Source organism: Suncus etruscus, chromosome 11 (assembly GCF_024139225.1).
Source record: "Suncus etruscus isolate mSunEtr1 chromosome 11, mSunEtr1.pri.cur, whole genome shotgun sequence".
NCBI lineage: Eukaryota > Metazoa > Chordata > Mammalia > Eulipotyphla > Soricidae > Suncus > Suncus etruscus.
The window spans coordinates 80,586,727-80,655,060 of NC_064858.1; the positions used below are offsets into that span (position 1 = coordinate 80,586,727).

The 68,334-nt window shown below is 50.4% G+C and overlaps 5 protein-coding genes and 1 long non-coding RNA gene across 6 annotated transcripts; all 6 read left to right on the forward strand.

Moving 5' to 3' along the window:
- Nucleotides 1–2,780: 2,780 nt before the first annotated feature.
- Nucleotides 2,781–5,869, forward strand: HOXC9 (homeobox C9). Its single transcript, XM_049783637.1, has 3 exons — nucleotides 2,781–2,803; nucleotides 3,225–3,766; nucleotides 5,625–5,869. The coding sequence occupies exons 2-3, from the start codon at nucleotides 3,226–3,228 to the stop codon at nucleotides 5,867–5,869; spliced, it is 786 nt and encodes a 261-aa protein (XP_049639594.1). The 5' UTR covers nucleotides 2,781–2,803; nucleotide 3,225.
- Nucleotides 5,870–12,722: 6,853 nt separating this feature from the next.
- Nucleotides 12,723–14,903, forward strand: HOXC8 (homeobox C8). The gene is made up of 2 exons (XM_049783594.1): nucleotides 12,723–13,158; nucleotides 14,611–14,903. The coding sequence occupies exons 1-2, from the start codon at nucleotides 12,723–12,725 to the stop codon at nucleotides 14,901–14,903; spliced, it is 729 nt and encodes a 242-aa protein (XP_049639551.1).
- A 16,920-nt stretch (nucleotides 14,904–31,823) lies between these two features.
- On the forward strand, nucleotides 31,824–33,279 carry HOXC6 (homeobox C6). Its single transcript, XM_049783595.1, has 2 exons — nucleotides 31,824–32,223; nucleotides 32,972–33,279. Exons 1-2 carry the CDS (start codon nucleotides 31,824–31,826, stop codon nucleotides 33,277–33,279), a joined length of 708 nt encoding a protein of 235 aa, XP_049639552.1.
- Nucleotides 33,280–36,424: 3,145 nt separating this feature from the next.
- Nucleotides 36,425–38,674, forward strand: HOXC5 (homeobox C5). The gene is made up of 2 exons (XM_049783603.1): nucleotides 36,425–36,936; nucleotides 37,647–38,674. Exons 1-2 carry the CDS (start codon nucleotides 36,483–36,485, stop codon nucleotides 37,859–37,861), a joined length of 669 nt encoding a protein of 222 aa, XP_049639560.1. The 5' UTR covers nucleotides 36,425–36,482; the 3' UTR covers nucleotides 37,862–38,674.
- Nucleotides 38,675–49,491: 10,817 nt separating this feature from the next.
- LOC126022685 (uncharacterized) lies at nucleotides 49,492–55,548 on the forward strand. Its single transcript, XR_007500272.1, has 3 exons — nucleotides 49,492–49,557; nucleotides 55,156–55,273; nucleotides 55,417–55,548. It is a non-coding gene; the product is annotated as an uncharacterized LOC126022685 (long non-coding RNA).
- Nucleotides 55,549–55,796: 248 nt separating this feature from the next.
- HOXC4 (homeobox C4) lies at nucleotides 55,797–58,088 on the forward strand. Its single transcript, XM_049783586.1, has 2 exons — nucleotides 55,797–56,331; nucleotides 56,869–58,088. Exons 1-2 carry the CDS (start codon nucleotides 55,893–55,895, stop codon nucleotides 57,222–57,224), a joined length of 795 nt encoding a protein of 264 aa, XP_049639543.1. The 5' UTR covers nucleotides 55,797–55,892; the 3' UTR covers nucleotides 57,225–58,088.
- Nucleotides 58,089–68,334: the final 10,246 nt, after the last annotated feature.

The window sequence follows — 68,334 nt, forward strand, 5'->3', positions numbered from 1 at the left end:
AGCTCACCCTCCGGGTCGCAACCTGAGCAGAGGGTCCTCAGGGACATCCTTCCTCCAGAAGAGTGGTGCTGGGCAGATGCAGAAGACAAGCAGCCTGGAAGGCTTCTCCTTCCTAGGGTCCTCTTTGCTCCTTGACTGGAGCTTGACTCAGGCCCTGAGCCAAGATGGGGTTCTATGTCCTGGAGGCCCGTTGTACCCACCAAGCTTCAGGGGCAAGAGAGGAGGCCTTGTTCTCTTTTGTGTCCCGCGGCGTCCGGAGCCAGTCCCGCGGCGGAGGCTGGGCCAGGCTGCGGGGCGCACAATGCCACGGCTGCTGCTCCGCCAGCCCTCACCCTAGCCAGTGTTGCCTGCCTATTGCCGCCCTTCCTACAGCTTTAGCACGACTGCCCTGCTCTCTGATCTCTTTTCATCTTCCTCCCTCTATTCTTTAATTCTCACCTCTTTTTCTTTTTATGCTAATCTGCTTCTTTCCTTTCTCCCTCCCTCCTTCCTCCCTCTCTCCGTCCCTCTTCCTATCCTCCTTTCCTTCTTTCCCTTCCTCCTTCCTTCCTACCCTCCTTCCTTTTCTCCTTCCTTCCTTCCTTCCTCCCTCCCTCTCTTCCTCCCTCCCTCCTTCCCTCCCTCCCTCCCTCCCTCCCTATGGGCCTGGCGCCAGTTCAGTCGTTGCGTCTCGGGCTGTCTCACTCAGGCGCAGTCTCTCTCTCAGGCTCTGTCCCCTGATGTCCTCTTGGTCATAGTCTGGCCCCGGGCCGCTGAAGGCTACATGTCTGCTCATTACTGCTAGCAGCCGCTTGAGAGCTGAGCAGGGTCCCCAGCCAGCCAGCCGCCTGGGCTGGGGGAGGTGCTGAGGGCGATAGAGGTTTGGAGAAAGCCTCTGCAGGGGGACAGCAAAGTCCTGGCTGTCTTTTCCTTGAACTCGCAAGAGAGAATTTTTGATTGACAGCTAACCTGACTCCATCAAGGCCAAAGAGACATTCTACTTCTTGGTGTAATTTGGATTTCCCAGACCAGTCCAACCAAGAAGAGGAATAGAGTTGGAGCCAGCCGAGGGCTAGGAGGTTGAGGCCCCGTTGCCTCTCTCTGGCCAGGGATTTCTTTCTACCCCTTGCATTGAAATCCCAGCCCCGTTTGAGCGAAAAGGAAAGAACCCTGAGTGGGAGGAGCAGGTACCAGGGAGGGAGCATGGGAAGCTGGGGTGACTTCTATGGGGGCTACAAACCTACTCTCCCCCTTCAACTTTCCTCCCTCACCAACTCTCTCTCTCTCTCTGTGACACTCCTTATCCCTTCTCCACCCCAGAGCAGACCAGTCACAGAGCTGCAGAAGAAAATCAGTCTCACCACCATCCCACTCCACCCTACATTTGGTCCCCTCCTGGGGACAGGAATGGGAAAAGACGAGCATCTTGATGCTCGGAAGCTTCTTCCTTTCTGCTGCCAGCATCTCAGCCCCCTGCATCTTAGCCTTTTTTTTTCCTATCCCTTAGCTGGGACACTTGCGTTCTGCCCCTGAAATCCACCCCTCCCCACTTTGTCCTGCCTTGGGTACAGAGGTATATCTGCAAGGGACCTCACCTGCCTGGCAGCTTACCCCACCCCCAACCAGCCTTCCTGCCCCCCTCTGCTGCACCCACAAGGAGAATTCTCAGCTCTCTAAGCCCACCTTCACCAAATTACCCAAATTACCCCCAGGCAATCTGATGGCAAGTAGAGGGGTGGCCAACAAACCCTAAATTCAAGGAGGGCAGCCACCAACTTCTGGGGGTGGGAGCAGGAGACCACCTTGCCTGACTCTTCCTTAAAATCATACAGTTCCCTCTAGAATTCCTGCATCCGACCCCTAAGAGATCGCTTTCTCCCATCCCTCCCTTGCTTTTTATTCCTGTTCCAAAAACAGCCTGCAATTTTATTTAATGAAAGACACATTTATGAACAATCAAATGATCCTCATAAAATTTTTATTGAAGGACGTAAAAACAAGCTACTTGCCCACGACCGAGGTCGCTCTCTCGCCTTGCCCGCTCTCACTCTGGCTCTCTCTGCAGACACAGCCCAGAGAGTGACTTCTTTTTTTGAGGGGGGGGGTCAGGGTATCATAGAGATGAAGCTGGGGTAGCAGGAGAGGGTGTGCAGGAAGATGAGATGGGGTTGCCCTTCTTAAGTTGGGTAGATCTCTCCTCCACTTCTTCAAGCTGGCAAAGAAAGATAAATAAATATAGACAATAAATTTTAAAGAGGCGCTTGCCTATCTATGCCAAAGCACCAAAAAAAAAAAAAAAAAAGAGTTCTGGGGGGATAAAGGTTTTTTTTTTTTTTTTGAGGTTCAGGTCCTACCCCTCCCACTCGAGAGAACCACCTTTCTCAAAGCCTCCCCTAATCCCAGATTTGGGGGGGACTGAGTTGTCCAGTGGCAGAAGGACTCTCCCCTTTCCCTCCTTCCCTCCCTCCATCCCAGCTTCCCCAATCCCCTCCCACCTTCCCTCCCTCGCTGGCGGCTCGCTGTGCCAGAAAGAAATACATACATCCACACTATTTAAAAACGCATTTTTAAAAAAGCCACGTTCCGAACTGACAATCGCTGAGCTCTCTGGGCTCGGCTAGCACAGAGAGGAGAGAGAGCGAGAGAGACTGCGGGAGCGTCGGGGCGACAGAGACGGATTACGTCAAGAAATAGTTCCTCCACCTACCTCGGCCGGCTTCTCCGCCCCCCCTGAGGGACTCCCGCACCCGGCTTGGGCCCTGGGGGGTGGGCTCGTCCTGGAACGGTGGCTGTGTGTCTGGGGAGGAGGAAGCGGACGTTTGCGCCCCAATTCCGAAAGCCTTCCTAAGGGGATTGGAGGGGGGCCGATCAGGAGGATTTGCAAGTGGGGTGACCTGAGCCAGAGGGTGCTCTGGATGAGACAGGAGTCAGGCAGTCCTCCCGGTGGGGAGGAGCTGCCCGCGGGGGTCCAGAGCTCCAGCCTCCCCCACCCCTAGGTCGCGGGGATCAGCTAGGACTAGGGGGTGGGAGCAGAGTCAGAGGGGGGGGGGTTGGAAAAAAAAAAGCCGCTGCGCATTGATCCGCGCCGTATTTTTTGGGTAAATACGGTCACGTGGGGGCCGGGGAGCCAATGAGCGGCGGGGAAAAGGCTGGAAAAATAATTACCTGCCTTGATTGTTCTGTGAGCAGATAAAAAGTACATATACAGTTCATACAATAATCTTATGTATGTAAAACCCCGTTACGATGTCGGCGACGGGGCCCATCAGTAACTATTACGTGGACTCGCTCATCTCCCACGACAATGAAGACCTCCTAGCGTCCAGGTTCCCGGCCACCGGGGCTCACCCGGCCGCCGCCAGACCCAGCGGCTTGGTGGCCGACTGTAGCGACTTTCCGTCCTGTAGCTTCGCGCCCAAGCCGGCCGTGTTCAGCACGTCGTGGGCGCCCGTGCCCTCGCAGTCGTCCGTGGTGTACCACCCGTACGGCCCCCAGCCCCACCTCGGCGCCGCCGACACGCGCTACATGCGGACTTGGCTCGAGCCGCTGTCCGGCGCCGTCTCCTTCCCCAGCTTCCCGGCCGGGGGCCGGCACTACGCCCTCAAGCCCGACGCCTACCCCGGCCGCCGCGCCGACTGCGGCCCGGGAGACGCTCGCAGCTACCCGGACTACATGTACGGCTCGCCCGGGGAGCTGCGCGACCGCGCCCCGCAGACCCTGCCCTCGCCCGAGGCGGACGCCCTCGCCGGCAGCAAGCACAAAGAGGAGAAGGCCGACCTGGACCCCAGTAAGTTGGCTGGGGAGCAATTTTCTTTACGACCCGCTCGGCCCAGGCGCAGGAGGGGAGGAGAGGAGAGGAGAGCAGAGGAGAGCAGAGAGAGGAGAGGACAGGACAGGAGAGGGGAGGCCAAGCTGGGGGGGTGGGAACCCGGTTACAGCCCCGCCGAGCGGCTCCCGGAGCGCGGGAGAGCCAGCGAGGTCGAGGAAGCCGGGACTCAATAAAAGGGAATTACCTTGAGGGGGGAAAGCTTTCTCTCGGGGGCAGGAAGGTCTGAGAAAGGGGGGGCCCAGGAAGCCAAGTTGGGAGAGGGGCAGGGCAAAGGGGGCCAGGGGGGCTCCTCGCCCAGGAACTAAGTGGCTTTGATGAGAGACACACACACACACACACACACACCCAAGACCCCCAGTCCCCCAGCCCAAGCTTGCTGGCTCAGCTACACTTTCCAAGAAATGGAGACAGGGCCAGGATAGGCTCTGGAAGGGGGCGAGGTGCATTTTCTGCTGTGAGGTGGCATAGGGGAGAGAGAGATGAGGACACCACAACGCAGAGAGGAACTGTCCCTAGGGAGAAATAGTCCCCCCTGCACCCCAGCCAGCAATGGGGGTAACCTCACTGGAGAGTCATCAAACAGATGTCCAGAGATTTCTGCCCCTCCTGGAACACTGGATGAAGGGTGCTGGGGGGTCTCACAGCTTGGGAACTTGGAGAGATTAGGACTTGCAGAGTTTTGGGGGAGAGAAGGGGGTCCCAGTCTTCTTAAACTTGAGAGTCCAGTTCTGAAGATCTGCAGGAAAGAGGGTTTAGAATGGGGGATCAGGGACAGACATGGTGGGGAGGCATCTGCCCTGAGAATTCCACATACATACTTACATGCAGACACAAACATATACAGGAATCTTGGAGACTGGGATCTTTTGAGCATTATCACAGAGAAGGGCAGGGGTAGGTGGGAAGAGGGGCAGGTGGGAACTGCAGGGGGGAAGGGGGAAGAAGGGGAGCTGGCAGGGGAGGGGTGCAGCCCTCCTGAATTGTGAGGAAGTGTCTAGGGGAGTCCCAGGAGGGGGCTGCAGGAAGTCCTTCCTTGCAGCCCCAGGAGGGACCAGGGCCTAATTATAGCCCTCTGAAGGCTCCCCTCCTTGCCCACAGCTACTCCCATAAACCTGAAATTGGAGGCTTGGTTCCTACAGAGCCTGTCCTGGGGCTGGCAGGAGGGGGCCACTGCAAACCCAGCAGAGAGGCTAAGAGAGAGGGGGGCTAGCTGTCCCCAAGGCCAGCAATTCTCTGGGGACAAGAGAAAGGCTCTTCCCCTTCCAGCATCTTCCTGTGAATTCGCCTCAGCAGGGTTGAACTCGCAGAGCGCAGCAGCAGATGGGTGGTGGAGAGGGTGTCAGAAAGGCTGAGGGACTCAGGGTCAGTCAGCAGAACTGCTGAAATTTCAGGACTTGGTCATGGGCTGGGAGGGTGGGAGGGGGTAGAGGAGGAGGAAAGTGGGGAGGAGAGAGGCCTCGCTATAAAAATAAAAAACAAGAGAGAGAAGCGTTTATGGGCCTATGAAACGGTTGGGAATTTGGACTTTTTATGAGGATATTCTCGAATTACTAGTCCTGAAAACTGAGGACCAGACTGAAGGGGCTTTGATACCTTTAATTTCCTATAGTTTTAGATGCTGGAAAAAACGGAAGAGGGGAAGATAGGGAGGGGCAGAATACACCAAGAGTAAGAGGGAAAATTCCTAAAGTAAAACGTGTCCAAATTCAGGTTCAATCAGTGGGTTTGGGGAGCCTGGCTAAGCCTGGGGTGGACTGGTAGGGGTTCTGGGCTGGAAAGGGGCTCCACTGACCACTGCCTGTGTTTGACCCTGCAGGCAACCCCGTGGCCAACTGGATCCATGCCCGCTCCACAAGGAAGAAGCGCTGCCCCTATACCAAGTACCAGACGCTGGAACTGGAGAAGGAGTTTCTCTTCAATATGTATTTAACCAGGGACCGTCGGTATGAGGTGGCCCGGGTTCTCAACCTCACCGAACGGCAGGTCAAAATCTGGTTTCAGAACCGAAGGATGAAGATGAAAAAAATGAATAAAGAGAAAACCGACAAGGAGCAATCCTAAACAACCCTGGCCCGGCAAAGCTAAGGGGAAAAACAAAACAAAACAAAACAAAACAGAAAACCCCACAAAAATACCCACAACCCAGACGGGAGAGAGCACGAAAAAAGAAAAGAAAGGAGCAAGATAGAGAAAAAAAAACAAAAACAATCAGCTTAAGAAAGAAACAGAAAAAGGAGAGGGAAAAGGACAACTCTTGCGATTTGGGAGGGTTCAGTGTTGAGGAATTGGGTTTTAGAGTTAGTTCTACCCGGCGAGAAGGACGAGGCGGGGAGAGAAGCTGCATTCTCTTCCCTCATCGCAACTGAAATAAATGACACACACAAATGTGATTTTTTTTTCTCCTTCCTTCAGAGAAGCCAGTACTTGAATTGCTCTATTTCTACCCCCCACCCCCATTGCAGTGGGTCTGGACCGTCTTTCAGGCCTGGGGGGTAGGGGGGGACTCTGTGTGTAGATTTTGTATAAAAAAAAAGAAGTCACACACACACACCTACACAAGGAACCCCAGGCTGGGGCGAGGGCCGAGGGCAGCGAGCTGCGGGCTGGGTCCGGCGCTGCTCAGGCCGGCGCCTCTGGCGTGTACATAGCGGAGCTTCCCTTCATCTGAGCATTGGTCCGTCCTGTAATGTGCTTCTGTTTGTTATGGTAGAACAGCTCTGTGTTAATATATCGAAGTCATGTAAAAAAAACAGAAACCCAACCGCATCCAGTTCTCGTTATTTCTCTCCCCGATGGCTACCAGGCTGCTGTTGTGCAGGAGGCAAGGGCCCAGATCCTGGGGAGCGGCTGCAGTCTCAGGGGAGGCCGCCTCAAAAGGGCAAGTGGCTGCGCGACTCTCCAGACAGGGTGGGCTGTGGCGAGGGCACAGGGGTGGAGTGCAGGCAGCTGGGGTGGGCCCAGCTTGTGCCTGCCCGGCTGGCTGCCCACAAGAGTTTCCTGGTAGCTCCATGAGCCCAGGGGGGTGGGGACATGGTAGGAATGATTTTCCTTAGCTGTAATTAATTGTAATAATTTATGAGTACAAGAGATCGGAGGGAAGAGATAGGTGAAGATGAAAGTTGGGTGCTGGGTGATGGCCCAGGCTGGATTCCTGCCTGGCGGCACTGGTGCTTCGAGGGATGGCTTGTTCTTGCTAGGAGGGAGGGGTGAGGAAGAAGGAAGAGCAGGCCTCAAGGGGCAGGGGAAGCACTAGGGACTTCTGGGAGAGTAAAGAAGGCAGATGCAGATAGATAGCAGGGAAGGAACTAGGGAAGAAAGAAAAGGAAGAGAGAGGAAGGAAGAAAGGAGAGAAAGAAGGAAGGAAGGAAGGAAGGAAGGGGAGAAGGGAGAAAGGAAGGAAACTTGGAAGGAAGGAAGGAAAGAAGGGAGAAAGGAGAGAGAAATGGCTAAACCAATACAATCAGATAACCTTTCTACTTGTCAGTGTGTCTCACTCTGTCTTAGTTGTTGTTTTTTGTTTTCAGTATCTCTCTGAACTTTGAATGTTAATCTAGGGGTGATGGGTTTGTGCTGAATGGTTTTAGATTTGGGTAGGATGCTGCTGTCAGAGCTCAAGCAAGCTGGTGGAGGATTAAGCAGGAGTGGGAGGCTTCCCTTGTCGATGGGACCCCAGGCTCAAGGAGATGCGGGGAATGTGGGTGTAACCCTCCAATGAATGGGGTTGGTCCATTGCACTGCACCCCAGAGTGCTTTGCCCAAAACTAGCAGTTTTCATCTGCTAATCAGAAGCAGACACAAAGCTGCTGGGTGTACTTCAGTTCAGCGCCCCCTTTCTCGGAAATCCCCCAATCTGGAAACTATTAAGCTCAGGCTGCTTGAAATATAGCCCTTTAATATCTCAGGCTGCCCATTCTGGCAAGGGTGCATGGTGTTGCTTTGAATACTTGGGGAATACCAACATAGAAAGTCACTGGGAACCTGTGTCGTGTGCAGTTCCTCCCTGGGCGCCCCTTTACTAGATGGAGAGGCTCAGGGAGGGATGCTTCCCTTTTTGCATCATTTGTATCCCCAATCCAGCTGCATCAAAGCAGGCACAGGGAGGGGCTGGAGGAAAGTGAGTTGGGCCAAGCATTTTGTCCAGAAAATATTCTGAAAGGGGGTAATCTAAAGTTGAAACCACTGTTGGCCTTTTTGGTTGGTTGGTTGGTTGGTTGGTTGGTCACTGAAGCACTCTTTCCTTTCCGGCCTGGGAGACCTCCCCAATTCCAGAAGCAATTGTTTCTTTGGTTCTTCTGAAAGATACTTAGCCTGTAGTTTTCTCTATTCTTTGCCCCTCCCCTTTGTCATTTTGCAGCTGGGGGACCCTGGCCTCAGTTTTGCACCCTAGAGAGGCACTAAACCCCCCACCCTTTGGGTTAGGCCACCAGGATGCAGGACACAGACTGGTCTCCCAAAGGATCTGGGCCTCCACCCACCCTGCTCCTCACCCTCCTCTCCACTGTGCCCGCACGGCAAGGCTGGCCTGCTCCTGCAGCCCTACGAGCCAGCCGGCCTGACTCCTAGCAGGAAGGAGGGTTGCAGGAACTGGAGGAAACTGGTCAGCCTGGGATCCAGTAGAGGCCCATTGAAGCTAGCCTAGTCCCACCAACCACCTCCTTCAGTATCAGCTCAGCCTCAGGCCTGAGGTCAAGTTTTAATTTTTATTTCTTATCATTTGTAAATCAAAGCCACAATAATACAATATGTATGTATGTGGGGAAACGCTGTTGGGGGGGGAGGGCTTAGCAAAAGCCCTCCTGCCCTATCTCCCCCTCCCACCTCTCCTCTCCTCCTTTGTCAGAATCACAAAACCCTAAAGGTTGTTCCACTTGGGAAGGCAGAGGATAGGTACATTTCCGCAGCCCTGAAATGCCACTTTTATGGCGCTGTTTGTCTCCCTGAGCTAGATTTTGAATGGGGCCCGAACAAAACAGCAGCGCAGAGCTGGCTAGACGTCTGGGCTTAATTGTTTTATGGTTTAAATAAGGTGGACACTCTCTCCTTTGAAATCGGATTATAGGAATGTTTTGTCTATGGCCCACGGAGAACAGGACCTCACTGGCTGGGAGGGAGAGGTGGAGAGTGCGCGCGTGAGAGAGAGAGGGATGGGCTACAAACAAGGGGTGGGGGGGCAAACAGCAGGGACAAGTCAGAGTTCCATCCCAAAAGTCTTGCAGGCGGCAATGGAATAGGCGTGGAGCCAGGAGCAGGGTAAGAAAATCGAGGTTCTGAGGCTGAGCACGGGGCAGGAGGTGGGTTGGAATTTTCAAGCTCGTGTCTGCAATGCGCGGTAGTGTTCCAAGCCCAGAAAACGCGTGTGAGTGAGTGGATGAGTGGGGCGGAGGCTGGGTGGATCTGGACAGTTCCTTTTTTTTGCAAGAAGTGAAGGGAAGGTGACAAAAGAGGAATATGGAACCTTTGACCAGGTTTATTTTTAAGAACTGAGAAAACAAAAGGAACAGCAATCGCGAAGGATTGGGGGATCCCCCTCCCACCCCTCTGATGCACCCACTCTGTAAACTCCCTCTCGCTTCCCACCTTTGGTTAGGTCTGAGACTTGCTTGCTTGTTCGCTGGTGGAGTTGGTGGCTTTTTTTTTCCGCGGCCGGTCTGCATTGGAGCGAGTGGACGCGAGGTGGCGCTGTTGCTCAATGTTAGAGGTGGCCGCGGCCAGGCCGGCCTGACCGCACTGACATTTGAGGCTCCGGCCTCCGCCTTGGGGAGCGGCGAGAAGGCCCCGCGCCCCTGCCCGGCCCGGCCCCACTGGCTCTGAGCAAATCAATCCTCTCACCTGCGAGGTGTAAATAAATCGCGAGTGGCGACGGAGATGGCCCTCGCTCTGGCAGCAGGCTCGGGAGGCTCAGGAGGGCGAGCGTTGAAAACAATCTCTTTTCCGAGGAGATAAGCGAGGAGCAGGCAGCGCATAATTAACACAAAAAAAAGGCAGAATGACCCGGACAAACGAACATAAATCCGTTGTACCTAGGAGGGCCTTTTTAGGCCTTGGGGGCTGGGGCAGAGATACCCCCATTGTGGATAGCTCCTGGAGATTCTTTTTTTTTTTATTTCCAGGCTTCTGGAAAGAAATTAACCAGAGATTTAAAGAGGGGAGGCTGGGGGGAATAAACAAATAAACAAACAAACAAAGCAAAGGCAAGGGACCCTTTCCAGAAGGGTAAATCGAGTCCAGCCAGCCTAGGATTTGGGGACTGGTGGACTCTACACAGACACAGTGGCCGCACTCTCTATACTCAGAACAGTCCAGTGGCATTCCAAGACACAAAGGCTGGGAAGAATAGCTCTGTGGCAGGGTTTTTTGCCGGACCATAAAATGTTGAGATATTCCCCCACCTCCTAAAAGATAAGGCTCAGGCTCCAGAATGGATCTGGCCAGTGGAGCCTCCTCTTTCCAGGCAGGGAAGAGCAAGTATTTATGACAGTCTTCAGTGAACCAGATACTGGGGAGCGAGAGTCCATCCTGCCTGGTCCCCGCAGAGCAAGCTTGAAAATGCAGGGCTGGACCACTTCTTCTCAAGATGCACTCCTTCTCAAGATGCCCTGTGGGGTACCTCTCTCTGGCTCTCCACACTTAGTCTAGGATCCTAGGTCAGGTTGGCTGGCTTCTTCCTGATTTCTGGTCTTGCAGGATTTGCACCGAACCTAAATCATATGGGAATGTGTTTCTCCAAATTCAGGAAATCTTTCGAAGTTTCTCTTGCTGGAGCACCGGTAAATCTCCTTTGGAAATGTGGTTGATTTGGCTATTTCTTCAGCAATTACTTAGAGTACAGAGGGACTGGCAATGTCTCTCTCTCTCTCTCTCTCTCTCTCTCTCTCTCTCTCTCCCCACACCCATCTCTTCTGCACTGCCATTTCTTCTTCAATCCCCAGAGCTGAGCTTGGATGGGAAAGAAAAAGATTTAGCTCTCTAACTGCCTCTTTCTTCATTCAACCCTGAAACCCCAGCCAGGATGTGGAAGAACATAAGTGGCAGTGGCAAGGGGTGTTTTTCTTTTTTTCTCATGATGCATGTGAGCAGGCCAGGCATGAAGTCCGTATGTGCTTGGGTATACACATGTGTGTAATGTCTGGAAGGTGATGTGATGGGTTGCTTTTGGGCACAAATCCTAGCTTTGGGGAATGCAAGTGGTATGTTTCAGGACAAGTCTGGGCTGTCCCGTCTGTGCGGGTGTCCAGTCTGAGCTGCCCCTTGTGCTGTCCCTTGTGGCACCCCATCACAGACTGTGCTTGAGGGGAGAATGGGAAAAGCGCTTGTTCCTCTCCTGCATTCTTCTGCTCCCAGCTCACACATCCATAAGCACTCCCACTTTTTTCTCTTTTCTCTCAGACTGTGATGCCCACATGACTGTACACACTTAGGGCCAAGAAAAAGATGCAGATGGACTAAGGCTCTTTTATCCGTTCAGACTCACTTGAATTGACCCAGTCTTGGCGTTGGGGGAACCCCCAGAGAAAGTGTGGGTAAATATTTAGAGAGTGTCTGTTGAAGGTTCCCATCCACATCCTGGCCTGGGCAGCCTGCCTGGGGAAGTGGGGGACTCCGAGAAGCAGGAGCCCCCTCCAAGCTAGCTGGTGTTTCCTATGGGGTTAGGGCTTGTGGGGACAAACCTCTGGGTTTGTTCCAGTCTCCCCAAACCCTGATAAGTAATCTCTTAAAAAATAGCCCTTCTGTCTCCACCCCCTTCCTCTAATTTCTCAATTCCATATCCCCCAATTCCCCTGGTCAACTGGTGGCAAGAGCTGGACTTAGAGGTTGGTGTCTGATGGGGCAGTAATTAGGGGTATGACATACCCCCATTTTCTCGACCCTGCCAGCCAGCTAAGACGGTCTCAAAAATTGAGGGACTCCAGGGACAGAGGCAGACACGGAGGGTTCAGATTCCAGAACTACTGGGGGGGGGGGGAGAAGCCTAGCTTGTTCTTCAAAGTCCCCAGACTTAAGGACACCACCCCCCTTCCAGTCCACGTTTGCCCCCCCCCACCCCCCGCAGCACAGCTATCCTGGCTGAGGTGCACCTCAGGGTCTCATACCTGTTGAGGTAACCTGAGTTGACCTGCAAGCTCAGGTATCTGGAGAAAAGACTGGATGGAGAAGGGAGGAGGAGGACACCTCCAATTCTGAATGCGCACCTTGGAGAAGGAAAAAAAAAAGAAAAAAAAAAAAGCTGGCCCCGGCCATTAGCTGGGGCTGCCTCACCACCACCCCCACACAGACACCACACCCCCATCCCTCCCCCTTCCTCTCCTCCCCCTCCTTCTGCGGGTCCCCCCCAGCCTGAACCCCTCAACCCCCCACCAGCCATCTCTCTCTCCCTCTCTTTCTCTCTCTCCTCTCCTCTCTCTCCCTCTTTCTCTCTCTCTCTCTCCCTCTCCTCTCTCTCTCTCTCTCTCTCTCTCGCCTGTCTTCATGTCGTGGATTGATGAACGCGAATCGCGTGTAAGCGCCGCCGCCGCCGGAGTCGGAGGAATTCGCCCGGGCTGTTAAAGGAAAGAGCGAAGTGAGAGAGAGAGAGAGAGAGCGAGAGAGAGAGAGCGAGAGAGAGAGAGAGAGAGAGAGAGCGAGAGCGAGAGCGCGCGAGCTCTACCTACCGACAGTGAAGGGAGCCGCCGCCTCCGCGCCCGCCTGCCCGCCCGCCCGCCTGCCCGCCTGCCGTCGCCGTCCGCACCCGGCCCGGGAGCCCGGCCGGCCTGCAGCCCGGCGCCCCCACCTACCTGCCCAGCCCAGCCTCGTCCCTTGCCGGGGAGCCCCGGCCGGCCAAGGGGGTCGCTCCTGGGGGGAGGGGAGTTTCGGGGGTCCCGGGCGGGGGAGTCTCGAGTCCGAGGGGAGGGGGCCCGCGGGTTTTCATGTGCCCAGCATGAGCTCCTACTTTGTCAACCCCCTGTTCTCCAAATACAAAGGCGGCGAGTCCCTGGAGCCGGCCTACTACGACTGCCGCTTCCCGCAGAGCGTGGGCCGGAGCCATGCGCTGGTGTACGGGCCGGGCGGCTCGGCTCCGGGCTTCCAGCACGCCTCGCACCACGTCCAGGATTTCTTCCATCACGGCACCTCGGGCATCTCCAACTCCGGCTACCAGCAGAACCCGTGCTCGCTCAGCTGCCACGGAGACGCCTCCAAATTCTATGGCTACGAGGCGCTGCCCAGACAGTCCCTTTATGGGGCGCAGCAAGAGGCGAGCGTGGTGCAATATTCCGACTGTAAATCCTCCGCCAACACTAACAGTAGCGAAGGACAAGGCCACTTAAATCAAAACTCGTCTCCCAGCCTCATGTTTCCATGGATGAGACCCCACGGTGAGAAGCCTTTTCTCTCTTTTCCCCCCCTTTCCTCGGTCTCCCCGCGCTCCTCCGCTCCGGGGTCTTTACCCGCCCCCCTTCCTCCCTCGCCTCCCTGTGTTGTCTTGCCCTGGCTTTCCCTCCCGGTTTTTTTGGGGGGTCTTCTCCCCTGCCCCACCCCTGTGCCTGAGTGGGCTTCTTGGGCTTGGGAGGTGAAGCTGGGGGGTGGGGTGGGGCTCGGGGCTCGTCTGGGATATTCCGGGTAGGACGGAGAAAGAAGGCAGAAAGGTGGTGTTTGGGGTAAAGGGTTAAAAAAAAAATCGATGTCTCCCCCGGTCGGTCTGTCTCTTCCCTGTCGACATCACTGGAGTCAAAGTTGGGGAGGTGGTGGAAACGACCCCTCAGACTCTGAGGGTCTCAGCCTTTGGAGCAAACCAGGCTCTTCCCCCGAGGCAGAGGCAGAGAACCTTAGTCTAGGCCAGTGGGCAGGCTGTCTTGGGCCAAAAGGACTCCAGGTCCCTTCCCTGAGCTGGATCAGAGGGTATGAGCCCCCCCCCCCAAGACAGGTGTTCTGCCTCTCAGAAGTGCCCACGGCCTCTTATCAGAGCACTGGCCTTGGGGCCATGCCCTAACTTTGCTTCACTTCCCTCAGTTGCAGGGAGCCAGAGGGAAGAGGAAGAGTTGCTGGAAAGGAGAAAGGCCCCTTACTGGAGGGCTCTCAGGGCCAGAGGACCCTGGGCATGACTCCCTAATCAGAAAGCTTACAGAGACTCTCTAACTTCCTCAGTGGTTCAGGTCCTGAACCCCAATTGAGGCTGGCCCCTCCTGGCCCAATTTCGAAGTAAAAGGGGAAGTGAAAACTCGACAAGTTCCAGCGGGGATGGCTCTTGATTTATTTGCTGGTCTCCAGTTAGCAATCAGGCCAAGCTGTGGTACATTCCAGGAGATCGATGATGATTTTCCTTCCTGGAACAGCATTAGGCAGAGGGGATTTGAGGAGGGGGCTCTGAGCCTATTCTTCGCACAGGATAATAGCCCCCCTCCCCGCCAATGCCTTTCTTTTCGTTTTTTTACAAAAATTGCAGACCTTTCCCTGCTTTTGCGAGCAGACCCCTGTCCCCAGTCTTGCTCGGCAGAATTGCCACTCTGCACTAGTAAACAAAGCTGCAGGGGCCCATTTTCTGGGACTTCAGGCCTGGGGGACTCTGTGGATCTCCTCTGGCCTCTGCAGTCCCCCACTTTCCAGATAGACTTCAGTTGCTGTCTCCCCCCCCCCACTCCCAAGGTGAGGCCAAGCCAAAACAACCTCCCCAAACTTTGCTGTCCTTGCCAGCTTTCTGCCCTAGCCTTCTCCGCAGGAGGGAGGGGAACTAGGGGGATTGGAGGGGGGGACTTTCAGGGGAGAAGAATGTCAAGGGAGAGCCAGGCCCCCACCCAGACATAACCAGACTGGGGTTCTATTCTGTCCAGCTCCTGGGCGGCGCAGTGGAAGGCAGACTTACAGCCGGTATCAGACCTTGGAACTAGAAAAGGAGTTTCTCTTTAATCCATATTTGACACGAAAGCGCCGGATTGAAGTCTCTCATGCTCTGGGACTGACCGAGAGACAAGTGAAGATCTGGTTCCAGAACCGAAGGATGAAGTGGAAAAAGGAGAACAACAAGGATAAACTTCCCGGAGCCCGAGACGAAGAGAAGGTTGAAGAAGAAGGCAATGAGGAAGAGGAGAAAGAAGAGGAGGAAAAGGAAGAAAATAAGGACTAAGGGAAAAAAAACAAAGCAAAAAAAAAGAAACCCACGAAATTCCCCCTCCCCACCCTTAGCAACTCCCTTGAAGTTTCGTTTTATGGTAGCGGATAAATTGAGAAGTTTACGACTGTCATTTGCTTTTATAGAGAATAGAATGACATTCACAACCCTAACTACCTGTCAGATACTTGCAGCTCTGCTTTTATTACCTTTGGACTTCTCCACATCTTTATTTGTTTGGGGACTGGAGTGGGGGGAGATCGAGACACATTGAAGAAAAGTTGGGATTCTGTCTCAGTCCTTGCCCTAATGCACACTTGTCCCTCCCACCCCCCCAACTCCCAGAATTCTTTCTAGATTTCCAGGTCTGCGACCTGGCCTTTTTGCCCCTTCTTGGCCCTTTCTTGCCACATGTCCACCTCCCTGCTCCTCTGGTATTTATTTTAGAGTGGAACCCCCTCAGATTGCAGAAGACTCAATGCCATGGCGTTGTTTCTATGCTAGGTTGAGTTTCTTAGATCTACTTTTCTTTTTCTTCCCAAAGGAAAAGAAAGAAAAAGTGGAGATAGGAAGGAGAGGACAGGGAAAAGGTTTAAGGAAATGGGAAAATGATAGGAAGGAATATCCCTTGACTCTCCTGGGGGTTCCCCACTTAGAAAAGACCCCTTGGCTTTCCTCAGAACTTGATGAAGTCTCTCTGAGATGTGGGCCTCTCTCATCCCCTGTCCCTTCCACTTGGGAGATGGGAGCCTTCAGTGGCTGCTCAGAGCTAAAAAATCCTACCTAGCTTCCCATGGTCGCTGGGCCCATGGCGCCTGCCTTCCTTTTGCTGATCTCTGTCGTGAGGCCCAGCTTCCTCTGAGCTACTTTAGTGCCAGTGCTCAGAAATGACCATAATCATGAAATAATAATAAAAATGATAATACTTATAATAAATCTTTAACATACTACCTAAAGGGAACCTGCAATAATCTTGAAGAAAAGAGAGCAAATACAAATATCCTAATAGGGAGAAAAAAAGCGAAAAAAACTTAAAATAAAAAAAAAAGAAAAGAAAAGAAACCTCCAACATATTTTATCACTACCTATAGAGAAAAACCCTGCTTTGAGAGTATCCGTAATGCGGTTTTGTTGTCGTTTGTTGCTGCTTATTTCACTAAGAAACCCAACAACTGAGACTGCCTAGCCCGCCGGTCCTGTGAGCTTTTATTGTGCTTCTAACCCCAGTAGAGTAGAACTAAATTGCACTGAATGTATAGTTAACTCTGTCTTGAATTCTCTGTTTATGCAATGTGCTCGAAAGGAAAAAAAACTGTTAAATATATCTATAATAATAATTTTGGTCATTTGTCTTTATGTCCAGCTATAAATGTAGATTTTGTGTCCCGGCAGCCATGTTCCTGGTCCAAGTACTTTGTATTGTATACGTGAATCATAATTAAAGCAAAAAAAAAGGAGAAAAAATATTTGGTGCTGGAATGACTTGCTTTTTCTCTAATACCCTTTCCCCCTTCTCCTTTATCCTTTATCCTTTCTCTCCTCCTTTCCCTCTTTATTAATCTACCCCATAGCCCTGGAAAAGCCCCTCCACTAGGGTGGGGGAGCTCAGGTGGAGAGAAGGAGGTAGAGGAGGAGTCCGGTGCAAGTAATGGGGGGAGGTGAGGAAGAAGAGCTGCCTGCTCTTGGGAGAATCTGGACTCCATACGGAGGTTTCTCAATGAAGTAAGGAACCCAATGAGAAAAAAAAGTACCTCCCCACTGGACCACCTTCTCCCTCAGCCATGTAGGATTGGCCCCAGATAAAGAAGATCTGCCCCAGACCTTCCTGAAATCAGGCCTTTGGCTTTACAGGAACTAAGGGAATGGTGGCTCCTTTGCTTCTTTCACCAAAAATCTCCTTGTGGTCAATCACTGTCACCCACCACCAGACAGGGCTGGCCAGGTACAATGTATCATGGGAAGCTCTTGGCTGGAAGGTACCTGCTGTCCTAAGAGGAGGAGGAGGAGGAGGAGGAAGGGAGGGTACTGTGGGTTGGGGGGAAGGAGTGAAGGGAAGGTGAATGAGTTGGTGCACCAAGCAGCCTAGTGCCAAGTTTTGAAATTCAGATCTGCCTACACATTCACAGTGGTTCCCAGTACCCTGACATCCAGCCTTGTCCTGGCTGTCTCTTACTACTCCAAGTGTCACCTTGACAATCAAATGGCCTAATCTTTCCTTACAGTTCAGGACATGGGCCTGGGGTAGGGAAAAGCCTGTCAAGAGGACAGTCCCCTCAAACCCCACTAGACTCCACTAGTCTCCACTAGACTTTTCATCTTTCAAAAATGGAAGGTGGAGGCAGAGGGATTGGAAGGAAAGGGGCCTCTTACTCCTTTCTGAAAGGTCCTGGAGAGAGATAGAGAAATGTGTTTATGCCAGTAAGGTTCTGGCCAAATAATACCAAATTCCAGAGCTACAAATCATCATCAGCCTAAGCCAGGAGTGGGAGAAAGGAGAGAGGATAGAGGACCTTCTTAAAACAGACCCCCAAAGTCTGAGATATTTCAGGACAAATATTTTCTCTCTCTCTCTCCTCTGCTCAATGATTTGTGTAGATTTAGGCTCGAGATGACTCTGGTTTTGCTCCCCACTCTGGGTCCCTGATTTCCTCCCCAAAGTGGTATTCAACATAATAGCACCTGGTGGGGCCTCATTTTCTGATGACTCCTGCTAGAGGAGAGAAGCCAGGAAGGATGGGCAGCACAGGCTGCATTTTTCAGGGACCTGTTTTGAACAACTCTAGGGAAAATCTGTGGGGATCAGGGGCACCGTGGCGGTGGCAAGTTGCAGCACCACCCAGGTAACCCTGTTTGGTGTGGGAGATACCCGGGAGCCTCCAAGGAGGCCCGACCAGAGAGCGCTTCGCAGGCCCTCGCGCAATCAGTCGTCCAGGCTAGCTCCCAGTCGGCAGAGGGATGTTTCATTTTCAATTGTGCAGTCGAAGGCTGTTCATGAAAATCGCTGGCCCAGTGGGTTGCGTTGAACCCTCCTCTAGGTGGCTTCGAAGAACCGTGGGGCTTTTCCTCCTCACACCTTGACTTAATCCAGCATTGCCCGTGGCCCCAAAGCCCGGGCCTTGGAGAGTAGGGTGGGGTGCGCCTGGCGCCCGGCGTCGCGGGTATGCGAAGCCCCTGATGGGCCAGACCCAGAGAGCTCCAGTCACCCCCTCCTTGAGGTACCTGCTCCCCCACCCCTTCTGCCGACCGCCTGTGTTTTCTCGTTTGGGGAGAAAAGGAGGTAAAATTCCGTTTTATGGGGGAACTTAATTGCGAGCGAGATGCGCTCTCTTTAGAAACGCGTCTTCCCAGACGCGCCCGCCACCCCATTACCCGAATGGGGATCATTCGGCTGCCGCGGAGAGGACTTGCTCCCATTCTTTACTTTTTTATTAGCCAATCAACGTGGCTTCCGAAAGCTATTTGTGATTCTTGAAAAATAGTAGCGTTCAAAATGCTGAGTTGAAGCATCTCGCTCGTTTCGCCTTGAATTTATTATTCTAATCTCAATCATAGGACGGGATAATGCAGCTATTAAGTTGGGGGGCAAATTCGTTTCTCTGGATTTTTGGGTTTAATTTTCCGCAGTGAATTACTGGGGCCCCCCGCGAGAAGTGCGGGCCTGAGGGAGGTTGGGGGAATCTGGAAGGTTATGAATGCCCTGAAGGACTCCTTGGGGGGGCCTAAAGGATTGGGGATTGGCCTTCTCCCCTCCTCTTTCCCAGCTGAGGTGCCCCGTCGGTTGGGTGCCAGAGGGGAGAAAGTTACTCTGCCCCAATTAGAGTGATCTGGGGGACAGGTTGTACCACAGACCCCAGTAAAAATTTCCGGTGAGCTGCCTGCAGCGCCGTCCCATTCTCCCCGAAGCCATTGTGAAAAGCTGGGCCAGCGCTTCCTTGTCGTAATTTTTAACTACCTGTTATAAAATTTATGGATGGGTTTGTAAAAGAAAGGTCCCCTGCATCCGGCCTAGGGAAAAGACTTTGCTTAGAGTAGAGGAAGTTCGAGGGGGTGAGGATCCCTCTCTTGGTTGGGGTGGGGCACCCAGTCTCAAGGAGTTCCCCTTGCCTGCTTGAAGTGGAACTAAGGGGCAAATGTTTTGTTTTGTTTTGTTTTTTCAGAGTCTGGGTGGAGAGAGTTAACTAGTAAATAGGTTAGAATGGAGGAACTGATTCTGGGCTTCCCGATCCTGGTCTCATTACTAAAATTAGAAATCAAGGGAAAGGTGGGGTGCCAGGTGCAGAGCGTGCACTCGAGGGTAGCACTGAGCTGGGATGAAATTCCTTAGGGCCTCCAAGCTGTGGCCCCAGCTGCCCAGACTCTGGGCAATTCTGGGATTTTTTTCTGTGAAGGTCAGGGAGGCAGAGGGTGTGCTGAAAAGCGGAGATGGCATGGGACAGATTGCACATTGCCTTGTCCTCCTGGACAAAGGGAAAACCAACACCTTGGGCTTTAATTTTATTTTTAATTCTAAAGAGATTTGTGGTGAAGTCCCATAAGGATGAAAAAATCCAGGAGACTTGACATTAGGGATAGTCTTGGAGAAAAAAAAATGTCTTCTAAGGGAGTATTTGAATCCAAGGATAAAGGGCACTTTGTGGATTCAGGGGCTACCCCCAATTTTCACCCCTCCTGCTGCCTCTACAACACTGCCCAATGCGAATGTAAGCAGCCTCTGCCCATCAGAACACTACTGTCAGGCTTGGTTCCAGACTTCCAGTAGTGTATCTTTTTCTTTTTCTGCCTGGGATGGGGTCGAATGGAATGAGGGCTACCGAGAAACCCTCATAGTTGGGACTCTTTCTAGGAAAAAGAAAAGAAAGCTAGGGATAAGGTGCTCATCCCTTCTCTGTCTCCTCACCCTGCCCTCTTTCATTTTCCTAATGCCAGAACCCTCTGCAAAGCTTCCAAAGGTCCCCCCAGACCCATCCCTAATACCCCCATTTATTAAGGAAAATAATGAAAATTCAGCTGCGCAAAGGGAGGCCAGGGACTCAGCGCTAGAATCCTCCCTGGCTGGGCTGGCGAGCCCCCGTCGCCCTTGCAGCTCTGGCGCTGGCCTGAAGCTGGGGGCGGTGGGGAGTGGGCGCTGTGGGGTGGGGGGGTCGGGTGTCTCCCTCTCTCAGAGAATTGGGTAAACATGGCGACCGCGGCGCCCATTTGCACACGCTACACAAATGCATTGCATTCCCGGTTGTTTGCAGAAAATTTACAGCTGAGTAATAAAAGTTTACGATCGACTCACAAGTTGGATTGGCCACAAGAAGTCATGTGGATTCCATCCATGAACGTGAACTTTTTATTGTGGTTTGTCCGTTCGGAGCGCTTCGCAGAACAGTCTTCCCTGTAAGAGCCTAACCATAGCCAGGGAAACCTGTGCTGGGCGCTCCCTTCATTACCAGTTTTTTTTTTATTTATTATTATTATTAATTTGATTAATCATTATTTTCTCACCCCCATTTAATTTTTTTTCCCTCCCAGGTGGAGTTGCCGGAAGCTGAGGGTACCTGGGAAAGAGTTGAGGAGGGAGGAGGCAGGAATGGAGGACACCTTTCCCTCTCTCCCTCTCACCCCTACCTTTTAGCCCCCCCAGGGGCAAGAGGAATGCGGGAGCAGGAGTTGAGCTAGGAGCTGCGGACTCCTCTGCCCCTCCCCTCGCTCAGGCTTTTCCTCCTCACCCTTCCTCGCTTGCAACTCTCCTTTTTTTATTTGGCTTTTTTTTTTATGATTAGGATTATTTTTCTTTTTTTTTTTAATTGGTATAAAACACATATTTGTGTGCGCGTGAAGCTGAGGCAGGCTCGACCGCGACACAGAATGAGGGAAGACGAGAAAGAGAGAGAGTGGGAGAGAGAGAGAGTCAGAGAGAGAGAGAGAGAGAGAGGGAGAGGGAGAGTATGACAGCAGCGCCCGGTAAGTATTTCCTTATTGGTTCAAATATGTAACTAATGGTCCGTAGCTGGGTGGCGGTTTGGAGATAAGGACAGCAGCGGCTTGTCTGGGTTAGAGAAGAGAGGGGGGCTGGGGTGGGCGCGGGCGCTATGAGGGGAGGCCAAGTGGGTTGGGGTGGAGGGGGCTGAAATTGGGTTAAGCTTGCAATATGGTCGAATATGGGGAAGTGCCTTGTCTTGATGTCATTGTCCGTGGAAGCCAGCCTGTCTGGGAGTGAGTGGGGTGGGCGAGAGCCAGGGGACTGCGCTGGGTAGGGGGGGGGGGGACTGGGAGGAGGGAGGCTCAAGGCCCAGGTCTAAGACACTGACGGTGGCCCATGCCTACCTTTGCCTCCTTAGGACCTAGATCTGTGGCCTCTTGGGTTCAAGCAACAGGGACAGACAGATGTGTGGGGTGGGGTGGGGAGGGCTGGCAGCTCCAGCTGCGGGGCAAGAAGGGAAAGTCTGTTGGGCTGTGGCCGCCGCCCCCGTGGAAAAGTCAGCCCCCGGCTCACCCCAACAAACTTTCCAGCCCCCCTCCCCGCTCCGCAGCCCCCGCCCTCCCTCCCGCAGAGCGCGGCCGCGGCAACTGGCACACATGCGCAGTGCGGCCTCGGGGGCCGGGCCGCCGAGCCGAGCCGAGCCGGAGGAGGCCTAGAAGGCGGGCGGCGGGGCCTGTTAATTGGCAATTAGGGGGGGACGCTGGTGGCTGGTGCGCGTCAGCAAAGGGGAGCGCGTCTGCCCAGCCCCCAGCTCCCGCCCCTCCTCGAGCAGCCTGAGACCTGGGAGGCGCCCGGCACTGCGGGTGGAGGGATAGATGGATAGATGGATGGAGGGATCTGGGGAGGGGGGAGTAGCGGGACTCAAAAGCCGGCTTGTGTTGGCAGAAAGGGGCTTGGTTTGGCCTGCTTTTCCCAGGCCCACCTCCTCCCCCGACCGCCGCCGCCACCCCTCCCAGGATACCCCACTGGGCGGCTGCACCCGGGGCGTCTGGGTCCAGCTCCTGGGGAGGTGGAGGTGTGTGAACTGGGAAGGCCCCAAGCTGGGCTGGGTGGGGCCCGGTGGACGAAGCCCAGGGCGGGGGATGGGAGGGTGGGTGGGGGCTGAGTGTAGACTGCGAGGACCCCCCTCCCCGGGTGCAACTGACTCATGGGGTCGAGTCAGCAAAACCGGGCACTTAGGGAGAATCCAAGGCGCTCCGGATTTTCCTAAAATGTGGTGCTCATGACGTGTTGTACCGTCTTAACCCGACACCGATGTTGATTTGATAACACAGCGGCTTCATGTCTTTCCCCATTGCACATTGCCCCCCCCCCCACCCTGGACGGGTTGCAGTTGGATCTAGGACCCGCCCTGCTCCCGGGTCTGGGTCCGAGGCGGCCCCTATACTTGGGAGCTTGTTGAGAAAGGGCGCATCCCCTTTCTGGACACACCCCGGAGGAACTGGGACCGGAGGTTGCGTATCCCCGGAGAAGTTTGGGGACCAGACGCGTCTTTATCTCGAACCCCCAGAGCCCCGGACCCCCAAAATCCAATCCGCACCCCCTGCGCGACTGGGCAGCTCCGCGTGGGGGAGGGGGGCGCCCCTCGGTTTCCTGTTTAAACCCTGACCCGTCGCTGGGGGTGGGGTAAAATCTGTTCTGATCAAATGGTTAAAACTAAAATGCATCCAAATCAAAGCCCCCCCCGGAGTCCGGGTCGACTGGGACTCTTGCCTCCCCTCCCCCCGCAGGCCCCTTCCCTTCCCCTCCTGCCCCCTCAAAATTCCCCCTTCTCAGCCAACGGCAAGGCCTCCGAGGTATTCTCCCAGGGGAAGAAATGGCATTTTCTCTCCCCCTTCCCTCCACCTCCCCCCACCCCCAGGACTCGTGTGTGTCGGCAGAGGCGTCTGCCGAGGGGCTAATTTCGCGTCCCTTGTTTACGAGCGAGAAAGGCGCTGGGCTCCCCCCAAATGGACCCAGCCCGCCGCCGCTCCGGCTGCTGCCGCGCGCTCGCCCGGCGCTCGAGCGCGGCCCCCCGGCAGACGCCCGGGGAAGCGAGGCCTCGGCAGCCCGCACCCCGAGGCCTTGGGGGACCTCGAAAAGGGCAAGGCAGGCCAGTGGGCCGGTGGAGGGGGCCCGGAGGCCTGAACATGGGAGCCATTATAGCCTGGCGTAATGTGGGAACCGCGACCGGTGAGGCCTCTGTTTCTCTCTTTCGCCTGTATTCTGTCTGCCCCCCCCCCACCACCCTGTGCCCCCTGCAAACGGTTGCACGGATTGGGGTAGGGGGCACAAACCGCCTTTGTTCGCTCCACACCCCCCCCAACTCAGATCAGTGTCGAGGAAAGCCATTCAGGCCAGTGGAGATTCACCTGGCATAATAGAGGGGTCCCCTCCCTTCTGAGAGGTAGGCCAGGGCTAGAAGGGTCATTTCTAGGCCTGCAGGGATCTAACCCAATGAATGGACTGATTTGGAGGTTGCTGAGAGTGGTCGGATTTACAGCACTATCTTGAGATGTTCTTATATATTTTTATAGGTTGATTGTCCTGTTCTCACTAAGGTCTTGAAAGACACCCCCCCCCACACACACACACACAACAATGATGCTTCTCCCTCTTGACTGGTCCTCAAGCCACAAGGAGGTAAAGAAAGCTGCAGTGATTTGACACTGGATGCTCCAGTTTCCTTGCCTGACCAGGGTATAAGGCCCGGCCCCAAACACCAGCCCGAGCCTTCCCTCCTTACTTTCGATTTTATTTCCCTTCTTTCTCTCCCTTACTGAAGCTCAAATAGAAGCCCCAAAGGGACCACCAGTGGCACCCCTCAGCCTGTATGCAGGCTCTATTCTCTCTAGACCTGGTCCTAATGCAGAAGAGCTAAGCTGTGATGATCTAATAATAGCTGCAACAGCTGAGAATAGAATCTAGCTCAGCGACTCTGCATACAGACAGCTAAAGCTGGGCAAAGCTACTGAATTTCTAGGGCAGAGTCTGGCAATTGGCTCTGTGGCAAAAGTCACCCCTGCGTTCCCCTCTTAGCCCACTCTGGGGACCCTCAGATCTACCCCTCACAGCTTTGTCCACCCAGCCTTAAACTATTTCATGCGCCAATTCCTAGCTAAGGAGCAATGAGCAGACCCGGCCCTTTCTCTCTCTTGGTCTGATAGTTGTGATCCCCAAAGAGAAAGTGACCTTGTTTGGAGAAGGCCGTCTTGTTGTGTTGGCTGTTGTGTTCCAAAACCAGGTTTAGTTGCTTGCTGCATTCATTATTTGCAAGCTCAGAGGTACAGATGGAGGCTTCGACGTGAACATGTAGAGTCTCCTCTTTTCTTGTGGTGGTTTATTGTATATTGCTATGCCTATATTTGCTCAGACACCATTTTCTATGGCTTGTGAAATTTTGTCAGCTGGGAATCCCTGGGTGCACCAGGAAGGCCCTGGGCCCCCTGCTCTGCTGAAAATGTGTCTGTACGAATCAAATCGAAGGATGCGGGTTGCAGTTGGCAAAAAAAATACCACAAAGGCTTTCTCAGACCTAATTGCCTTCTTGTGCAAACAGTAGTTTCTTCTGGGAGACCCTGAATTCCTTCTGCTTGCTCTCCTTACCCCAGTTTTAACTCTGGACTGTTTTTATACAGTTGTTTTGAACCTGAGTGCTATAGGAACTTCTTGTGTGTACTGTAGGCCTGTGAGCCAGCAGCTTGGCAGTTCTGAGCAGTTGCCTGGGGGTCCTGGTGCTGAATGCCTTGCTGGGTGGTACAGAGGGCTGGTAATTAAGAAAGCAGTCCTGAGCTGTGGTATGGGCTGGCTACCATCAAGGTACCCAGAAAGGAAAGAGGGAAAGGAGCCAGCATGGTGGAGGAGCATCCCTCTATGCCTCTATACACTTTGGTCACTCTCTAAACTCCACATTTACCTAACTCTGGGAGCTCCTGAAGTTCCCCCCTAAAAATCCAGATCTATCTGCCAAATACTCCCAGATAAGCTGGGTCTGGTAGCCTGTGAGCCTGAGAGTATCAGGCGTAGCAATTTACTGGCCTCCCTTCTGGAGCTACTGAAAGATGTTATTGGAGAAGGTGGTGGGGAAAGAATCCTGTAAAAGGAAAAGGCAGGAGGGGGTCTGGCGGGGATTCTCTGGGCTCCTGGATGATCAGGTTCCTCTGGACTCTCCTGTCCAGGCATGCTGCCTAGTGACTGCCAAAGAGCTGCCTCGCTTTCCTTACACCCTCTCTGCCTGGGCCATACCAAGCAGGATTTGGGGTTTGGGGGCTCAGTTAGCCCGGCTACCAAAGGACCTGAACCCCTCAAATCGTGCCCCTCACAGGGCCCATGGCCTCTGCCACAGGCACCGCAGCTGCCCCTGTTTATTGTGTCTGTGGCTTGTTTACTTGTTTTGTCTGCTGCCACCCTGCGTCAGAAACCCGCCAAACCAGCAAACTCACCCAGGAGAACAAAGTGCGGCGGGTCCTGAACTCCCTCCCCTTTCCAGCACCCCACTCCCGCCATTCCTCCACCCCAGAATCTCCTTGTTCCAGGGGAGGAAGCAGAAATTGTCTGAAAAAATAGAGCAGCTGTTTAAAGGATTGGAATGGTGGGACACTATAAACCTGCGGGTGTCCTCCGTGGCGGTGGCAGCCCGACTTAGAGCAGCCCTCCCCTTGACTTGGCCTTTCTTCCCTTCCCCTGGCAACTGCTTGGTTAAGGGGGCCCTAGTCATTGAGAAAGCTGAGCTCCCCCCCCCCAACTCCTCCACTCCTTCCTGCAGGAGTTTGTTCTGAGTCACAGGTTGTTGGGTTTTAAATCAGGGTAATGTTGTCGAATTCATAAAGCTAGATAAAGCATGTCTCTCTGCCCTCACCCTCCCTTCTCCTCAGCCCCCCAAAATAGCAGTGAATTTTAGCAAATCCTACCAAATTAAATTGCCCCTTCACTAAAGATCCTATAAATCTTCCATTCCGCCAGGTGTAGACTGGGAGAGGCCGCTGTTCGCCTCTAATTTTGCTCCTGGCTATCAAATTTAAAAGAGTATCATCGAAGTAAGTAATATTCTCATTTCTGAAATTAATTCCCCCCTCTCTGGTGCTCTCCCTCTTTTTATCCAGTTCAGATTAAATGGTTCCTTCAGATCTGCAAACAATAAAGGATAAAATTATTTATAGGAAAATGAAGACGATGTTTCATTGTTGCTTTTTATTCCAGAACATAGTAACATTTTATTTTCAAGCAAAAGAACTTAGACCAGGAAAAAAGAAGGGGGAAAGGGAGGGGAAGGTGAAGGGAGGCAGGCCACCCAAAAATAACTTCCTATAGTAACATCATAAATGCTGTCTTCTTGGATTTTACAATTCTCATAAACCTCCAACTAGGGGACAAGCTGTGCTAGACCTAAAGCATGGAAGAGAAATCTGGGGAAGTGGGGTTGTTTTGGTAAAACACTGAATACTGTGTTGGTAAAATACTGAAGTGTTTTGGTGAAATACTGAATACTGTGCCCCTGAATACTTAGCCCCCTTCTTCATCTGATATCCTCTTCAGGCCTCTTTTTAAAAAGCAAAAATTCTGGGTTTTAAGTTTTCCTCTAGAGACAAGTAGGGACACTTGCTTTGCCCCTCTGTCTGTAAAAGATCAGTGTGTCTAGGCTCCCTCCCCATTCTCAGAGGAGAAGGTACACTGCATCCATGGCACTTTGTATGCCCCCCCTCCTCAAGCCAATATTCCACTGAGGGGGCAGAAGCCAGGGGTTGCACTTCAGACTTTCCAAAAAGCTAGAAATGATTTTTTTCCAGCCGGAGCTGGAAAGGGCACAGGCTGAGTGGGATGGGACAGATTGCTTGGAACCTATTTTACTTTTAACCTTCAGCCAGAAAAGCAAATTAAGAAGCCAAACAAATGTGCATGGAGTGTGGGAGTCTCTGGCTGCTGATGGTAGCAGCATTAGGTGGAGTGGCAATAAGGAAAGGTCAGGCAGAAATCTGGAAAGGGAGATGGAGGAGAGGAAATATGACATGAGCTAACAGAGCCCATTCGTGGACAGTTCCCTCCTTTTTAATTGCAAATAAACCAAAAGCAGCTCACACCGCTTGGCAACCTTTAGCTCCAAAGAAGAGCCTTATCCCAGGCCTCTGAGGTGTTGGGGGTCAGTTCTGAGGAAACTTGAAGTGCCTCTCCTCCAGCCTCTTCTCTTCCTCCTTTGCCCTTCTTTGATAGCCCCTGGGCTCTGTCCATACTGGGTCCTGTCCCCAGAATCTCAGTAGCCCCAAATGGGATCTATTTCCAGGTCGAATGTGTTAAATTGCATTTTTCTGCCTGTGTCTTAATGCCTGAACTTTGAAAAGAGGAACATTATTTTATGGACTATGGTGTATGAATATGGGGGAGGTAGAGGACTCAGACAACTTCCGACGCCTTATCTAAGAAAACTGGGGACTGCTTTGGTGAGATATGTTGATATTTTGGTATCATCAGGCAAATCCAGGTCTCCCCTGCCCCAACCCCCAGTCAGATATCTGGTAGACTGGGAGACTCTTTGCAACCTTACTGCTCTGGATTCTGGGAAGTTTAAAAGAACAGAAAGAACTCTAGCAAACAAAACACTAAACATAAAATTGGAGTAGGATTAAAAAAAATTTAACATAAAAAAAATCTAAGCGTAAACCAGCCTGACCTACTGAGCAGTGGCTCTCAAACAGGAACAGCAAAGCCTTAACCAAACACTGCGATTGTGAGGAGAACGGAGAGAATTATGGAAACTCTACTTTCTGTGCAAGAGGGATTTCAGCTCTTACCCAGTGGCACAAAAGGAGCCCTGAGTCTGTAGGGCAAGCAGTCCTTTCCTCCCTCCTGCCCTGGAAGTCAAGAACTGGGGAGTGTGGGGGGTTGACAGCTGCAGTGGCTTCCAGGCCGACCAGAGCACAGGCCGAGCAGAGTCCTGCAGTTCCTGCGTCTGGGTCCCTGAGCAGCCTCCGGAGGCGCCGAGCTGTTGTTGGTGGCGCCGGTAGCCAGGCATAGTGTATCTGTACTGGAGGTCCGGTGAATCACAGACATTCCCAGAGTTTGGGGGATCTAGGCAAAGAGAGAAGACAGGCAGACACACAAACTAAGAAAGACCTCTGGTACCTGACCATCAAATAAAAATTCCAGGGCTCATCTCATTCATATTAGATACTCTCTCTTTCCCAAAGAGGTTTTCCCTCCTCGCAGGGTGAAAAGTAAAAAGTCAAGCAAGGTGAGGCCTGCCCGGAACCCTCTCCAGGGTTAGAGTCCACCCTCACTCACCCACTTCAATAGGCTACACTACCCCCCCCCATCCTGGTATAAAACTGGCAATGCAACTGTTTGCCTCTGGTTCTTGGGGGAACACCCCCTAATGCCCACTTTCCAGTGCAACCTTCAGATTTGGGGACTCCAAGCCAGTGATTGACCCCGCTCGGGCCCATGGCGCCTGTAGTAAGTTCCTTTCCTCTAATTAGTGCTCATGAAAAGCATGTGTTTGGGATTGGAGGGACCACTGGAGCAGCTAGCCGCCACTTTCCCCCTTTATTCCTTTTCTGTGTTTTGAGAATTCTGTGTTTTGAATCCACTAATTATAGCTCTGAAAGCGAAAACTGGTTCTGGCAGCCAATCCCCCCTGAATGCTTGCTTCTGGAGGAGGCCGAAGGGGACGGAACAACTCTGAGCGAGACCTAATTGGGGGGGGGGTCCCTCTGATTTCTCTAGGCTTGTTTGATAGAAACAAAGAACAAATCCCCCTCCCCCACACACTTGTGCATATTTACAGAGCTCAACTGCAGATTTAATAAAACATCTGTTCTTGCTTCTGCTGATGAGTTTCTATAATTGTTTTCAGACAAATTTAACAGGAAAATATAAATACATTTTTGAAAAACAAGTCCCGGCTTCTCCCCCTTAGACAGTCATTTTTCCTTCCCACCCCCCAAATTAACATGAAATGGGAAAACATAATCCAGTGCAGGGAAGTTCCGCTCATCTGACCTGCTCTCCCCCTTGGAGCGAATCCTGCCAGCCAATTTCAGCTGCATAATTAAAGATCTAACAGAAAGGAAGAGACTGCTTTCCTCGGAAAGAAAGGTGATGGGGGAGAATGTGTTAGAAATGAATTCTGTGCAAGTCTTGTAAGCAGTGGGGGGAATTCATTTGTATTTCTGTTTCCCTTTCTCTCCCCCTTCCAGAATTTCTGCCTTTCCCCCCCAGCAGCTGGTTTCTGTTCATTATAAGTCAGCGAGACCTTTCAGTCTCTGCCCTCTGTTTAGGGACGTAATAAAACACTTAACTTTCGGGGACTGGGGCTGAGACTTACATTCCGCTCCTCAGGTTGCCCATTCCTGAGCCCACCGTCCTTAGGCCCCAAATGAAACTTCCCAACTTTGGGGGCCCCCTTTCCCTGCAGCCTGGATTTAAAAGACATTCCAAGGAACCCAGGCATCCTTGCTGAGAAGCTACAGCACACATTTCCCCAGAACCCCCTTTCTTCCAAAGTCCATCCTTCTCCCTCCCATCTATTTAAGGAAAGGTTTAAAAATACATAGAAAATCAACACTCTTTGAAACCGAAACCTCATTAAGATATCCTATCTTCCATCATTCAATTTGTTGTACATTGCAACAATTTAATATCTTGAAGGAAATATCGCTGACATGATTTATCCCTCTAGCCATCCCTAGATGGGGTGGGGGGGGGGAAGGAAGTTACTTTCTCTTCCAGCCTCTTCTACTTGGTATACCTCACCTTAGGCAGAAGTGAGGCTGGGGGCTCAGAGAGCAGCTACTTGTGTCCAGGGGTGCAATGAGTTTCTTAGCTCTGTCCCCTGGTTCTTCCCTCCTAGTTCTTTCTCCCTCTACCTCTTGCCCTCCAGGGGGCCTGGAGCCCCAGGCAACTGTTGGGAACCTCTGTCCAGGCATGCCATGAATTCAAGGACAGCTGGATTGTAGGGTAAAAAGCCACTCACATTGGGGTCTATTTGTATACCTGCCATGCCACCCCAAAAGGAGATAGCATCTTAAAAATGTATATTTTTAATTAAGGAAACAAGCCTCTTCTCCCTTCATCCCTTTTGTGAGAGGCAGCTTTGGACCCTTTATCAATATAAAGGTCTTTTCTCTTACCCTTCTCAGTACAACAAACCTCCCTCCTTTCTGCAGGATTGGAGTTGGGGGGGTGTCCTTATAAAACCCAACACAAATTTTCTGGCAGAAGAACTCTTCAATCCTTAACAAGATTCATGTATTAACATGTCTTCGCCCATTCCTATACACTGTCTGCTTTGGGGTTCGAAACTTTATTTTTTCCCCCCTAGCGACACTCCAGGGAAGCTTTAATGTTACAGAAGATGAATAAACGAGTTTTTTCCCAGTGTAGTCCCGTTTATGGCTTTATTGCCACCCATTGATTACTCTGCTTTGTTACACAGAAGGAAAAGATCATAAAATCCAGCGATGACATCCGGGTTCTTGTTATAGCCAGTCCCCCCAAAAAATAGTGAGGGAAAATTTGAGCTTTCATTGCTCCTTTTGCTGGCCCCACTGCCTCCTCTTTGTCAGCAGAAAACATTTTCAGTCCATGTCACTATACCAAATGAAGTTTGGAATCAAGAGAAAGCCTCATCCACACACCTTCCGCTGTGTCAGCTCTGCCAGTGCCACAGCGGCTCCCTCAGAAGCCTTGGATTCAGCTGCCTTTTCCTAGCCATATTTTTTTTTCTTTCCTTAGCTCCAAGGTGAAAAGAAAATGGGGTAGGGGGTGCTGAGAGGCCCAGCCCCATCAGGTGTGGTGGTCCTTTGGCTGAAAGCCTTTTGCTGGAATCTTCAAGCCTCAGGGCTCAGGTCCAGGGGTACCTCCTTTGGCAGGGAAGAGACGCTGGAGGGGGCCAGGAGCTTCTGACCTGTGCAGGGCTTAAGCCTGCAAGATGCAAATGTCTACCAGAGTTCCACCAGCCTGTTCTTTCTGGCTGAATCCCTGTGAATTACCCCACTGGCCCTCCCTAGCTCCAAATCATAAATTCTCACCAACATAAACAGGAGTTGATGTGTCTAGAAAGACTCTCCGAGTTCTTTCTTGTTGCTTTCTTCCTTTCTCTCTCTCTCTCTCTCTTCCCCCTAGTATTTCTTTCTCTCCCTTTCTTTTACATTTTTTATACATTTTCCCTTTCAGGCAAAAATTGCTGCCTGTTCCCCAATAAAGGGGGTCCTGAGGAGGCAGAGGGGGCTAGGAGGGAGAGAAGAGCTGATACATGGCCTCTGTTCCTTAACCCCTTTACACCTAGTTTCTCCCCCATTCCCCCCCCCCAAAGATCTCTACACCCAAGACTCTCAAACATACTCTCCTCTCTCTGGGGGGCCATGCTTTATCCCATGTCTTTCTGCTTTAAAAAATTATTGGAAATATAAGTATGTTGGCTTAGTATTAAGGACTTATGCTATGAAGTGTCAAACCAGGATTTCCTGCCGGATTTCTGGGGATCCCCCCTGAGCTGGGAGAACTCTCCTCCCATGGAGAACTCAGGGTGTAATTTTAGAAGGAGGCAGATATATAAAGATGAAATCAAATAGGAAAATGCAGGGATTTCTCCAGCTCTGGCCACAGCACAGCAAAGTTAGCTGGAGCTGAGAGATTTCCTCTCTGGGAGTGCAACTCTCTCCTCTTTGGGCCCCATCGCTCTGCTTCGCGTGTGGACAGCCACCCTTCCTTCACCCCCAAATCGGTGCCTTCACATATATATTTTAAAAAGAAATCCAAGTCTTACTTTCAAAGCACACACTTAGACTCAACTAGGGAATCAACAGAAGCAGAAGCGATTTTTTTTCCCCCTTCTTGACATCTGGCTTGCGATTGGCTGGAAGGGGGTCAGCTGACTTTGTCATTTTGTCTGTCCTGGATTGGAGCCGTCCCTATAACCATCTAGTTCCGAGTACAAACTGGAGACAGAAATAAATATTAAAGAAATCATAGCCCGACCAGGTAAAGGCAAAGGGATGAATTCCTACTTCACTAACCCTTCCTTATCCTGCCACCTCGCCGGGGGCCAGGACGTGCTCCCCAACGTCGCCCTCAATTCCACCGCCTATGATCCAGTGAGGCATTTCTCGACCTATGGAGCAGCCGTAGCCCAGAACCGGATCTACTCGACTCCTTTTTATTCGCCACAGGAGAATGTCGTGTTCAGTTCCAGCCGGGGGCCGTATGACTATGGATCTAATTCCTTTTACCAGGAGAAAGACATGCTCTCAAACTGCAGACAAAACACCTTAGGACCTAACACACAGACCTCAATCGCTCAGGATTTTAGTTCTGAGCAGGGCAGGACTGCGCCCCAGGACCAGAAAGCCAGTATCCAGATTTACCCCTGGATGCAGCGAATGAATTCGCACAGTGGTGAGTTTTACAGCTCCGAGATATAAATTAAATAAACTGAACTGGCTTTATGACCGGCTTCCCTAGAAGAACGGGCGGAGAGAGTTTTTTATGGCCCCATAAAAACAATCACGCTCGTCTCCTCGCCGACGCCGAGACAGGGCCCCCTCTTCTGCCCCCTCTGCTTGCCTCCCACTCGCAGGGGCCTGGCCCCCTCGGCCCCTGACGGATTGGAGGGCTCAGGCCGAGCTTAGGGGGCAGGAACAGGGCAGGGGATGAGGGGAGGGGAGAGAGGTGGAGAGCCCCCCAAAGTCAAGTCAGGGAGAGAAGAAGGGAGGGGGAGAGGAGGAGAGAGAGAAGTGGGGAGAACTTTCCCAGGAGCTAGGGTGTTGGGGAAGGTGGGGGAGCCCAGGCTCTGAGAAATGGGGGTCCTCAGCCCCCAGGATGGGGTTATTTCTTTTAAAAAAAAAATCAGCATGCAGACTTGCAAATTTCCTGCCTGGATTTTGGTTCTGTAGTTCCCCACACTTTTGGGGGGACACACACCAGCCACCCTTCAGGGGGTGCTGAATAAAGTTGGAATCCTGGCTGTACCCCCAGTGGGGGTGGGGCAAGGCAAAAGGGAGAGCCCTGGAACCCCAAGCCCCCCCCCACCCCAAACCCCAGCTGCTGACCGGCCGGGGTGAGTGAGGGCTGTGCGGGGCCCAGGGGTGCGTTGAGAGGGCGCCTCGCTGATTGTTTTTAGTGTGTTTTGTGCCCGGATCTCTAGGGGTCGGCTACGGAGCGGACCGGAGGCGCGGCCGCCAGATCTACTCGCGGTACCAGACGCTGGAACTAGAGAAGGAATTCCACTTCAACCGCTACCTAACGCGGCGCCGGCGCATCGAGATCGCCAACGCACTCTGCCTGACGGAGAGGCAGATCAAAATCTGGTTCCAGAACCGCCGGATGAAGTGGAAAAAGGAATCTAATCTCACATCCACGCTCTCGGGGGGCGGCGGCGGGGCAGCGGCCGACAGCCTGGGCGGCAAAGAGGAAAAGCGGGAAGAGACAGAAGAGGAGAAGCAGAAAGAGTGACGGGGACCGGCCCTGCCTGGCTCCCTCAACGCCCTCCCAATCACACACTCTGTATTGATCACTGGCACAACTGATGCGTTTTGGCTCCCTAAATCCAAACTAGGGAGACTGTTCTGGACCTGAAAGTCAACTCTGGACCCCCCTCCCTCCGCACAAACTCTCACACCGCGGCCTCTTCCTCCTCCTCCTCCTCCTCCTTCTCCTCCTCCTCTTCCAAGATCCCTGCTAGCTCCAGATTCTCAGCTTGTCCTGCAGGCCCTTTCCCTGCCCAGGCCTTAGGGGCTCGGTCCCTGGACTTTGCTTCAGCTCCCACGGATCTCCCACCTCGGGAGTACTTGGCCTCGCCCCCCCTTCTCGGCGCCCCCACCCCCGCCCCGGTGCAGAGAGCAGCCTCCGGGGTCTTGGGCCTGAAGCTCTGGGACCTCAGGGCCTGGCCTGGCAGCTGGGACGGGAGGGAGGCCCGAGTAGGGCTTATGGGGCTCCCCAGCCCCCCCCCTCCAGGACTTCCCCCGCAGTCCCTGACCGCCCCTCTGCCCAAGCAAATGTCCAGCCCTGGCGAATTGTATTTAAAAATCCTGGGGGTCATTATGACATATTACAAACTGTGACCGTCTCTGTGTGAATATTTTTAGCTGTATTTGTGGTCTCTGTATTTATATTTATGTTTAGCACTGTCCCTGTTCCGATCCCATTTGAAAAGAAAAAAAAAGGGGGGGGAAATTACAAAAAGAGAGAAAAAAAAGTGAATGACGTTTGTTTAGCCAGTAGGAAAAAAAATAAATTAAAAAAATCCCCTCGTGTTATTCTCCTGTATAAATCCGACCTCTGGATCCGTTCTCGAATATTTAATAAAACTGATATTATTTTTAAAAGTTGACATCGGGGTTTCTGTGCATTCGCTCGCCCGCCCGCCAAGGGTGAGAGTTGGAGCAGACTCAGTGCGCCCCCTTATCTGCCCACCGTCCGAGAGCCTCCAGACCCTGGCCTGGTTTTCCCAAAGCCAGGCTCCAAGCCCCGGCCTCCCCATTCTACTGGCAGCCGCACTGGGGGAGCTGGGAAGCTTTGGGGCCTTGCCGAGTAGCACACTCACCCCGCCAAAGAAGCCGCCCAGGATTTCTTTGGGGGCTCAGGGAAAGCCAGGGCAGGCCGGATTGGTCTCCGGCCCCATACAGGCCTATCTTCTGCCTGTGGTTATTTGGGGTCCTTGGCTTCTGCATCTCGAGCCCGCACAGGCCAGAAAAGAGGCTTCCTAGCAGCCCCAGGGTCCCCCCCCGCCCCTCCAGGAGTCGGGAGGGGGCGCGGCACGAGTAGCCCCCAGTCTGCACCCGGCCTGCGCTGGCGAAAAGCGGCCGAGACTGGGAGCCGAGCAGAGAAAAGCGCGCGGGACCGAGAGCCTTGCGGCCGGGCCTGTGCAATTCAAGGACATCTCGAAAAAGAAAGCCTGCAGCCTGCGTTCGGCCTGCTCCGGGCCTGGTCTGGCCAGAATTCCTGTGGCCTTTCCGTCCTAGACTCAGTCTGGTCCCTGCAGTCTTTCTTCTCCTCAAGGAGCACAAACCCTAACCCTTCCCCAACTCTGGCCTTCTCTCCCTAAGCCCAGTCAGAGAAACCTGAGTGGACTTGGAGGGTGAGGGAGTGAGCGCTTCTCCCAGAAGGGGGAGAAAAGCCGCCAGTTTTCCAGGCCTTCCAGATTCCCTCTAGCACCCCCTCAAGCGCCTCCAGCTAGCAGGGGGGGGGGGGACTGAGAAAGGGGGAATCTTCTTTGGCAGAGGTGGAGATTTCTTGGGGAGAGAGACAGGCAAGAATAAATAAGACTTAGGGGTAGGGGAATTGGAGAGAAAGGGGGGCTGAAAGCCTGAGCACCCTCAGGACCTAGATTGAGAAGGTAGTGAGGTGCCTGCCCATCCCACACCCCACCCCAGTTGGCCTCTGGTGCCCTCAGATATCTCAGAAGTTGCCCTTTCCTTTGGACTTTCTAGTTTCAGGACTCAGAAGCTTCTTCTCCCAACAAGGCACAAGACAGACCTTTTCCTCTAGTCAGTTCATCTAATATTTTTGGATAATTGAATCCTGCTTCTTCATGTCCTCAATTGACATTTATTTTTATTTAAAATATCTGACAAAGGCATCACATAAGAATCATAATCAAGATGTATATCAATATATCAATCCTCCAGCCAATTGTATTGTGTCAGGTTTACATGTGCTCGCATGCACGCACACACACAGACACACACAAACACTCAAAAACTGCTTGAGTGATCATTTTAACATGGTAAGGAGACCTATTAAACTCCTCCTTTCTCCTCATCTCCAGGCTCATCCCAGAGTCCCTAGCTCTCAGCCTCAGTCATCCCTATCCTGATCACCCAAGACCCCTCTGAGCATCCTGTCTCCATCTCCAGAGGCTAGGTTCACTTTCATAAGCTGACAGGCACCTCCAGATCAGTAAGTAACAGAATATTGAGGCCTCCAAAGAGAAGGTTCACCAGATTCTTGGCTTAGGAAACCTGAGATAAGCCCTCTCTGATCTCTGGCTCAGGCAGGGGCCACTCTACAGAAATGCCCTGTCCTCTGCCATTTTGGAAGAGTAGAAGGTTCTGGGCATGGAGGGAGAGGAGTGGAGGGAGAGGATGAGTCTAAACTATTACCAACACCTTTTCTGTGCCTCGAAAGGAGGTTTTTTATCTTTCCTTAAAGTTAAATACATTTTAAAGGCCTTTCTTGATGTTTGCTGCAACAACCAGCTTCTCTACAGGGCAGAAAATTCAGCAGTCTGAAGGCGGGCCGGCCCGCCAGGGTGCAATTTCTCCAAAGAGACACCAGGTGTCGCTGTGGGCTCGTTGTCCCGGCTACCCCCAATTCCAAGAACCATTTTTTTTTTCCTTCTCCCCCTTCTCTTTCTCACTCCCTCTCCCCCCTTTGGTTGGGCTTTGCCAACATATCAAGATGCGTTTCGCCGGCTTCCATCACTAACCTCCCGGAGGTCATCAAGCCAAATTTATGAGTGGCCGCTCGAGTCACGTGACTCTATTTAAGGCTCCCTTATTTGGGAAGAGCGCATAGGATAAAGAAAGAGATATCTCCACCTATAAATTGTGCACTTTGGAGAACAAAAAAACCCCCCTCAACTTCAAAGAGTCACAAATCACCCTTCATCAAAAAAAGGGTGCAAGGAAAAAAATTTTTTGGGGGCCCTCCCCGCCATGAGCTCCTACGTAGCCAATTCATTCTATAAGCAGAGCCCCAATATCCCTGCCTATACCATGCAAACTTGTGAGAACTATGGATCGGCCTCAGAGGTGCAGGCATCCAGGTACTGCTACGGCGGATTGGACTTAAGCATCACTTTCCCACCGCCTGCGCCTTCCAACTCTCTCCACGGGGTAGACATGGCTGCCAAGCCCCGGGCTCACCCCGACCGCCCCGCCTGCAGCGCCGCAGCCGCTCCGGGACACGCTCTGGGCAGAGACGAAGCGGCTCCTCTGAACCCCGGGATGTACAGTCAGAAGGCGGCTCGCCCGGCGCTGGAAGAGCGAGCTCAGAGCGGTGGGGAGATTAAAGAGGAAAAGGCGCAGACAGGGCAACCCGCCGGACAGAGCCAGCCACCGGCCCCGCCACAGATTTACCCGTGGATGACCAAACTGCACATGAGCCACGGTAAACTTTAGGACTTCATTTTGCGCGCTCGGGTCCGCCTGGGTTTTATAGGCCATGCGGGGCAAATAAAGAAAAAAAAACCTGCGGCCATAAATTTTACGATCCAGGCATCAATGGCTCGTAAAACTGTCCACTAAAAGGCTTAGAGGCTGTGTGCGCCCAAATTTACGACGACATAATTGGATCATAGGAACAAAACGTGTATAAAAGGCAATATTCAATTTTTGGGGGGGGAGAGGGAGGGAGTTAAAAAAATAGAGGGATTCTGAAGGGTGAGCTGCGGCGGGGGGCTCCAGAGCGGGGATCCCCCCCTTTGGCTCCCTCCTGCCTCCCCCGCAGAGCTGGCTCGGCCCCGCAGCGGCGGCTCCGGAGGGTCCCACCGACTTCGGGACGGGTGGGAAGGGGAGTCCCGGTGCTCGGATCTCGAGGGTGCTTTTTGTTCGTTCGGTCCCTCCCTCCCTCTCCTGTCCCCTGGCCCCTGGCAGAGTGCAGGCCGCGACGGAAAGTTTGCCGCCTGGGCCGAGGTGCCTCTCTCTCTCTCTCTCTCCCCGGACGGGCCAGGCCAGGCCGAGCCCACCGGGGCCTCCACCTTCCCGCGAGCAGAGCATCCTCTCCTTGCGGTCGCGATCGGGGTCCAGGGCTGGGTTGGGCACCCTAGGGCGCTACCTGCTATTTACCCCTGCCGGGCTTGGGGGGGGTTTATGTTCCAGAGACGGACGGCAAGCGGTCCCGAACCAGTTACACGCGCTACCAGACTCTGGAACTGGAAAAAGAATTCCACTTTAACCGCTACCTCACCCGCCGCAGGCGCATAGAGATCGCCAACAACTTGTGTCTCAACGAGAGACAGATCAAGATCTGGTTCCAGAACCGCAGGATGAAGTGGAAGAAAGATTCCAAAATGAAAAGCAAAGAGGCTCTTTAGAGGCGGCGGGGAAGCCCGCAGAGAGCATCCCGACCCCCGCTCCATCCCTGCGCCTTCCCCTTTCCCTCTTCCTTTCTCTATTTTGGGCCCATTTGGGGGGCCGGGCAGGGGCAGAGGGCTTCCCCTTCCATCCTAGATCCCCAGCCTTGCAGACAAAAGCGCTTTTCCTTGGAATTCCCACCGATCCCCAGATTTCCGCGAGTCCGCTTGGTGCTTCCCCAACTCCCTTCAGTTGGACTCAGCACTGGGCCCTAGCCAGCTCCACAGGGGTTTCCTGAGGCAGGTGAGGAGTGAACCCCGCCTGAGGCTCCCAGACCCCAGCACAGCCCATTTGGGAGTTCAAGGGGCCTATTGGGTGCCACAGGCCAGCACCCCAATTCTATGGCCTTGCCCACTTCTTTGTTCCAGGCTGGGCTGACATTGGAATGGTTGTGCTTGGTGGGGTCCAACACAGGACTGGGGTGCTTTAGCGACGAAACTGATCTTAATTTTGGAATGATTTACATATGAAAGCAGGAGACCTCCGCTTAGGGTCCTTGGGTTGCCCTAAGCCTTCCAAGCCTCCTTCCTTACCTCCAGCCTACACCCTCTGCATGCCCTCTGGGGGCCCAACCTCAGACCACTAGCTAGCTCAACTATTGGGGTTCCCTACCACTGGACCCCAGCAAGGAGTCCTAGAGGCTCTTGGCTACCCAGTAGTCCCTGCCACCACCACCTGTGCCCTCCTGCCCCCCTTGCTGTTGTCTATTTATTGCCTCCGGGTCTTCCTGAAACTATATTTTGTCATAACAAATAAAGACAAAGAGCCGCCAGGACACGGATACCGGCAGCCACTGTGTTGGGGACCTGTATTGGGTGGAAGTGTATGGGGCAGTCAGTGTGTGGGGAGGTCTACAGCCTTTGCATCTTGAAAACAAAAATTTTAGCAGCTTTGGGTGGCTTTGAGAAGAGAGACATGAGCTGCAATGCTTGGTGTTTAAAGGGAACCCTGGCCCTTTCTCCTGATTTCTCTCTGGCCCTCCACTCCCAGCCCAATTTGCTGGGTGTATCTGAGGCCTCCAGTCTCGCAGCAGCCTCCACTTGGTGCCAGAACTCAAGAGGTTGGTTCGGGTGGACCTGGGCTCAAATTCTGGGCCTCTGAAAAGGATATTTTTTCTCCCCTGACTCTTTTCAGGTGCTGAGGGCCCTCACTGAACTAGAGGAAGGGCTAGGCCCTCAGTCTAGGGGCCCTTTGATCCTAGCAAGGATCCTCAGAAAGAATATCGAGAAATATTGCTTGGGAAAGGGGAGAGTTGAGGGATTTGGAGGTATATGGGGTTTTCTGTTAAAATGGGGAGGGGGGCAATGTGCTGTGTGTACCTGCTGGCAGAAGTGTTCAGACTGTCTCCCCAGGGCCTGGGGCTATGCTAGACAATTAGCTGGGAAAGAAGCTGCATAGACCAGTGCCTGAGTCAGTTGTCTGTTTGCCATCATTTATCTCAGTCTGTTAGATTGTGTGTGTGTGTGTGTGTGTGTGTGTGTGTGTGTGTGTGTGTTGGGGGGTGGCTAAAGTGAAGGTGAAAGGGCAAATAATTCAGGTGGTGCCTAAGGCTGCCCTAGGCCCATGCTCTGAGGTTCCAGCCCTCGGAATGGGATGGGGGAGGAAGTACTTTATAGGAGAAACAAATGTGGGAAGGGTCCATAAAACTTTACTGCATTTCCTCTCCCACCTCCCACAACAGGGTGATTTCCTGGAGCCAAGCCTAAGCCCCCCCACCCCTGGCGCTGGTGTGGAGTGGGGGAAGGTTCAGGAGCCGGTCTTGAGCTCTGCTCCAGGCAGAGAGCAGAGAGGCTCTGGGCAGGGGCAAGGGAAATGTTTATAATTATTAATACTGCTCCTTGGATTTATGATAAGGACTGACTTTTCTGCATCCTACCACCTCAGCTGCCTGTCTGTCACTTGCTCAAGGCTTCAGGACCCTCTCCTCAGGCCAGGCCTGAGGCATATAAGGAGGCATATAAGGAGATTCCCAAAATGCCCATTTGAGTCAGCGCCCTTCCACTTGCACTCAAACCGGTGCTAAAGTACTCCCAGACTCCAGGTACCAGTACAACCCCAGCTGATTTCCTGCTCTCTCCCTTCCTTTTGATCTCCCCCTCCTTCCCTCCCCCCTCTCTCAAATAAAATGTGTAATTTTCTTCAGGGAGTTATTTTAATTTTTTCTCCATGCTGAGTAAAACTATTGGGCAAGCAGTGAAGCGTGGAGAAGCACTGGCATCTCCAATGGGTAACAGTTAACTAAGAAAGAGGCCCTGGCTTCCATTCTTGCCTGGCCAGCCTGCTCAGAAGGAGGCCCCGAGCTTCCCTTTTGGGGCATGCCTTATCCGGTCCCACAAAGAACTAGGATCCTACCACAGTGGGGACACTGCAGCTGAGTCCTCAGGAGAGGCACACTTGCCCCTGAGCACAGGCTGCCTCCTCAGGCCATGTTTGGGCCTCTCTTTTGCCAGGACAGAGCTACAGGGATGAATCAAGTTGACCAGGCATGGGGGAGCTACAGCCCATCTGGTCCCCCCCATTGCCCTCTTGCCCCAGCATCTGCACTAATAGTGCAGATGGTGCAGATGGTGGCCCCCACCTGGTCAGAGACTTCAAACCTACCCCCATGGCACTGGGCATGAAGACAGTCCTGGCTTCTCCCTCTTCAGCACCCACTTCTGCTTTAGTGGGGGGGGGCTTCCTCCACCAACCAACCTCTTGGAACTTTTTTCCAAGTATTAGGGTTTGGCCTTGTTCTAAGGTGGAGTTCTTGGTTGGGGTTGCTCCTGGGTCCCAAACCTTTGACTAACCTTCAAACCCACCCTCTCTGGCATCAAGGAAAAAAAAAGTGGAGAGGGGAAAAGCATGACTTACCTTCCCTTCCCAGGGGAGTAGGGAGAGGGGGACACACAGGACACGGCCCATTCTGAGCAATTAGAGGAGAGAGGAGGAAAACAAAAATACGAGGAGAAAAATATCAACTCGGCCTCCTCCGCCTTGAAGAAGGTGACAGGTCCTTCTGGAAATAAGTAAGTAAATAAATAAATAGGGACCCACCTCTCCCCCTCCCCAGCCCATGGGGGTGGGGCAGAGGAGGGCTTTTTAGTGTAACTGAGCATTAGAGAAATAGGCCAGGCTTTTCTGTGAATTTAGGAGTTTGAAACTTTTGGAGGTTATTTATGTGAATGGCCCGAAGGCAAGCCCGTGAGTGGCTCTTGGGGGACCACGTGATGTCATTAAACCAAGTTTTATGGTGTAGGGAGAGCTGACAAACCCACAATATATTTACATCATATATAATCTTAACTGTCCAGCCACGCAGCTGCTGGTGAGGTTTAATGCTAGGACAGAGGGCCTGGCAGTTAGAGGGGATTACGGCGTTGGGGATGATGGTGAGAGAGGTTACATCTTCGCAAATGAATCCCAGGCGAACGCTGTAAGTTAATTTTCTCTCTGACCCATTCTCTACTTTACCTAACCCCCTCCCCCAGGACAGAAGTCCATTCCCCTCTCACTCAGGGGGGCGGGGAGAAGGCCTTGCCAGGCCTCCCCAGTGCTGAGGAGGGAGAAGGCAGAGGCAGCCTGCAGAGGTGGAAGAGTAGGGAAGCTGCCCTCTACACCACCCTCCCTTCCTTGGCCTGGGACCTCCAGCTTGCAGGCTTCTTGAGGTAGAGAGGGCCTGGGTTTTCCCGAGCTCTGCCAGATCTTCCAGACCTCCTGGCCAATTGGCTGGGAGGCATTAGAGTGTTGGTAAATAAACTCTTGGTGCAAGTGTAGAGTGCCCCTTGGGTCCTTGTTCCAGACAGAGGCCAGTCCTGCCCTTGGTCCAGCACCAAATCCAGGCAGCTGGACTGGAAGAAGGAAGAGATTTTGGGATCTGAAATGGCCGAAAATGGCCGGAGCATCTTTAAAGCATCAGGTTGAACCTGGGAGTTCCAAGCATTTCCCTCCTTCTAGTTGCTGTGTGTGTGTGTGTGTGTGTGTGTGTTTTTTTTTTTTTTTTCGGCATCTCTAGCCCTTGTCTGAGGATAAAGTAGGCCCCACCGATCCTAGCTGTTCCTGCCATGGGTGGATTGGGGAGAGGAGGCCAGGGCAGTGGGCTCTCAGGGGGATAGAGTCAGCAAGGTTCATTCTTAGGTTAGGGTGTTTCTGGGAAGGGGCCCTCTGTGTCCTTGTGTGTGGGAGACAGGGCTCCCCAGTCTCCATCCCCCCTGATGTAAGTGTGCCTGTACTTTCTCTGTATTTGATTAGAGGTAAGCCAGGGAAAACAATAACCTATGAACTGGTTTGAAGCAGGGTGGAAAGTGGGTCCTGGAGTGAGTCTCCCTGGCCTGAGGTGGGAGTAGGAATGGGGAGATGGGAGAAGAATGGGGGAGCAGGTGAGCAGTGTCTGAAGCTTCCCAGAAGAGGAACTGGCTGGGGGGTCAAGGGTTCTGAGCAACTGCTCGTTGAGGGGCTGTGGTTGGGGGATGAGAAAGGACATCTAGGCGCCTCTCCAGCCCAAGGGAGCGAGAAGGAAGCAGGAATCAAGCTGCGAACAAGAGCCCAGGCAGACTCTGGGGGGTTGAAGGGTGACGGAGACTGGGGGGAGGCAGAGGAGCCAGGGCGGATTTTCTCTGCTCCAGAGCTGCTCTGGCCTCTGAGGCTCTTTGGCTTCTATGAAACTTTAGAATCACAAGGATTTTTCCCAAGTCCCCTTTCCTAAAAGTTCACTCTAGTTCTCCCTTCTCTCCTGTCCTCCGGGAATGTCTCTCCCCCACTAGGATTTTTAAGGTTTTGAGAAACTTCCCATCAGTGCTGCGGGGGTGGGGGGAGGAGGGAAGGGAGTTTCTTCCTTGGGTCCCTAACTTGACTCTCGGTTCCCCAGAGCCATAGGGAAGAAGCCTAGCAGTCTTTAACCAAGAATTCATATGGGCCAAAGCCCCACACCCAGGTAAAACAAGCAGCCTTTCCTACTCCTGGCCCAATGTCCATCTCATTCCCTTCCTTTTTTGTATAGAGAGGGATATAAGAGTGTTTCTGTTTTACAGATTTCAGTCTCTTGGGGCTTTGGCATCTTCCTCATATTCATTTCTGTTTCTTAGGCCCAAAAGTTCCACTTAATTTATACTCCCTCTTTTGGCTTCCATAGCAATAAGCTCATCTTGCCATCCAAATAATTTGTTTCTACCAGTTTTCCTCTAATTTGTAGGATAAATACCAGTGGAAGGAGGACAAAGGAGCCACTAAATGTTTTATCTTCCCACCCTCTTTTCTGTTCCAAAATTTGGTTGACTCTGCAATGGGGGTTGGGCAACCATTCAGGTGCCAAGATACTTCAGCCAACCCAGAAAGTTTTTCATTTTGTTTCCTGGTTTTTTAACCAGAAATTGGGCCAAAGAGCCAATCAGAAACCTGCTAAGCAGGGTCACATGGCCCTCACCAACCAATCATTGAAAAAGTACTTAGGTCAGCCTTATCATTCCACTTCCTTCTTCTTTCTCCCTCCCTCTCCAATACCCCCTTTTAGGTCTCCAGGAGTCCCTTATCATAAATACTGTGGGTATTTTAATTCCCTCTAGCTATTCCAAATCAGCTCTGAAAAGACTTGTGTCCTAACAAAGTTTTATTCTTAGGTCTGTGTTAACTATATTGGGATATGAAATTGTGAGGGCATCTTCCAACTCTTCCCCTTGTTTCCCAGTGTCATCCTACCCAGTTTATAGATAAGGACTCTACCTTAGAGTATAGAGCAGGTGTGGATATGAGCTCCAATTCTGAATTCAACTTTCATGTGATTGTTCCCCATGCACTTACCTGTTCACAAATTTTCTTTACCTTCTGATTTTCAAAAGGACAGTCAGATGATTAGAAGACATATCTTTTGATTTATCTTTCTGGAAATGCCCCAGAAGCCAGTAGCAAAGCACACTGCCTCAGACATGATGGGATGGAGCAAAAAATGAAGTCTGTATGAAAGTTGTATTTAATATCTTCGGATTGTTCAATAACTTTATTAGAAAAAAAGATTTCTCTGCCAAATTCCATGCTAAAGAGTTGATGGATTTAAGTTCCTTTCTGTTACTTGAATAAGATAAAATGATAATTGTTATTTTAGACCATACAATGGTCCTGTGTAATTAAGGATGCAGCTACCACTGGAAGTGGTTTGTTGTTGTTGTTGTGGTTTGTTGTTGTTGTTTTCTGTTTACCTGGATCAGGTTGGAACAAGCAATGGGCAAGAAACTGTTTCTGATCAGGGGCATCTGATGTCGAGGAGAGAGTAGTGTCTGTGTTAAAACTAAAGTGCTTGTGGATCCTGAATACTTGATCTGAACCATGAGTCAGCCCATTCAAGGAGTCCAAACACAGACAGGTCTTTTCCTACCTCCACACCAACCTTTGTGCCAGAGTTAATTTTTTTATTTGATTTCCTGTTCTCTCCTTTTCTTCTCCCATAGCCTGTCCTTGAACTGATGGCAGGAGGAAGGGGGCCAGGGACTCTGATGATCTGTGCCACTTGGATCTCCTTTGGGGCACCAAAGCTTTACTTTGGGGCACCAAGTGTACAGGAATGGGAGGGATGTCCCCAAATGAATGAAGCTTTTGTCAACAAGCCCTGCTTGTTTGTTTTCTGGGTAGTGCTGATATAGGGACAATGCTACAGCCCAGGTGGGAAGGATTAAGATGAAGAATCAGAGAAAGGACAGCTTTTTTGAGAAACCATTGAGCCCATATGGCTTCATTTATCTTTTTTTATGAATTAAATGTAAAACACACATTTATTTTTTTCCTGGTAGTTTGGATGTCTTGTTGGGGTGTTGAGTCTGCCAAGATAGGCAATAAAAAGAAAGATTTCACTGTTCTACCCCCTCTTAATATCTATATAAACTTTGTGTCTCTCCATGTACTTGCTTAAAGCTGGGATTTTTTAGCTGAAACATAAATGTCTTGAGATTCAATTCCAAGCTTTCCTCTTCTGAGGAAACAAGCACTGCTTTGGAACTTCTTCTTGGCAGAACTGGAGAGTGTTCAAAGTGAAGAAAGGAGAGAATCTGGATTCAGCACCCCAAGCTAGAGTTTTGAGAATTGGAGATTCAATTTAGGGAAGAGAGCAGACAATTAGAGGGCTAAAAATATCCATTCCCCTTTTATTAGGTCCTTTAACCTGGAGTGGCTTGTCTTTCTGATAAAATCTCCCTAGTTTGCTTTCATGGGCCCCTATGAAATTTGGACTGAGGAATGGGTGATAGAGATCTCTTTTTATACTACAGAGTCCAGGCATTTCTTTTTGTCATTTCTATCACTCAAAAGAAGGACAAAAGAAGTTGACCCAGGAAGAATATCTTTCTCTCTCTCTCCTGAGAATGAGAGGAGGGGTTGGAGAAAAAAAAAAGGTGATTACATTTTGGTCCTTAGGAGAATTGAGTTAGGTTATCAAGATCCTTGTAAGCCTTTGAGGACCAGGCCTCAAAGCCTGGTAAGGCTAACTAGAAGGTTCTGGGTAAGTTAGTAACCCAGCAGTAAAAAGGCTACTTCTGTGTATCAGAAACATGTAGAGAAAGGCTCCTCTGTGATGTTTTCCCATATGGGCTGGGTGCAAAGTGTGACCTATTACTACTTCAGTACAGCAGGTGTGGCAGTTCTTAGAGAGGTAGAGCATTATGGGTTGTGTTCTTGAAAATTATTCTTATCCCAGCACCCTGTCCTAATATGTGAACACATAGATAGAAATAATGATTGTAGAAATGGTCAAAGGTGCCCAAATATGGTCTGAAAGTACTAGAAGGTCCAAATAAATCAGACAAGCCAGCTTCCCATTCCTGATCCTGATTTGCCCAACCAAAGAGGAAACCATTTGTCCTCTCCATTCCATTCCATCCCCTGAAGTCCTTCTGCCTCCCTGGAAAACCAAAACCCTGTACTAACTCCCCACAGCTGGTGGCAACCAGACTCTTGGTAACCTTTGGTGTCTGCTGGCCTGTTGTGTTATTGAAAACTGGAAGGCAATTTGGGACAATAAGGCAGATCCTTATCTGATCAAGTCATCCCTCATTTACTAACAATACCATGTACAAAATTCAAGTTTCTTGGGGCTGCTTATTTTCTGGTCAGTTAAAAAAGTTATAGAAATATTCTTTTAAAATGTTGATTTTGTAGTTGGACTACTGAGAACGTGAGAATGGCTGAGAGTGAAAGTGTGAGGTGTGAGAGAGAAAGTGTGTGTGAGAGAGAGAGAAAAAGAGAGAGAGAGAGAGAGAGAGAAGAGAAGATATCATTTCCCTTATTCTAGAAGGTGTTTCCCTCCCCTCCTCTGAGCCTAGGATGAGGGCTTGGGGGAGGTTTTATTGAAGGTGCATTTCCTGTTACGGGTAAAGACAGGGTCATAAAAGCCTAAAAGAGGCTGTTTTGATCTGGTGATCTCAGGAAGTAGCATCTAAGGTTTTGCTTTGTAAATTACTCTCCCCCTGGCTGGCTGGGCTACATTAGATTGCACTTTCCCAGCCATCTGGGGCCTCTACATGCCTTTCTTTCCTCAGTAAAACAAAGGAGAAAAATTAAAAGAAGTTCAGGGCTCTCCAATCTTGCCTCTCCCATAAGAAGAGAATTCATTGACCCCCCCCCACCCATGTTGCACATATAAAAATCAGGCAGTCTTTTGTTTTCTCTTGACTGAGTAGAGACCTTGGTCCCTCCAACCCCTCTATTGAAAAAGAAATAAATATTTTAGGGGACAGTTTGTGAGCTTATTGGTAAATACTATAGGTCCAGGTCTCTAATCACTTCTTTGGAGCGCTGTCTTCCTTTTCCTGAGTCTCAAAATCCCTTCTTGACCAGATAGGACTTCGGTACAGCAGGTAGCACTTCATGAAGAGAATGACTAGTACTGAGGCATGTGGAAGACCCTTCTTTCCTTACATGTTGGGATACCACCAGAAAGTTCACTGCAGTGACTGCCTTTTAGGGATATGATGAAAGCTCTCAACCTTCTCATCTCTCTAACAAAGTGTCTCTAAACAAAACCATATTTTATCTAAATGGTTCCATTTATTATTTTAATGATCCCCACCCCTACCTCCTAAATTGATACCCTTTAATCATATCTCAGTTTCCTATTGCCCCCATTCAGAGTTTTGGACTGAGAAGCTGGAGAGGCAAGAAGTAAAGCGCCCTATCTTCTCTCAGTTCTCAGAGGAACTCTTTGAAGGCAAAATGCTTTCAGACCCAAGCATGGGAACTCACTCCTGCCCATCACAGCCAGGAAAAAATGTCCCTATATGCTGGAAATAAGATCAGAAATGATAAGAGTACCTGGTACCTCTTAACATTTGCACAGGCTCTAGTTTACCTTGTATTTCTCAGAGAAGTCCAAATCCACAAACACTAAAGAATCTCCCGCATTCCTGGGACTTTGTAAATACACGTGTCTTTATAGAACTAAGCACTCCAATGTCTGTACGTGTGAAAATATATTTATAGATCACTCTATGTCTATATAACACAGGGTGTATGTTTTACTTCCCTCTCTACTTCACATTTAAATGCAGATTTATAGATCTTTAGATTTATAGGTCCACAGCGAACATAACAGCCCTCAGTTGAATTCCTATGTGCATATTACCAACCTTTCTATAGTGGCTGAATGTATATGTGGGTATGTATTGGCACAGCTCTCTTTAAACAGCTAGATGAATATTTGTTTTTTTTTCTTAAAAGAAAAAAAAACTATGCATGCATGTCTCAATCACTGTTTAGAATATACTATTTAAATCTATGCAAGGGTCCAGACCTATAAAATAGCAAATAGGCACATATTTGGAAATCTTTATACTCTGTGTCATTTGACTGCAAACTTATATTTGAACATATATTTAGAGATGGCTCATAGGGCATATGTCTATAAGTAGGGACATTGCCCTCCCTCTTGAAGAACTTACATATATATATATGTATATATATATACACACATACATATATATGTGTGTGTGTGTATAATCTATAAAGATATCAGTGAAGGGGATCAAACATCTTTTGAGTGTTTTACTAATTCAAACGATAATTCCATTGCTATTTCCACATCTAGTCTGTCCACTTAAAATCCATGCTAGAAACCAAAATCTCTCCCGGAATATCTTTGGAACTTGAAGTCCCAGCCAAGACTCCCCAACCTGTAATACCTCCCAGGATAACCCCTAACAAGAAATGTGACATTCTGTCCCCTAAAGAAGAGAAAAGAAAAGTCCCCTTGCTAAGCCCCTCTAGACTCTCAGGTCCGGTCTGAGAGAAAGAAAGTACAACCCAAAAACAGACAGGGTCTTTGAAATTTTGAGTGAAAGATGTCCAAGTCTTTGGACTATTTTTAGGGTGTCCAAATAGTACCAGGGTCACCGCTCAGCCCACTGATCCCCTCCCCAATTGTTCACTGAGCCCAGGGCCCAATTAAGCACCAGTCTCACTCCCCGAAGCCCCGCTCTTATTCCTCGATTGATGCCTCTACAGCTCCTGTATATCATTTCCAAGATTTTTTCTGTCCAACTCCTCAGCTCCTTTGACTTCTGCGGCTTTGACTAATGATTGCTACAGATGCCAACGTCTCTAGAATCCTAATAGCCAGGCAGGCTAACTCTTATTTACCCGTGTAACATTGCTGAGGGGTTTGGGGTAGCAGGGATTGGGGTGTTGTAGATCCGGGGGTCCAGGAAAAAGGGCTGTGAGGAACACAAGTTTTGTAGAACTTCTTCCCCAGTGAAAAAGACATTCCCAACTCCCCCCCCCTCTCAGGGGGGAAATATAATCATAAAATACTGCTAATAGTAACTCCTGGCAGGCTTAACCGAGAAGGATTAAAGAAGGAGCCGGATGTGGGAGAACCATCAGCGAAGTGTTTATTGGTTGTAAATAGATGAGAGATTAAGCGGGAAATCCGTGCTTTGGGAAGCAAAATGTGTTCTTGGGGGACAAAAAGGGAAAGAGGTCAGTCTCCTGGTGGGAATGAGGGGGTCTTGTCTTTACTTCCAAGGTCACCCCCAATCCACTGATCATAAGCCCTCCCTTCTTTGCCTTCTTCCACCTCACCTTCGGCCCCTGAGAGGCAGGAGTTTGGTAGCGTGTCCCTGGATGTAGGTGCACTTCCAAGAGGCTATGGCCAGCCCCATATAGGCTATGTGGGCGAGAGGCCTCTTTGTGGCCAACTAGTCTTGGGGGCCAGAACCAGGTAGTCTGCCCTGCGGATTCCCCTGGCTCTTGGTGACTCAAAGTTGCAGCCGAATCTTTCTGCAGGCGCCTCTGGCTCGCCTGCACGGCAAGGTCTGGGGAGCAGGCAGCAGGAGATCCCCGCAGAGCCCGGCGCCCGGCGTCCAGCTTTCTCTAGTCTCAGTGCAGTCCTTTGAATACACACCTCACTGTGTGAGAGGGGTGTGTGTGGGTGTGGGTGTGAAAACACCCCAAAGCGAAGAAGCCGGGCTGCCGGAGAGCAGCCAACGCGGACCCCAGTCCTAAGAGAGAAGAAAGGAGCAAAGAATCCCGGCGAAAGGCGAAGGGGCAGGACCGCGCGCCTAGCGCAGCGCGCTGGGACGGCTGCAGACCCGGCCGCGCCCAAGCCTCTCAGCCTTGGAGGACCATTTCGTTGGAGGATAGAGCGAGGCAGCCCGGGGACCCCCGAGAACCCAGCCGCCGGAGGCGCAGGCTCTAAATTACGGTTCGTCAACCCAGGACTTGGAAACCCAGAAAGGGAGCCAAAAAGATTTAAACAGTGGCGGGCAGAGGCATCCCGGCGCAGTCCAAGCGAAAATCAATCATGTAATTAAAACGGGGGAGATGGTGAGGCCCTAAACTGGGGGGTCCGGGACTCCGAGGAGAGGGCCAAAGAACTGGCCGTGGCAAACAAGCTGCTAGGGACGGACCCGGTTTGCTCGCGCCATCCGAGGAGCGCCGAGGGCTAGCGGGGAAGTGGGTCATAGATCGTGGTGGATTCCTACTTGGCTGGGAGAGGAGCAGGCTGCGATTCTCTCTTGGCTGCATCCAAAAGTCACCAATGATCCCTTCTGAGGCTCCCCCATTGGGGCTGTGACTCCTGGTTAAAGACCGGTCCCCACATCCCAGGGTTGCCCTGATCTGTCTAGGCAAGTGTTTGTGGGAACCCAGGTGGCACTAAGTTGCTGTCCCTAGGTCAGGCACTCAACCCTGAACCTCCATTCCAGGGATGAAGGCAAGCCTTTAAATTGACCCCCCCCACACACTCTGGGGCGATTAGAAGAAACTGGGGTGGGATGATTAGAAGAAACTGGGGTGGGGGGAGTCTTGAGAAACTGCCTCTGAGCAGGGAAGGGGAAGAAACAGTTCCCCGAAGAGGAAGGGTGTAGGGGAGCTCAAAACCCAGGGAGACAGTCTTGCCTATGGGGGTTTATGATGGTGCAAGATTGGCGTGGCTGACCGGACTTGAGTCTCAGCAGAGCACCTAGGGAGGCACTTCTAGAAAAGGTAAAGTCTCCCCAACTTGGCTGTGCTTGGAAGGAGTAAAATAAAAACTTTCCTTCTCTTCCTCTGCCCTCTTTCCCACGCTGCCAATTCCAGGGGGAGAAATAGGGTGCCCTATAAAATCCTTATAACCTCCCATCGTTTTTCTGCTCTCTCTACAACTCACCATCTACCAGCTTCTTCCCCAGAGTTGGGGTGCCCTTCTTCTGGAGAAGAGGGGGTGGTTGGACAAAAGCTATAGGACCAAGCCTCCCATTTAACCCCCAATTAATACTATCTCTAACCCTGGAGATCAGGGTTCTCCATGGAATTTCATGAATTTTTCCCTTTATCTTGACCCTTTCCTAGTCTTTACCTTCTTGGCTCCTGGTGGCCTGTTCCCATGGGTCTCAGGCAGCTCAGAGGCCAGAATGCATCAAGGCATCTTAGGTTGCCCTTGTCAACCCCACTGAGTTCCCAGTTTTCCCTCCTTTTTTTCTGGGGTCTTCAGGTCGGGAAGCCCTCCATAAACTACCATAAAAGTGGCCCAGTACCATAAAACTGGTCTTTTAAAAAATCATGTGTAAGTTTCTTTTTAAAAATGAAATGTCCTTTCCTCTTTAAAGAGGAAAGTTTAGGTTACAATTTTGAGTAGCACAATATTCCTACAGCATAAGCCAGAATTACCACCACCATCAAGATTCATGATAATAATTAAAGAGAGAAAGGAACAACCCCAATCTAAGTTTTAAAGAGGATATAATCCACATCCTTGACCCGAGTGGGGGGCCCATGAGGCCAGGATGAGCAATGAAGGGGGCGGGGAACTCAACCTCTAACTAACAATTTCTCTAGCATAAAAATGAAACATCAAATTCGTTAGCCCAGGGCCTTCATTTTTCCCCTTCCACATTATAACTAGTTATTGAACTCGCTGGAAGATCTAAAGGCCATTTGCGAAGAGACAAATTTCAATGGAGTTTCCCCATCAATAACCCCATGGCAGTGACCTATTGGAACAAGTCAAACACCCGAGGTGAAATGCAGGTCACTCTGTCTAACCAATATTAAAATGCGGCCACTTTTTAAAAAGCCACTTTAAACGAGATTTGAGGAAAATTGAATTCCAAGGAAAGCAAGGCAAGGCGGGGGAAATCTGTGAGAGGACCTTGCCTATGGTCTCAGAATAAACCAGAGAAATTCATCTTTAATATTTTAAAGGGGGAGAAATTAACATTCCATGATTGCGTTTTTTTTTAAACTACAAGCGATTCCTAGAGAAAAAAAAAGGTTGAGTATTTTCTGGTGACATGTACAGGTTATTAAAATAATTTTAGACCAATTCATTACTTTTACTGGCAAGAGATTTAAGAAAAAAATCAATTAAGCATTTGCATATTCTTTACATACATTAGCCCTGCCTGCTGGCATTAGAAAGGGACAAACATACACATATAGATACAAACACACACACATACACACACAAGGCTGGCCTCCTGCTTTAGTTGGGAAATTCCAAGTTGTTTGGAGAAAAAAATAAAAATGAATTATTTGATTGCAAGCCATCTAAAAATCAATTTGAGGAAGAGGAAAGAGACATATTGCAATTGCTAATCTCTAAAACAACACAAAGGGCAACACGCACACTTGCACACGCCCTGCGCTTCTGAGAGGGGAAAGGAATGACCCTCATCTTCCTTCTGTTTGCTCTCCAAATCCAGAGTTGGTTCTTCCCTTTCTTTTTTTTTCCCCTAGGAAAATCCAGGGAGTCCAGTTGGTGAGATTTTAATGCAGCACAGAAAAGGTAGAGATGCCGAGGTCTCTCTGGCCGGCAGCAGCTTGTTCCAGGGGAGGGGAGGAATATGGGTTATCCAACGGTCAGTATGGTAATCTGGGCACAATAAGGCCTCACACACAATGGACACATATTTTTCTTCAGTGGTGTCAGAAGGGAAGCGCTTTGTACTGAAACATGTTTCTGAAAGAGAAACCAGATCGAGATTTAGAAAGGGGGGGGGGAGCATTTGAGGAGCATTTGAATACTGGCAGAAGATGATTAGAGATAATTTAAAAAAAATAAAATAAAATTGGGACTGGGAAAGGTGGAGGGCAGAGCAGAGATGGAGATCCTGGGGCTGGCAAGGCAGGATGCTGAAAAAAAAACAACAACAAAAACACACACACACAAAAGAAATAGGACCCCATATAAGTAGAAGGATTCATTCCAGGTCAGGGAAAAAGAAACGTAGTGCCCCACACCCCACACCTTGCATTTAGCCAATGCTAAGTAGAGGAGCCCTCCAAAATAATTTTATTTCTAGGGGGGTAAATCCGGTTGAAAATGTTTGCGGTGTGTGTGCATACATGCACATGTGGTAGAATTATGGCTTGCTATTTTCCCCTATAAAAGAGGTGATATCCTCTAATATTAAGCTGTAGGAGTGCAAAGAGTGGTTTTGTTTTTGATAAGTGGTAGAGTTGAGTGTGGGCATATTTGGGTAATCTTCCATTTTCTGATGTGAATGTTGAATTGGCTGTGCAAGCTTAAATGAGAATCTCATCTATTTATGAGGGCACAAGGATGCATTGAATGTACTAATACATTGAATCAGATGTATATATTTATATATATATAAATATACATATATATATAATATATATGTATATTTATATATATAAATATACACATACATTTTCTATCTGTAATAACCACAGACAGATTTTACATTTTATTGGAGGCATCTGAACTCTTAGTATCTCCTTCCATATACTGGCACCCAACTGAAGCTCCTTGCTTCTTCCTCATCTCACATACAGATACCCAGAACCCCCAAAGAGTGAGGTGGAGAATGGGTAATGCCCTTTGGAAGGTTTGGAAGAGACCCTCACTTATCCAAGAAGAAAATGAGAGGAAGAGTAGAAAGTTAAGGCAGGGTGGGGTAGTAGAAGGTGAGGTGGAGCCCTAGGAGTTAAGGAGCTAGGCCTGGCTGGGAGGGGGTGGGAAGCCAAATCCAGGTGCCTAGAAGGGGATTTGGGGTTGGGCTGGAGGGCTACTTCTATCAATTCACCAGTCACCCTTAGGGAGCCCCTGAAGCATGGCTTTTCCCCATGGAGCAAGCTGAGGCTGCCGTTCAGATTTTTATGTAGATCAGCATTCAGCCTTGGTTTCCTTTGCCCTCTCCCAGCAACTATATATTAACCCACCACCAATAATTCCTAAAAATAAACCCCCATACTCAAATTCCCCTTAACCCCAGCAGCCAAAATTTCTCTCTCCTCTCAAAGCCCTGCTCCCAGGAGCCAGCAGCTCTCTCAAACACAGGTTCCAGGCAGACCTGGCTGGGGTGGGCAGGGGTTCAGCCAAGTATGAAACTTTGGGAGATTGTGCATCTCCAGGGAATTCTTCTTCTTATTTTTTTTTACCCACCTGATGGGGTAAGGGACACTGGCCTCTAAGGGAAACTAGCCTGGGACCTAGAAGAGGGAAGGTGGTGTGGGGCTCAGGCTTTCCTCTCTGCAGCCCTAGGGGAAAGCACAAATTTGGAAGTGGGAATCCTCTTCAGCATCCCCTAGGTGACAGATAGAGACAGGCTGGGAATATCCCGGCCTTCAGCCTCCTGCTCATAAGGGCTTTATTTTTTTTTTTTTCCTTTTCCCCTCTGCGTTCCCTTAATTGCAGATGTTCTAATTAAACCCTCAAATAGTTGTTATGCCGTTTTAAAAGGTACTTATTCAAGTGTCAACCAGGCTGGGCTGGGAGGAGGCAGAGTAGGGCGGGCGAAATTAAAAGGTAGATTGCCTAATGCACGTTGGGCGATCATAATAATAAAATCAGAGGGAAAAAAAATTCACATTATGACTTTTCGTGGAAAGGAGGGAGCAGGCAGCCAGCGGCCGCCAGCCCAGCGCCGCCGCCAACACAAAGAGTGCGGCGATTCCGCGAGACTGATTTATGACGTTTTACAGCCCTAATAAAAGCTGGGCGACGAGGCAAGCGCTCCTACCACCGCTGGCAGATTTAGTCTAATAAATAAAACATAAACAGTTAACTTTATGTGTCACTTTTATTGTTATCAAGTAAAATATAGCCGAGCTCCGGCAAGCTATGATTTTAAACTATAATTGTATCAAGTACAAACAAGGGGACCCACTCCCTCCCAGTGGGCTCTCCCTTCTGCCACCCCCCAACTCTGAGTTATGGGATCAGTTAATTGGAATTGGTGGCATGACGTGGCCACCCCTAGATGAAGGGGGTGTTCCTCAAAGCAAACCCTTCCTGGGCCCCCAACCTCCTCCATCTAAGCTCTGCCACCCAACCTGCAGGGTATTCCAGAGGGTGGGTGGCAGAGAGAGGGGAGGGAGCAGAAATGAACTAGGACCCCTATGGCCCACCTAGCCTCCCCAAGCTTAGTGATGTTCCCCCCTCTTTTTGGAAGGCAGCCTGGAGCTGGCCCTGGGGAAATGTGTGTTTACATGTAAACACATGTGCTACATGGAAACAGTCCCTGGCCGGAAGCAGACTCTAGGCACACAGGCCTTCCGCTGAGCTAGGTCTGTTCACTGTAGCAATGGAGAAAGAAGCACTCCTCCCAGGGCCTTGGCGGGTCACCTTCTCAGGGCACTAAGTCCTGGCATTTGAGGGCTCCTCACCCCAACTCCTTGGGAACTAGCCTCGCTGATAGTGTCGGAAAGCTGCAGGCCAGGCGCATGCTGAGTTGCTGAGGCAGCCAGCAGGAGGGCACCTCCACTCTGGGCTGGGCCAGGGATGGTCAGTGAGTACCAAGGGTGGGCCTGGGTTTCTGTGTTCTGCTTTTGCCAACCACTTCCTGTCTCTCTTCAGGGGGGGCTCAACCCCCAGGCCTCCAGAAATGACGTCAGAATCCTTTGCATCTGCTACCTCTACCTGCCCGTGCAGACAGGACGACCCTGCCTCGGTGGCCCCAGGGCCAGAGGGTTGGGTGAGTGCCTAAGGGAAGGGGGGCTGACCCTGGTAGCCTTGGATGGAGAACACTCCCCATCCAAGGCCTCCTGGGCTCAGCCTGGGCCCCTCCCCATCCAACCTCCACTCCAGTCCTCATTCAACTTCCTCTTCCTGTGAAAGGGGCGATGCCTGGTGACCTCAAGGACCAAGATGGGATCGCCAGGAATGGAGAGCTCTGCGAGAACTCAGGAGCCCAGGCCCGAAGGGCCCCCCACCGGAGACCCAAGGGGAGACCTGGGGAGGGGGCTGGCCGGTGCAGCACCACGACAGCCCCCCCAGCCCCCAGGCTCTCTCTTCTGGCAGGGGGCTGTCAGCCAGCGGGGTGCACGGTGGGGCCACCTAGCCCCTTCCAGCCAACCCCACTGTCACCCCCACCGCCCCCCCAGCACCCCCACCTCCACCACACACACAAAAAAAATTGGATACATTTTGAATAAAGCGATTCGGTTCCTTATCCGGGGACTGGGTTGCTCCGTGTGATTGGCCGGCGGAGTCACATGGTGAAAGTAACTTTACAGGGTCGCTAGCTAGTAGGAGGGCTTTATGGAGCAGAAAAACGACAAAGCGAGAAAAATTATTTTCCACTCCAGAAATTAATGATCATGAGCTCGTATTTGATGGACTCTAACTACATCGATCCGAAATTTCCTCCATGCGAAGAATATTCGCAAAATAGCTACATCCCTGAGCACAGTCCGGAATATTACGGCCGGACCAGGGAATCGGGATTCCAGCATCACCATCAGGAGCTGTACCCACCACCGCCTCCGCGCCCTAGCTACCCCGAGCGCCAGTATAGCTGCACCAGCCTCCAGGGGCCGGGCAGCTCGCGAGGCCACGGGCCGGCCCAGGCGGGCCACCACCACCCCGAGAAAGCACAGCCGCTCTGCGAGCCGGCGCCTCTCGCAGGCACCGCCGCCTCCCCGTCCCCAGCCCCGCCAGCCTGCAGCCAGCCAGCCCCTGACCATCCCTCCGGCGCTGCCAGCAAGCAACCCATAGTCTACCCATGGATGAAAAAAATCCACGTTAGCACGGGTAGGCAACTTTGCTTTTTGCTCGCCCCCTCCCTCGTCCCCAGCGCTCCCCACCCTCCCCGGCCCCCTCCGGCCGGCCCCCGTCCTCCTTTCTCTCCTTCCCCCTCTCTCTCCAGGAGCGACTCTGGGTTAGCACAATTGAACTGGATTTACGAGCGAGAATGGGTAATTACATCCCCCATAAATTTTATGGCTTAGCTACTCTGGGCAGTCCGAGCCATGTGCCGCGATCTGTTATGTATGTGTGAAAACTATGCTCGCTTTCTAAGGGCGCATAAATAATTCAGTGTCGTTACAATGAGGATTCCCCCTTCTTATTACACTACAAAGTCTCCCAGCTTCCTTCAACTTCTTGATCGCCCGTTTAGCTTGACGACTTTATTCCTACCATTCCCTCCTCCTGTGCCACCACCACCACCACCAGAGCTGAGGATGAGGATGGGGATGGGGATGATGGGGATGGGGTGGGGGTCCCAGGGGGGGAGCCTGCTGCTTCTGAACCCCACTATTTGCTTCCCTTCCCCTGCCCCCCCACCAGTGAACCCCAATTACAACGGAGGGGAGCCCAAGCGCTCGAGGACAGCCTACACCCGCCAGCAAGTCCTGGAATTAGAGAAAGAGTTTCATTACAATCGCTACCTGACCCGGAGGAGAAGGATCGAGATCGCCCACTCGCTGTGCCTCTCTGAGAGGCAGATCAAAATCTGGTTCCAAAACCGGCGCATGAAATGGAAGAAGGACCACCGGCTCCCCAACACCAAAGTCAGGTCAGCGCCCCCGGCCGGCTCTGCGGCCAGCACCCTGTCGGCAGCCACCCCTGGTACTTCTGAAGACCACTCCCAAAGCGCCACGACGCCGGAGCCGCAGCGGGCAGAGGACATTACCAGGTTATAAAACATAACTCACACCCTGCCCCCTCCCCGCGCCCACCCCCTCCTCACACACAGATTGACTCTTATTTATAGAATTTAATATATATATATATTTTGGTTCTTTTGGCTCTTCCTTCCACCTTATCCCTCGTCGAGTCCAAACAGACAAAACAGATCAACCAACAAGCCCCCCCCCCTCCTGCTCTTCTTCTTCTCCCTTCCACTGTTAAGGACCCTTTTAAAGCATGTGATGTTGTCTTCTTAGCATGGTACCTGCTGGGGTTATTTTTGTTTTTAAAGGGTCATTTAGGGGGTTATTTATTTTTTAAGGAAAAAAAAAGCTGCAAAAATTATCTATTGCAAGGTGCGATGAGCTGGTTTGAGTGAATTCCAGGGGAAACGAGGAAAAGAAAAAAGGGAAAAAGATTTTTAAGCCAATTTGCCTCCTCTTCCTCCTCCTCCTCCTCCTCCTTCTTCCCCCCTCCCTCTTTCCTTAGGCCTTTTTGCATTGAAAATGCACCAGGGGAGGTTAGTGAGGGGGAAGTCATTTTAAGGAGAACAAAGCTATGAAGTTCTTTTGTATTATTGTTTGTGGGGGTGCTGGGAGGAGAGGGGGGAAGACAGCAGACAAAGCTATAAGCATCTGGAGAGCCTCTCAGAACTGTTCAGTTTGGGGAGCCAAAAGAAAATAAAAATGAACTTTCAGTTCTGAGAGGCAGTCTATAGGTAGAACCACTCTCACCCCAACTCCCCACACCCTAGTCATGGTTATTGTGTTTTTGGACTGAATTTACTTGATTATTGTAAAACTTACAATAAAGAATTTTAGTGTCGATGTGAAATACCCCGTGATCAATAATAAACCAGTGGATGTGAATTAGTTTTACGTCAATGTCTGATGGTTTCTTTTTATCCCCCTTCCTTCTCTGGCCTGCTGACATCCTCCCTTCTCTCTAGTTGCCTAAGTTTACTCCAAGAAAACACACAAATCTTTAAGTTTCGATTCCACTTTTCCAATATCCTTAGAAGAACCATCAAGTGGTGTTGGGCAGGGACCCACCCTAGGAGGATATGTGGAAGATGAGGAGTGAATTTTCTTGCCCTTCCCTGAATCTACTGAGTGGTGAGAACCTCCTAGGAAGGATTTGTAGTGGAGTTGGGTGTTGGGGGTGGGTCTTACTCTTCTATAGTTAGGACCCAGTGCCTTATTTTTATCTTCCTTTTTTCTCCATTTCTTTTTTTCTCTGCTGAGTAGGCCTGCCTAATTTGCAAAGAAGTAGACAAGTTTAGTGAGTGGGAGGGAGAAGAGTTTTATCTCTTAGAGTTCCTTTGGGAGGAGAGATGAAGGCTGATGCCCCCTCAATGTGAATGAACATTCTCCTTAAAAAGAACTGGCAGTTCTGAAGCAGCAAAGTGACCTCTCAGTAAGGCTTCTCTGTTTGTTTAGACTTGGAGAGAAGGGTGAAGTGGAGGCCAGAGGCCTAGGAGTCCCCTTCCAGGCCTTCTACTAAGTCTTCAAGTAAGAAAATAATGAACTTTTACTCCCTTAAGTTCTATCATGAACCTGCCAGGTGAGAAAAGACACTCAGAGAGGCAGGCACCACCCCTCTTCCTATAACCTCCCATGTCTCAGCAAGGCATGGAGGTGGCCTAAACCTGGTTGGCTGGTTGGGGGAACTTTTTAAAAATCTTTTTTAAATTACATTTTTAAAGAAATTAAATTCTTTATAAATTAAAATTTAAAAAGAATTAAATTCTTTTAAATTAACTTTCAAAACTTGGAGCTAAAATAAAAAAAGAACTAAAATGTAAAATTTGGTCTGTTTTACCTACCTAAATAATTTAAGCCCAAAGCTCCTAAACACTCCTGGTTCCAGAAACCAGCAAGGCCTGCTCAAATTTTCACTTGTTCAGTGTGAGAAAGTGGGGGTGGGGTAAGGAAGGTGGCAGTTGGTCATTTTCACAGGCAATTTATTCAAATTTCAGAATGGGAAGCCAAAGAAGTGAAAGAGAGGGTACAGAGAGCCAGCAAAATTAGGGGTGTCAGGGATATTCTTTCCCTCACTCAGAAACAAGTTGTAGAAATCAATCTGGTATGCTTTGGATTAATTTCCTCTTGAATTCTGTTTCTAGATGCTATTTAGAATATGTGCTTGTGTTTGTGTTTGTGTTTGTATATACTGGGCCAATCACTTGGTCTGAAGGGCTTACTTTCTTTTCCCTCAATGGTGCCCAGGAGACCAAAAAACATGCCACTTTTGAGGAAACAGGGCCAACAGTTATCCGGAGTTATTTTATGTAATTAAGTGAATTAGGAGACAAATCTGACGGGAGTACCTATACTCTTGAGACAATTGACTTTGGGACAAGAAAGGGGTATGTGTGTTTAAAATAAAAGTGCTTGGGGAAAAGGGCAAAAAGGTTTGAGGGTGGATGTTTTCTCCAACTTGTAAGGAAACTAATAAAAGAAAGGGGTATGGGGTGGGAAGGTATAGTCCCATCCTAACTTGGCTTTTTGGTTTCAGGAGAACTTATTCTTCTGGAAATATAACACATGAAGGTTAAAGGGATGGGGGAATGTGTGTGTGTGTGTGTGTCTGTGTGTCTATGTGTCTGTGTCTGTGTGTCCTGTGTGTGTGTCTGTGTGTAAAGCTTCCTGAAACTGTTAGCTTGAAAGAACTAAAAGAATTGGGACAAATCTTTTACTTTTTTTTGTCTCCTGTTTCTCCTTATCCACTTAGTGAGGTACCCACTTAGTCTATGTACCAACTTAGTCTATGTATCTCTTCTTCTCTTTCTGCCCCTTTTGGTCTGAAAAAAGGAAATCTATAATTCTTGACAAATCAAACTCGACCCTCTTCCATTTGTAGTTTTGGACCTCTGGCCTTTTTTCCCAGGGGCTCCATCCTCTCCTTCCATGGTTCTGCCTTTGCCTAGACTTGCTACACAGAATAGGATCAGTCTGGGGAAGGGTGGGGTGAGGGACCTGGGAATGGAGGGTCAATCTAGGACAGGATCCTTAGAACTTGCTCTCTTGGTCTTGCTGCTGCTGCTGCTGTTGCTTCAGGCTGGCTGGAAAACTGAGGCCCAGCTGTATTGAAGTTGGGTTGAGCAGAGGGGAAAAGCTGGGGGGTGGGGAGGACACAGCCCAGGTTCACGGGGAGGACACAGCATTTTCTCTCACTTCGCCTTTATATTCGGCAGCGCCTCTGACCTCTCCCCCACCCCCAACTCAGACCCTCCAGAGCCAGTTCTTGCTGGGCCCTTGGTCTCCAGATAGGACGCCTCGGCTTTTGTAGGGCTGGGGATTCCTTACCCAGAGTAATGGAAGAGGCCAGGCGTGTGAATGCCTGCTATCACATTCTCTCTCCAATGGCTAAGTGAAGAGAAGACAGTGAAAATGGGCGACACCAATCTTCCAAGGTCCTTTTCTCCAAGGACCCAAAGATCCACATAGGTTAAAAATCCCCTTGACACGTAAGTAGTTAGCACTGCTTTGCTAAGGTGACAACCTTAAGACTTCGCTTTGCTTTCTCTTTCTCCCTCTCTTTCTGAATTTTTGCCATTGAAAAAAAAATTTTTTTTTATCTCAACTGCCTATCTTCGGGAGAGAAGGCAGGGAATCTAATCATGAAGAAAGGTTTTTAAAAGAGAAAGAAAAGAAAGGAAGGGTTTTTTCCTAGAATGGTGGTGCATGCGAGGTGGGCAGAATGGAGTTTCTGTGTAGAGTTGTGTGTACCTGGGGATTAAAGAAAGTGGCTCCCTTAGAATGAGCAAGCCCAGGAAGTAAGTTTTGGGGGAAAGGAACATTCTCTGAGGCTTTTTAGGAAGTTTCTTAGAAGGTTAGTTGTGTGTGTGTGTGTGTGTGTGTGTGCCTTTGGAGGATTGAAATTCAGAGGCATCTGTCTGCTGTTAGAGGTTTGGGTATGTGCATATTTGGGGGAGTGGTAAAGAATGGTAAAGCAATTTAAAGGCTCTCCAGAGTTTGGGGTATCTCCAAGGGTGGTGTGTCCTTTGCTAGTAACAATAGTCTGCTTTGCTTTGCTTTGCTTTGCTGTGAGGGACTGGGGGTTGGGGGATTGTGAGGTCTGGGATGCCTTAGGGAGGGAGGTGGCAGCAGGCTGGGCATTCCCACTTTCTTTTCCTCTGCATTTGTCCACTTGGGGCTAGGACTGGAATCACCCTCACAGAGTCACTTCTCAAGGGTTTCACAGGCCATCTTTGGAAAATTAGTGTCAACTACAACATTCTTCTTTCCAAAGACCCACCCTAGGCTTGAGAATAGAGGTGGAGGACCCACCCCCCCAGAGCACTCCCAGAGCACAGGGAATATTTATTACCTCTTGGGATAGTATTACCTAAGAATACAATTTTATGAATTTCCTAATCTGATGGCTTGATTTATCTGAATGGGCAAAGAACCAAAATAAACATTTGGGGGCATTAGTATGGGGGGGGGAAAAGTCTTTGCCAATATTTCTGATGTAGCTGTACCCCAATCCCCTCAGCCTCCTCTTACCTTGCCATGTCAGAGCCACACCTAACATTTCCTCAGCAGCTTGTGGCTGCTTCACTCAGGAGCCTCTTGAGAATTTAAAATGGTTGGATGACATATTTGAAGGAGACAGCTGAGGGGGTCCCTCAGCCACCAGAAAATGTGTGCAGCTCCAGGAGTCCAAATCTGTTCTGGAACTGAGCACAGGGGACCCCATGCCTGTCTTCAGGTATGCTCACAGCCCTAGATACTGGCACCCCTAATTGGACCTACACTTCCCTCCACACCTCAGGATCTGTCTTCTTGTCTCCTTTTTTTTTTTCTGTATCAGCTCTGGAGCTTCCCTGGGTCCACCTCCCTGCCAGCAGGGGTAAGGGCCTCTGCAACTCCATCTTCCTGCCACTTCTTGTCTCCTTTTTTTTTCTGTATCAGCTCTGGAGCTTCCCTGGGTCCACCTCCCTGCCAGCAGGGGTAAGGGCCTCTGCAACTCCATCTTCCTGCTTCTCAGCTCCTGCAGGCCCAGAGAACCAGAAATCAGGAGGCAGGAAGGTTAGCCCAGTATGTCAGAGAGTGAATAAGATTTCAGAGTCTAACAAATGGGAAAGGAATATTTCAGATGTCTCTGCAGTAACAGGCCAGATTTCCTGATCTGTTGGGTCATCTGGGGTCTGCTCTGACAGCCAGGATGAGTGAAGGGTCAAAGAAAAAGGGAACCTCACCTTTACTCTCTCCTTCCAGACCCCTCATCATTGCATCAGAGATTTGGGAGAAGGGAGGATATTTGGGGTGGGGAGAATCTTTGGCAGAAGGATGCATATTTCAACTTCCAGAAACTGGTAGGAGACACTCCCCGCCTAGTCGCCCAACCTAAGTTCCCACTCTGGTCTCCGGCTTCCCAGGGTTGCGGGTTACGCAGGCAGGTACCAGGTAGTTGCGGCTTCTAGCCAAGGTTCCACTTTTCCTTCCCTGCCGGCCGGCCCGGGTCCTGACCAGGGTGAAAGGGGAGGAGTCCTACCAAGGCGAGGTGCAGAGGCCGCCCCGTCAGACGCCCTCTCCGGCTTCCAGGTTGCAGGCCCCGTAGGCTCCGCTCCGGTACGGATTTGCGCGCCGGCCGGGTAGCCTTTAGCTGGGTCACGACCCCAGGCTCGGACCGTGGACAATGGAGCCGGGCGGGGCGCGGGGCGGCGTGGCCTGCCCGGCAGGTTCACTGCACTGTGAACTGGGTCTATCCTTTGGAGCTCAGGCTCTTCCTCCCTCCCCTACGCAGCACCCCCAATTCCTTCTTCCATTTTTCCCCCCCTTGGAAAATGGAGTGGACTCTCAGTTGCTCCTCCACAGACCAATACCCCACCTTTATGATCCCTAAATAAGATTTTATTTGCCTTCAAAATGGGAAGGAGAGTTGTCTCCGAATTACACCATCTCAGTACATGGACAGTGAGACCAAAGCTTTTTAGTAGGGAACGACAGAAATCTATGTTTTGGTAAAGGCAGTCCCAAGCGGGGACTCAGCCTCTCTGAATCAAAATTCCGGGACCATGGACCCCAGTTTTCTTCCATCAGATCAATTCCATGCTAAGATTGGGTCCTCCTCCCTCCTCACCCCCAAATCACAGGGACAATGGCCTCCCTCTGGCCCCTGGCCTTTGTCTCTGGCTGTAATAAAAGAGGAAATGCTTTTCCCTCATCTGGATCTGGAGAGCAGAAACAGGGCTGGGCTCTCTATGGTAGGGGGTGAGTCATTTGGGAGATGTCCCCCAACCAGTTTCTTCTTGTTGGGGCTATCTCTTCCTGCCTGCTTCCAGGGTTGCAGGGTTCTTTTGTGTGACTGTCCCTTTCTTTGGGCGGGTTGTGACTTTGTACAAGTAGAGCCTTTTTCACTTAGCTGGAACAGACTTTGGAAAATAAGGTTACGGAATAGGGTTAGAGTGCTCGATCCATGAAAAAAAAAAAAAAAAAAGGCAGGCGGTCTTGGGGGAGAGGAAAGAATAGAAGAGCCAGCTCTGCTTCTGCCTTTAGCAGCTTTTCTCTGCCTGTCTGGTGGGACTCAAAGGGGAGATGGGGAGATGGGGGACACACAGCTGAATATCTCCCCCCACCCCCCGCAGGCAGTCTCTCCCATCATTCTGAACCATCAGCTCCGTCTGTCTGACTGGCTTTGCGCAGCTGTTCCAAGGTGTGTGCCTAGCATTTCTGCTGCTTGCTGTGCTCCGTATTTCCTTTCACCCCAGCCCTTTGCATCCTGCGGTAACCCTCTGGGGACAACCCTCAGTCCCAGCGCTCCCCCTCCAACTGAGAAAGCAGAGGGTGAAGAACCAAAAAAAAAAAAAGGGGGGGGGCATGAAGCAATCTGGGAGAAACTGCTAAGGTTCAAAGGTTCCTGGCTGAGCCTGCAGCTCAGGGGCTTCCCTACCCCGCTTCCCTCCATTCTGCTCCCAACTGGCCCCTGGGCCAAACAACAAGCTGAACCAGGTTTTATAGCCCAGGGCAGATGTTGGCTTTAGGCATCTCACCAGCTTCCCCTTCATCTCTCTTCACCCAAAGAAGCCCTGAGCCCCACTCTACCTTTGTTCTCTTTTCCTTTTTCTCCTCCTCCTGCACCCTCCCTTCTTTTGATCCTGCCTTTCCTCCTCAAATTATTTCTTTAGATCCGGAAGCAGCTGTGCTTGTCTGCCATCCCCTACACACCCTTCTTCCCTCCTTTTCTCTACCTCAAGTAATTTAAGAAGCCCCCCAAGATGGAAGACTTCTGGCATTTGGCTTGTTCTGCTTACCCAAGGTCCAGACCAAATCCTGAGACCTTTCCATACTTCCAGTCTCTCATTCATCCTTCCAGCTGAAGGAGATCCTGTAACCACAAGGCATTATGGCCTCCAGTGATCAGGCTTTTCCCTTAATATGATATTTATTGTTAAAACCAGGTAAAAGCCAGGGCATTATCGGTTGAAGGATTTGGTGCTGAATTATTTAATTAATTGCTCCCAGATCTATTGGCCTGTCTGTCTCTCTGTCTCCCTGACTCTGCCTTTCTTTTCTGGGTCTCACCTAGTGGTGCTCAGGGTTTACTGTTGCCTCCCTGGCAGGGCTTGGGGCCCACAGACAGCGTTGGAGATCAGACTGAAATTGAACATGTGCAAGACAAATGCCCAAGCTGCTGTATTGTCTCTCCAATCACATTCTTGTGGTTTGGTTTTTGGTTTGGTTTGGAGTCCCACCCAGTGATACTCCGGGGTTATTCCTGACAGCATTTAGGAATTATTCTGGCAGGCTCAGAGGAACCATATGGTATGCTGAGTATTGAACCCTGATTGGCAAAGCAAGCTTCTAACCCTTTGTATTATATCTCCAGCTCCATTTAACCTGTATTTTTATATTCTGACCTTAGGGGAGGAAATAACTTTTTCTGTTTCTTTATTTTGTTTTATTTATGACTATACACAACAGTGCTCAGGGATCACTCCTGATGGTGTTTGGGGGATTAGGAACAGAACTGGGGATTAAACCTGGGTCAGTTATGTGCATAGCAAGTATCTTAACACTATAGTATCGCTCCAGGTTCTTCTGTCCTTCCTATTTAATCATTCTTTATCTCATCTTTCTGTTCTCTCCCTTGGTTGCAAAGTAATTTTCTGAGTGTTTAGAATGCCTCCCTTCGAATCCCATAATCAAAACCTAGGAGGCCAAGATTGTGCCTACATTTTGCACTTCCAAAAAGATAAAAGAAGAAAAAAAAATGACTCACATCCTGCCTCCTCCACTCCCATCCAGGAATATGTGGTCTCCGCAGCTTGAAGGTGAAGATGGTAAATTCAATTAGGATAAAGACAGCCTGTCTTCCCCTTACTTTTTTAACCCAGCTAGATCTGAATACAAGTAATTCAGGCCCAAGATTTTTTCTTTGTTTTATTTTGTTTATGGGGGGGGGAGGGAAGGTGTCACACCTGGCTGTATTCAGGGCTTATTCCTTGCTTTGTGCTGAGGGATCTTTCCTGGCAGACTGAATCCAGACCAGGCACATGCAAAGCAAGCACCTTACCTGCTCTACTATCTTTCTGGTCCAGGAACAAGAATTTTGAATTCTCTCTGGTAGACATGTCTACAGAAAACCCACCTAATATCCTAGAGTTCCATATTGAAATAATACCAATGGGGGCCAAGAGATAGCACAGCTGGTAGAGCATTTTCCTTGTATGCTGCTGACTTAGGTTCCAGCTGATGGGACCAACATTCCATATGGCCCCTGGAGCCTGCCAGGAGAGGTTTCTGTGTGCAGAGCCAGGATTAAACCCTGAGTGCAACTGGGTGTGGCCCCCAAACAAACAAAAATGAAATAATACTAAGGTTGTTGCCCTAATGCCTCCAGTTAAAAATGATAAGAAAAGAACTCCCCATTTCTTCAGCTCCATGTTGGAATTCAGCCCTGCCTGGCCTCTCAGCCCCTCTTCTTTACTTAAGAGTAGAGTTGGCCTGGAGCCCCAGATTCCTGCTGCCTGGGGATCTATCACTCAGTTTCCATGGCAATGAGAGGTAACTGAACTACACCTTCTACACACTTACACAGTGATTGGATAGATCTAGAACAGTAGAATATTGTCTGGGGAAATCCTATCTGAGAAAGATAGAGAAAGTGGGAACTTGTATTTTTCTAATTAATCTAAATGAAAAAGAAAAAAAGTCCTTTTCTCTAGCCTGTAATTTCAGTCTTTTCTACACAAATCTACCTAGAAACTCACTCTTTAAACACATTTGTAAGGACCTTGATATACCTATTTATTCATTTATATATTTTTGGGTAGATAACTTTGCAGGATGTGGGGTGCTTGTCCATGTTTACATGTATATATATGTGTGTGTGTGTGTGTGTTTGTAGAGGATGAATGATATAGAATAACTTTTGTTGTTACTATTGTTTTGGGGCCACATCCAGCAGTGCTTAGCACTTACTCTTGAGTCTGAGCTCAAAAGTATGTGGTGCCAAGGATTGAACCTGGGCCTGCCACATGTAAGACATATGCCCTATTCACTGTACTATCAGCCCCTAGAATAACTTCTTATCTAGAACACCTATAAGGTGTGTTTTTGACTAATTGACAATATACCCGGTGTCAAAGGCTTTTGCTTTTCCTTCTTTCTTTCATGCTTCTCTAAAAGGAATAGAAAGGTATGGGCTAAAGATTCACCCTTGACCTTGTAACTTGCTTCCTTTGGAGGAGGAAGCCAGATATGACACAGAGGCTTCTCAAAGATCAGATTCTTTACTCAATATTCATTTCTCTGTCAAAGTTAAACCAAAGCCACAGCATGGATCAACTCCACTAACCTGCACTGTTATGTCCATAGGTAGAGCCTAGAAGCCACATCATAGTAGCAGCAACAACCCACTCTTAAGATGGTTAGGATATGGGAGGATAAAATGGATTAATCTATAAACAGCACTTAGTTTAGTACTTGGCATATAATAAGCCATGAAAGAGTGCTATCTATTACTGTTATTACGAACAATAATAGGCATTTTCTTAAGTAGTTACTGTGTACCAGGCATTGTGTTAAATAGTCTATCTCTTGAGTTTTATAATAATACTCTAAGGAAGTTATATATTTTCATTTTACACAGAGAGAACTGAGGGAGACTCTGGACTCTGGAGGCTAGTGTGTTTCTCACTGGTAGACTCAAGACTTCATGCCTGCTTAGGGCTAGAGCAAGGAGACAGGGATTAGAGGATTTGCCATGCAGCAGCTGACCCAGGTTCAATCTCCAGCACCTCATCTGGTACCCCCAGCACCCCCAGGAGTGAATCCTGCACACAGAATTAGGAGTTAGCACCAACCATGAATAAGTGTGGCTCAAACTTTATTCCCCCCCAAAAGAACAACCACCTGTCTCTAAAGTGGGGCTCTGAACCACTTCTTTGTTCCTGATGGACAAGGTCGGTTAGGATATGATTAATTTGGCAGGGAGCATTGGTATGGATGTGAGACAGCACCAATCAATTTAAGGATTAAGGTTCTAGAAGAACCTAGATTCACTTAGGGTTGCCACTCACAGGGTTTTTGTTTTGTCAAGGTCTTGTCCTCATAAGCAAGACATTCTGATCTAGTGGTTCTGAAATATTTTGATCTTATGGTCTAGGGCTAGGGCTCAGGAGTAGAGCACTTGGTTTGTATATGTGAACCCTTGCATTCAATTCATGGCATTGCCAAAACAAAACCAAAAAACTTTAGTCTCAAGACTCCTTTCCTGAGGCCAGAGGGTTAGCACAACTGTAGGGTGTTTGCCTTGCATGCAGTTCATCCAGGACAAATGGTGGTTCGAATTCCAACATCTCATATGGTCCCCCATTCTGCCAGGAGCAATTTCTGAGTACAGAGCCAGGAATGGCCCCTCAGTGCTGCAGGGTGTGACCCCCCAAAAAAAACAATAATGAAGGGGGTGTTCTTTATATGACTAAAACCCAACTACAATCATGTCTGTAATCAAGGTGCTTAAATAAAAATATTATTAAAAAAAAAAAGATTCTTGAGGCAGGAGCAGTGGTGCAATGGTAGAGTGTTTTGCCTTGTATATGGTTTGATCCTCCTGTTGTCCCATATGGTCCCCCAAGCCAGGAGAGATTTCTGAGAGCATAGCCAGGAGTAA

What these genes read in the sequence shown, in the direction of transcription:
- HOXC9 (XM_049783637.1), top strand. Translation starts at nt 3,226, where the DNA reads ATGTCGGCGACGGGGCCCATCAGTAACTATTACGTGGACTCGCTCATC. An exon ending in GAAGGCCGACCTGGACCCCA is followed by an intron (nt 3,767 to 5,624) that starts GTAAGTTGGCTG and finishes TTGACCCTGCAG; the next exon opens with GCAACCCCGTGGCCAACTGG.
- HOXC8 (XM_049783594.1), top strand. Translation starts at nt 12,723, where the DNA reads ATGAGCTCCTACTTTGTCAACCCCCTGTTCTCCAAATACAAAGGCGGC. An exon ending in TCCATGGATGAGACCCCACG is followed by an intron (nt 13,159 to 14,610) that starts GTGAGAAGCCTT and finishes TATTCTGTCCAG; the next exon opens with CTCCTGGGCGGCGCAGTGGA.
- HOXC6 (XM_049783595.1), top strand. Translation starts at nt 31,824, where the DNA reads ATGAATTCCTACTTCACTAACCCTTCCTTATCCTGCCACCTCGCCGGG. An exon ending in GCGAATGAATTCGCACAGTG is followed by an intron (nt 32,224 to 32,971) that starts GTGAGTTTTACA and finishes CCGGATCTCTAG; the next exon opens with GGGTCGGCTACGGAGCGGAC.
- HOXC5 (XM_049783603.1), top strand. Translation starts at nt 36,483, where the DNA reads ATGAGCTCCTACGTAGCCAATTCATTCTATAAGCAGAGCCCCAATATC. An exon ending in CAAACTGCACATGAGCCACG is followed by an intron (nt 36,937 to 37,646) that starts GTAAACTTTAGG and finishes TTTATGTTCCAG; the next exon opens with AGACGGACGGCAAGCGGTCC.
- HOXC4 (XM_049783586.1), top strand. Translation starts at nt 55,893, where the DNA reads ATGATCATGAGCTCGTATTTGATGGACTCTAACTACATCGATCCGAAA. An exon ending in AAAAATCCACGTTAGCACGG is followed by an intron (nt 56,332 to 56,868) that starts GTAGGCAACTTT and finishes CCCCCCCACCAG; the next exon opens with TGAACCCCAATTACAACGGA.